The 71,303-nt window shown below is 34.7% G+C and overlaps 5 protein-coding genes and 1 pseudogene across 6 annotated transcripts; 5 read left to right on the top strand and 1 right to left on the bottom strand.

The window, feature by feature from the left end:
• The first annotated feature begins 12,424 nt into the window (after positions 1–12,424).
• LOC132162835 (uncharacterized) lies at positions 12,425–19,080 on the top strand (annotated as a pseudogene).
• A 1,906-nt stretch (positions 19,081–20,986) lies between these two features.
• LOC132162834 (uncharacterized) lies at positions 20,987–25,439 on the top strand. The gene is made up of 9 exons (XM_059573053.1): positions 20,987–21,382; positions 22,019–22,205; positions 22,346–22,479; positions 22,577–22,689; positions 22,810–23,062; positions 24,041–24,196; positions 24,314–24,393; positions 24,507–24,556; positions 25,288–25,439. Exons 1-9 carry the CDS (start codon positions 20,987–20,989, stop codon positions 25,437–25,439), a joined length of 1,521 nt encoding a protein of 506 aa, XP_059429036.1.
• Positions 25,440–27,363: 1,924 nt separating this feature from the next.
• LOC132162833 (uncharacterized) lies at positions 27,364–31,497 on the top strand. Its single transcript, XM_059573052.1, has 9 exons — positions 27,364–27,759; positions 28,396–28,582; positions 28,701–28,834; positions 28,972–29,087; positions 29,284–29,530; positions 30,173–30,328; positions 30,415–30,494; positions 30,592–30,641; positions 31,349–31,497. The coding sequence occupies exons 1-9, from the start codon at positions 27,364–27,366 to the stop codon at positions 31,495–31,497; spliced, it is 1,515 nt and encodes a 504-aa protein (XP_059429035.1).
• Positions 31,498–33,888: 2,391 nt separating this feature from the next.
• Positions 33,889–38,523, top strand: LOC132163859 (uncharacterized). 2 transcript variants are annotated; one of them, XM_059574238.1, is made up of 8 exons: positions 33,889–34,114; positions 34,476–34,516; positions 34,609–34,672; positions 35,147–35,335; positions 36,129–36,200; positions 37,657–37,832; positions 37,909–38,027; positions 38,318–38,523. In XM_059574238.1, the coding sequence occupies exons 1-7, from the start codon at positions 33,959–33,961 to the stop codon at positions 38,024–38,026; spliced, it is 816 nt and encodes a 271-aa protein (XP_059430221.1). In that variant the 5' UTR covers positions 33,889–33,958; the 3' UTR covers position 38,027; positions 38,318–38,523. The 2 variants fall into 2 exon arrangements, with proteins under 2 accessions (XP_059430221.1, XP_059430220.1); XM_059574237.1 differs by lacking the exon at positions 34,476–34,516 and having other exon boundaries at positions 34,031–34,114; positions 34,614–34,672.
• Positions 38,524–50,801: 12,278 nt separating this feature from the next.
• On the top strand, positions 50,802–57,125 carry LOC132163514 (protein argonaute 5-like). Its single transcript, XM_059573824.1, has 22 exons — positions 50,802–51,456; positions 51,687–51,898; positions 51,999–52,154; positions 52,270–52,403; positions 52,490–52,596; positions 53,013–53,116; positions 53,229–53,367; positions 53,478–53,594; positions 53,730–53,840; positions 53,918–53,989; positions 54,157–54,279; positions 54,385–54,556; positions 54,635–54,756; positions 54,843–54,980; positions 55,049–55,191; positions 55,279–55,341; positions 55,422–55,485; positions 55,934–56,069; positions 56,159–56,232; positions 56,375–56,469; positions 56,543–56,574; positions 56,679–57,125. The coding sequence occupies exons 1-22, from the start codon at positions 50,938–50,940 to the stop codon at positions 56,840–56,842; spliced, it is 2,997 nt and encodes a 998-aa protein (XP_059429807.1). The 5' UTR covers positions 50,802–50,937; the 3' UTR covers positions 56,843–57,125.
• A 3,255-nt stretch (positions 57,126–60,380) lies between these two features.
• On the bottom strand, positions 60,381–67,091 carry LOC132164194 (aspartic proteinase 36-like). Its single transcript, XM_059574631.1, has 10 exons — positions 66,638–67,091; positions 65,999–66,131; positions 65,636–65,886; positions 65,311–65,538; positions 62,878–63,040; positions 62,651–62,724; positions 62,456–62,552; positions 61,742–61,808; positions 61,171–61,242; positions 60,381–60,885 (listed from the first exon to the last, which is right to left on the bottom strand). The coding sequence occupies exons 1-10, from the start codon at positions 66,874–66,876 to the stop codon at positions 60,725–60,727; spliced, it is 1,485 nt and encodes a 494-aa protein (XP_059430614.1). The 5' UTR covers positions 66,877–67,091; the 3' UTR covers positions 60,381–60,724.
• Positions 67,092–71,303: the final 4,212 nt, after the last annotated feature.

Raw genomic sequence — 71,303 nt, 5'->3', positions numbered from 1 at the left:
CATTATTTCAATTTGTGGGGGAAGTAAGGGAAAAGAATCTTATCAGAAGCCATTCTGTTTTCCCTCTCCTGAAGTTTGTTAGTTTCCAACCACATCCATTACACTTCTTTCGACCATTTGAAGTATACCGGAGGGTCAGGAGTTCATGTATAGAAGATTGGCCAATGAGGATCTGGAGCCTATCGAGGAGACAAGGTGACAAGCAAGGAGCTTAATTGACTGCGTAAAGATCACCTTAACATTTTACAAAGTATTATAATTTTACTATGCCTATAAATTGTGTTTTCTTTAGCGATTAATTTCTTGGGTTTGGTTGCCTCGGAATAGTTTTACCTTTAAGATTTTCAAAGAGCTTTCACTTTTTAACCAAAATCGTTGTGTTGATTTTGAAGAAATTCATAAACCTATGAAAATCATATGCAGAAATAATAAAATGAATAACATAAGATATTTTACGTGGTTGGGTCTATGACCTATGTCCACAGATAGAGTAGCTTAATTCGCATATATATGTAAAAGAAACTACTATTAGAGTAGAAATAAAATATAATATATGTGTTGAAATATATATAGAATATAAAATACTAAAATATAAAAGAGAAAGAAAAGAGAGCGGAAGCGGAGAGAGACATATGGGCTACATCTTGTATATTCACTATTAATAATAATGAATAAAGAGGCCTCTATTTATAGAGAGGCAAGTAACCTAATAGATTAAGAAAAGGTAAACCTAGTAGAATAAGGAAAGGTAAACCTAATATAATAAGAAAAGGTAAACCTAGTAGACTAATAATACCTAAAGAAATAAATAACAAGTAATATTCTTAACATCCCCCCTCAAACTCAATGTGTAAACTTGAGTTTGGATAAACGAAAAGGGCAAGAAAAAGGAATTCGCCAAAAAAGCTGCTTGTGCCGAAACAATTACCGAAGTAACACCATAAAAGTTGTTAGAGACCGGTGGATTCTGCCTGAATTTAAGCAATGCATTTAAGCTAGAGCTTGGTTCACTTGGTGGTAATTTGACTTGAAAACCATATACTAGTAATGAAGAAGCTTGCCTAGTCGGCTGAGAAAAACAAGGCCAGTTAAAAGGGGCTTGTTTGGCCCGTAACCCTTGGACCGTCTCGCCTTGTCGGCTGAACTAAAGTCTGACCCATCTAACTAGTAGACCGTCTCGCTTGATCGGCTGAGCTAAGTAAGGAGAAAAATGGCCGGTTGAAGAGGCTAATCATGCCTGAAACCCTTGGACCGTTGAAAGGTCTGACCCAAAAAATTCTCACTAGTAATGGATCAATGGCCTAGGAGAGGATGATTGTGGCATTTGACAAGGCATAAGTGGGCCGGTTGAAAGAGGCTTCTTTGGCCCGAAAACCCATGGACCTGAGGAAAGATTGGTCTGACCTGAGAGTGCCTACCGCAAGAAGAATGAACCGGATTGAACTGGGCCAAAGAAAAGGCTATGAAACCGAATTGAACAAGCATGAACCAACTTGAACCGCATAAAACAAACGCCTAAATTTGGAGAAAAATCTTGTTTTCTGCCATATAGAGATGCCAAAAGCAAAACTCTAAAACATTTGAAATCAGGACGAAATATTGAGTAGTAAACACCTGGTCAACTTTTTTCAATGGTCAAAGTCAAAGTCAACTGGCAACGAAGGAAAAGTCAACCCTGTCAAGATGCTGACGTGGCTGATGTGTTGACATTGTAGTGGCTGATGACGTAGCGGTAGGGCTGACATGTCACTAGGGCATACAGTGAAGCAGTGCCTGGTGCGTAGACGAACGGAAAAGGGAGGTCACCGGAGGAAGCACAGGAAGAAAAGTGGCTCTGATACCATGCTGTGTGCGGTGGCTCTGGAACGGTTGTCTTTCGGGCTTTGAAGTGGTATAGTGATACGCTGAAAACCTCGAGGAGAAGATAGAGAACCGTGAGGATCAGAGAGAAGGATTCGCTGGATAACACTGGCGGCACCGGAGGAAAAATATTTAGACGCGAAAAAATTTTAAGGTGATTCAGAACCTGTGCTCTGATACCATGTTGAAATATATATAGAATATAAAATACTAAAATATAAAAGAGAAAGAAAAGAGAGCGGAAGCGGAGAGAGACATATGGGCTACATCTTGTATATTCACTATTAATAATAATGAATACAGAGGTCTCTATTTATAGAGAGGCAAGTAACCTAATAGATTAAGGAAAGGTAAACCTAATAGAATAAGAAAAGGTAAACCTAGTAGACTAATAATACCTAAAGAAATAAATAACAAGTAATATTCTTAAGAATATGTAAATTTGAACAAAAAATTGGAAATGGAAGAACAAAACCATGAGAAATAAAGACAAAGAATTGAAAAATGAAAATACTCATATAATAAAAAATAATTATCTTTTTTGTATACTTTCTTTTGCTACTTTGAAATTCATAAATTGTTAGCTCGCTAGATTATGTGAATTTGTAGTATTTTCAGGACGTATGAAGAGTTTTAGAAAGAGATAATATATGATATGAAAGACAATAAATAAATAAAAAAGAAAAAAGAAAAAGAGAGATTGAGTAGAAAAATTTAAATCTAAAACCCACTCTCAAAAATAATAATATATTAGATAAAAAATAGTATACTTTTCCGAGCACCAAATCCACCACTTTTGTAAGGATTGAACCCCAACAATTATCACATAAACAAAATTTTCTTTTTCTTTTTCTTTTTTTTTTAAAAAAAAAAAAATCCAATATATATATACACACTACGAATTTTATGGTTTTTTTTTTTTAATCGTATATATTGGATTTTAATTATGGTTTTTTAGGTAAGGTATTAATACATATATTAAAGGACAGGTTCACTACTTATAAGCATCATCTCATTGAACATTCATAAAGGGTACATTCAGGGGCGGAGGGGGGTTGATAGGGGTCAAGTGCCTCCCCCCAAACCTCTCAAAACCACCCTCAAACAATCATCAAGTGATCATGAGGGGACATCAACTTTACGGGCAAATATCTTTCAAGAGGACTGGATTCACGCTTGACCGCCGACGTGATTTTTTTTTTTTTTGTCACTATAGTTTCAGGTGTTAGGATATTAGGTCAGACATAAGGTAGAAGAAGGAAGATGGGAAGACGAATGAGTCTTTTGATTTTTGGAAAAAAAAAACACACTGTTTACATAAAAGAAATACAGGACATTTAAATAATTGGAGAAAAGCACGTAGTGTTCAAGAAAATACAAAAAAAAAAAAAAAATACACATTTAATGACGTTTGGATTTATGAAAACATCATTAATTAATGTCATTTTACTGTTCAAAAGACACAATTTTTAAATAGTGTCATTTGAACAGTGAAACATCATTAATTTCAAATTTTGAATTTAAAAATTTTAATTTTAAAACTAGGGGAAAATGCAGTTTACCCCCTGATGAAGTTTTAGGAGTTTTTCAATTTTAACCTCAAAGTTCAAAAATTGGCAATCTACCCCCTGAAGTTTCAAAAATTGGCAATTTAAACCCTCCGTTTAATTTTTCCGTCTAAATGGACGAAAATTTATGAAATTACATTGTTACCCTCAGGCTTTTTAAAAAAAAATTTCGTCCAATTTAATGGAAATTTTTAACGGAAGGTTTAAATTGCCAATTTTTGAAACTTCAGGGGGGTAGATTGCCAATTTTTGAACTTTGGGGTTAAAATTGAAAAAACTCTAAAACTTTACGGGGTAAACTGTATTGTCCCCTTAAAACTAATACTTTAAAAGTTTAGTGTCAGTGGTGTCACTTTGCTCTCTGAAGCTCCTAGCAATGTTTTCTTCGGTCCCTTTTGTTCCGTCTGGCGATCTTCTAATGCTCCACTTCCCCTAATCGAGGATGCTCTTATACGGTCTTACAAGGGTGGATTCATAGGATTCCACAAAGAGAAACCATCCAATAGGTTGATTAACTCCTTGGGTAAATTCCATGGTAGAGATTTTCTTAGCTTCTTTAGGTTCAAAGCCTTTTGGTCTACCATGTAGGTGGGAAATTATGGGTCAAATTTACAAATGACTTGAGCCCATGGGCCCAGGTCATGAAAGAATGTAGGTATGGGCCTGGATGTTGTCAAAAGCCCAAAACTTGCCCAAAGGATCGGGCTCGTCAGTCGCTCAACTTGTCCCAGGTATCCCTGGGTATTATAATCCTCGGATAGTCGATAACCGACATATAGTCGGAAGCAAGCTATTTGTCATTCATAAAGATGAAGCGCCAGTCATAGGATACGCATCCATTACCACAACAGTTACAAGCCCCCATTCGTGGGCAGAGCATTAACGCCCAAAACCGTTACATGGAATCCATGATTACGCATTAAGTTGTTATGACGTTACACTTGGTTCATAACGGACAAATCATCAACTCCTCCGTCAGTTATGCCCCGATCCCAAATCCTTAGCCCGGTCATCATTATCCTATTTGCGGACTAAGCTATAAAGATGAGAAAACACCAATAGAGGAAGGTACATGATTTATTATTGAATATACTACCAGACTTACAAGAAGACAACTGACTTTACCCTCGGCAGAGGATTAGTCGAAAACACCTAGGCGGGTTCTCTTAACACTTTGTTTGTCTTATAGATCGGAGTAGGAGTGTAACGCCCCTAAAATTAGCCTTGGCTAACATGGTAGGGTTACTGGCAATTACCCCATTTAAACTAACTTGTGGCTAAATGAGGAATCGCCCCTCTAAGCATTTTCAGAGTTAATGCATAAGAAGGTGATATAAATCTGAGAAAACTATCTAATCATAAAATGGACAAGCATATTCCTTAAAATTAAGACATGGAGCAACTAATAACAATGTAATAAACAAACCTATTGACCGCATGCAAGTTTTAAGCAAAGTCCGTAGTGGCAACCGGGTCACTCCTGGGTTTTAGTGACAAACATCCTAAAAGGGTAATAACAGCGTGATGAGAATGCAAAATGTTAAACTTTTCTCCCTTAATGTTTAGTCTTTTATACTTATTTGGTGCCTAAATGTACTCATTATTCTTTTATTTTGATTTAGGATGCAAATGGAGGCATTAAATGCAAAAGAAAGCTAATTGGGCGGTTTTGGACAGTTTCGACATCGCTTCGTAATCTGGGCCTAACTCTCTCATCAAAGCTCCGATTGAGATGATTCAAGATTCTATGGAACACCAAGAAAAAGTTCTACAACTTTCATGTTTTGAGTTTTGAGAGATACTGACCGCATCAAGGTCGAAATCGGGCTTGAAGTTGCGGCATCTACACTGTTGACGTTCTGGAATGTTCCTTAGCATGCAAATCTGATATACGGATCTGACGCAGTTTATTTGCGGAAGTTTTGATCTGGTGAACGAAAATTCCAGCTGCAAATACCACCTTCCTAGTTATATTAGTACTTTATTTTATTTTTAATATTTTCCTTAATTAGTCAAATTTGGACATTGTTATTTTAGGATAATATTTAGAATATTTTTTTAGGAGATTTTGGAAGCTTCTAGTATAGGGCATAAACGTGTATAAAGAGGGAATCATCAGACTAGAAGAGCATCTTCTCCCCTCTTCTCTAACTTCTCCTTTGAGTTTTAATCATGGCCTTGCGCGGCTAAACTTTCATACTTGGTCTAAGGAAACGGAAGCCTCGGAATCAATAAAACTGTGAGATCTAATTTGTTTTTATTGTACAATTTATGCTTTGAGTATTGGATGTTCTTCTGTGCCTATTTTTATGATTGTCACGTTTAATTACTAGGAGGCCTACTAGTTTATTATTCGTTGCAATCTACTGCTAGGTTAGACATCAAATCCGTAATTGTTTGATCCCTCCAATTTGTGAAGCAACTAAGATTTAATGATTTGCTGCGTCATAAATTATTAGATCTTAGGAAGAACGTTCGACAAAATTAAATGCAACCGCTTGTGCTTGTGTTGTTTAGCTTCATCGATCTCTCTAATTCTTAAAGCTGCTACTAGATTAAACCATTAGCGCTTGTCTTGGGTTGTTTAGTAGTTAAGGTTAATTAGATTGTTTGTTTTCTAATTAATTGCGACTAAGGAGAGATAGGAAAATAGTTCCAACGGTGAATATTCAAAGTATGAATTGATATATATTTGCATCGATGATCAGTTGTAAAATTCCGATGGTGGATGTTGACTTAGACCAATGTTTGTTCTTTTGATTGATTTCAATATTTTAATTTGAATTGTTCCTTAGTTATTCTTCTTAAAATTGTTTTCGTTATACTAAAACCCCCCATCCTTGTTCACGTAGCATAAAATTAGGCTAAATACTCTCCGTGGGATCGACCCTTACTCGCACTACTACATGTATTTTTAGAAGTATAGGTTTTATTTTTGGGTGCCTGCGACAGCACACCACAGCGTAAGTCTACGAGTTAGTAAGTAAACCTCACAATTAGGTATGAAATGAGCCCATTTAAGCATAAATAAACGTGTAGTGTTAGTAAACATTCAAAAAGAGGTGTTGTCTCTGTTAATACACCATAAAAGTATTGTTTGATTAATAAAATAGTGGTGTACTCCCGGCGGCAATCACCTAAGTATTTTAATGTAAGAAAAACTAATGTTTTATAGGTCAAAACACTCATGTATGGTCTACCCGGAATATTACCCATTCTCAGCAGAATTGGCACTATCCCGAGGGACTTATAATACAATGCCAATATCCCAGTCATTGTACATCTACCGTCCATAACATTAGTAGCACGACCGAGTCCGATCTCAAGTGGCCCACACCACTAATGATGTCCGTCCTACAGTGACCATCCGTAAGGAATGGCTATGCCTTGGTCATGAAACCATTGGATCGAAAGCCCATACACACACACATTTGACCATAGAATGAAGTCTATACTGTAAGCCCATGGCCATTATATCACACGTACATGTGTACTATGTCATATAATGCATCTTATTAATCAGTTGATAAAGTAGTTACCAAGTTATTACGAAAAGTAGACATACTCATATCATACTTGTGGTCAGTCAACTGACATATCCAACATTTTTAAGGAAAAAGTTCGTAAGTGTTTACTTACCTCGTACGCTTGCTTGAATCCTCCGACATTGCTAAATCCTGTTATAACGGAATATAACACACCGTTATACGTAATACTAGAGGACCCATACGAGTAAGATTCTAAGCCTTATCTAACAAAAGGTTTGCTAGACTCTAAAATACACGCGAATGAAGCTTAAGGTAGATGCACGGCTCCCTGGCCGTACGTCCGGGTCCGAGGGCGTACGTTTAGTCAGTGAGTTAGGCAATCCGTTAAGGGCTTCAAACGGTGTTTTAAGGCTTTTACAACATCTATAGGCTACTGTATCTCCTTCTAGGCTAATAAATAGACACATGCAACGTAAGAAAACTCAACAACATGCAATACAAGAAATCAAAGGAGCTTTCGAAACTCTTTTAAAAATATTTCTTGGTTTGTAAAGAAAATAGTGAAAAGCCTAACATAACATCCTTTGAAAACTCACAGCAGTTAGGAAAGCAATAAAAACAGTAGTGAAAATGTAAAACAGGCAGGGTTTACCTTGGAAATTGACAAGAACGCACACACGAGTTTCCTTCCTCCTCAAATCACAAAACTCACAAGAATATTCTCACAAGTGTTTGCAGAGGGCCTAGGGGCGGGGAATGGGTTCTGGGAACGAATAGAGGGTGGGTATTTATAAGGGAAAAAAGCTGAAGGCGCTCACCAACTCCTCTGAAAAGCAGTGTACGTCCGGTACTATAAGGGCTTACGTCTGGTACTATTACACATTGGGTAAAAGGGTTCAGCGTAAGTTCTGGGTATTATCCAAGGGTTTTCCAAAAAGCAGCGTATGTTTGGTGTGGTCCCCTAGCGTACATCTTGTACTATTTACAGAGTACGGCATACTATTAGCAGAGTACGCCCAATTTGGTCCCCTAGCGTACGTCCAGTACAATAGACAAGAGCGTACGTCCGGTGGTCCCCACACGTAAGTTCTCTACTAAAGACAAGAGCGTACATCCGGTTCCCTGGGCGTACGTACAGTCAGAAATGGTAGGTTTGGGTTTTACTTCAAGGCTTCATGGTTAAGTGTGAGGGCTTAAGGTTTTTTGTTTATGGCTGATTTAGAAGGCTATTAACTCGTTGAGTAAGGGTTTAAAATTTTTTTTTAAATGATTTAAAAAGTCGGGGTATTACAAGGAGGAGCGCCAAGAAGATTACCAAATCTTCCCTTGAAGCATACTTCCAGTTCAGTATGCTTATGCTTGCTCTCAAGGAGCTCTTGGTCCTTCGCTGCTATCAAAAGGTGAAGGTTCTCCACTTCGGAACTAGAACCTTTTGAGTGCTCAACTCTATGAGAACCCGAAGCCTCCTTTCGGTTAGGACTGGCAAAACAACTATCTGACATGACCAGATTACGACCCGCGGGTACCCATTACACGATTAGCCTATACACGAACACAACCCGTTTAGATAAACGGGTAATCGGGTCTGACACGATTATAACACGAAAAATAGTCGGGTAACCCAACACGACCCATTTTAACCGTTTAAAATAACCGAGTCATATCGGGTAGACACGACCCGACACAAAATTAACCAAAATAAAAAGAAACAAATCCCATTTCCTCTACTCAAAAAAAAAAAAAAAAAAAAAATCCCATTTCCTCTATTTACTAGATCACGGTGATCACCAAAAAAAAAAACAAATTGGGGGAAAAATACAAAACCAACCAAAGAGAAAAAAGAAGTTGATACTTAAGTGAAAAGCACAAACAATTAAGAAGAAGTAGATCTAGCCAAAGCAGCAGAACCAATACCAGTCATCAGGCCGACAGCCTCCTCATCCAAGGCCAAATTGTCGATCTTCCTGAAAGTCGTGTGCAAAACCACCACCACCAAACCAATCAAGAGCGCCATCAAGATATTGACGGTGGCACTCGTCAAAATCAAGAACACCATCGTCAAGATGGCCAACATGATGAGCACCACCCTGTCATTGATCATGCAGCCGAAGGAGGCTGAGAAAGAGGATTAGCAGGGCAATGATCGCGTAGTTCATGCGAAGTAGCCCACATTGGTGCAGACCCAAGCGATGGTGTCGCCGAAGCTGGCCGGCAGGCCGATGGAGCGGAGGTTGAACATGAGCTTCTATGGGCGGCGGGTGCCGATGCCGTCTTTCATCCTCTCCTTCGCGCATTAGAGGTATTCAAGGTTTGTGGTTGCTTCTGGCGCGTACGAGGTTGGGATGGTGCCCCTTTTGGGGGGAGGGTTGAAGTGTAGGCGAGGAAATGAAAATGATGATGATATGGGTTTTTTTTTTTTAATCGAGTCTGGCAGGTCGACCAGCCAAACCCGAACAATACCGTGTCTGGCAGGTCGACTCGCCAGACCTGAACAATAACCGTGTCTAGCGAGTAGACCCGCCAGACACAAAATTAACCGGATCTTAAACGGGTAGACCCGATTAAGACCCGAACCCGATAAAGCCAAACCCAATACCTGTTTTGTTTCGTGTCGTGTTCGCGGGTTGTGTCAAAATTGCCGGCCCTACTTCCAGTTACTCAACTTCCAGACCAACTCCCAAAGCTCAACCGTTTCAAAAGGGTAATCCCGCAGACCCTTCTGAAAATCATCATACCAATCGGCTAATAGAACCAAAGACTACACAAGAGAAAATATGTAAGAAAGATGAAAAGGAAATCAGAAAGCCAAAAGATAGAAAATCATGGAGCATACCAAAAAGTGATGGTGGATAAGCTTGTCCACAACCATCTCGGGAGTAGCCCTTCCTTCTCCTCGTGTATAGTCATAAGGCAACAGTTTGGTAATTGCAGCTAAGGGATGTCCCTTCAAACCCTTAGCCAACGATCTAATTAGAGGTGAGTTCCTCCTAGAGTGACCCCTGACCGACTATCCTCTATACACGAGCTCTTGATTCTCAGGCTCGGTAGGAGGAGACAAGAGGTCAGCTCCCAAAGCAAGGAAGTCAGAAGCTCGTTCATGAACCTCCCTGAGACCAATGACCTACTCTTCTAGGGCCCGGGGCCTTATGCGCAGGGGTTAACCCACAAGGGGTCTGTCTCCTTTTTAGGTGGAAACTCGGGTGAAGCTATGGGAGTGCACAACCCCTCAAAAGTCGCGGCACCAAAACAAGACTTAGTGGATGTCACTAAACCTAGAAGCTCTTGGGACCTCTCGGTCCTCGCCTTCTTTAAAGGCTCTTCTAGGGGGGCCTTACCCTTATCCACCTTTCTTTTCAGCGCTAGGGGTTTGGCCACGACAGCAAAAGCAGATGGACCATCGCCCCAAGCTTGGGGGCACATGGAAGACTTGGATGCCTGAGGTATTTGAAGCGGAAGCCTTAGTTGCGATAGGCTTGTCCGATTGAGTGCTGATTTTGTGTGCCTGGGTCTTCTTACTTTAAACCCGGGCAGTAGATTTCTGGACCACTTTTTCAGAAGACAAAACCGGTTTCTTCGACTTCCCCTAGCAATCCCAGAAAACCTTATTGTTAGGGATGTGATAACCTGGGTGCTCCCGGAGAGAAGAATCGGTAAGGATGGCACTAAAAGTCATCCAGGCTTCATTCTCTGGAAGCAGAGAGAAAGCCAGTATTTGATCAACCCAACCTTGTTGCTTCAGGTTAATTTTGGGACACTCCTCCCCTACCAAAAGAAAAGAGATTCATAAGGAACATGAAAACCTAAGCTAAAGAAAGGAAAAAGTCAAAGACACTTACAATTTTCTCGAGCGACCCCCCACTCTCAGGGAACAATGTGCTCCAACGACAAGGTCTCGGATGGGTATGCTTCCCAATCACCGGATATGTAGAAGACCTACTCCCACCAATGCTTGTTGTTGGAATAGGTGGAACTGAGCTCAATGAATTGGTTCTTCCCAAGAACCACAAAGGTCACCGTCTTAGTAGCAGGGTAGAAATGGGGACCATATATGTTGAAGAACTCTGAAATTGACATCGTCTTCACTAGGAAGACAGTGGGCCAAAACAAAAAGGTAGCCAAAAGTACAGCCACCCATTGGGCATCAACTGCCCCAAGGAAACTCCTAAATGAGATAGCAGTTCCCTGACGATGGAGGAGAAAGGTAGGCGAAGCCCGGCTCAAAACATGCGTTCATATACGCATATATCCCTGGGACCATCAACCATCCCATTAGAATCGCTAGGAAAGTGAAGTCATATTGAAGAAGGAATTTCATAATTGTGCCAGAGTACCTTTTCGCCGGCTGGCGTGAAGCAAGACCTTTACTGACGAAAAAAAACTCCAAGCACAGAGAAGGCTTGACATTGGAGAGCGGCGCCTCTATGAAAGGGCAGACCTTTGAAGAAGAACCTCCTCTCTGACAAATTAGAGGGACTTCCAAGGAATAACCACCAGAAAGCTCTCCGTCCAAAGGTTGGGGTTGGTTGGGAGAAGACATGATTATGAGAACTGGAGGTGAAAACTTTGAAAGTTTGAAAGATAAAAAGAAGCAGGAATTCAGTGCGATGAGCAGTGAGAAAAAGGAGAAGAAGACTATTTATAAGGGGAGATCTTCGTTGAAGCGACGAAGCATTTAATGCAAAGGAATGATAAACTTCCAACCCTGTCAAAACCGAGATGACCAATGAAGGTCCTTTCATCAAAAGGCGCAATGGGGTAACCACTCAATATCGAACACCTATCTCGGAAACTCACATGCCCGAGCACGGATCACTCAGAAAGAAACACGTGGAGGCCGCAATGGCGCATTTATGAATAATGAACAAAATATTCAAACGGTCGAAGATCAGGTGAAATCACCGAATATCCTGGATGAACACTTATCGGATCAGAGAACAATTATCAGATCAAAGAACAGTTGTCGGATTCAAGAGACAACTATAACATCAAGGATAACAGCTTCCAGGGGATTGCTAGCGGATCGGGCGAAAATCTCGCCAAAAGATCCCATAGTTAAAGAAGCCAAAACTTAGGAATTTCGTTTTTTCAAATTCTTGAAAGAAGGAATTCTTGGGGTAATTGTTACATACATTTTATAAGACTTGAGCCCATGGGCCCGGGTCATGAAAGAATGGAGGTATGGGCCTGGATGTCGTCAAAGGCCCAGAACATGTTCAAAGGATCGGGCTCATCAGTCGCTCAACTTGTCCTAGGTATCCCCGGGTATTATAATCCTCGGATAGTCGATAACCGAGGATACACATATAGTTGGAAGCAACCTATTTGCCATTCATAAAGATGAAGCGCCAGTCATAGGATATGCATCCATTACCACAACGGTTACAAGCCCCATTCGTGGGCAGAGCATTAACACCTTGAACCGTTACATGGAATTCATGATTACGCATTAAGTTGTTATGACGTTATGCTCGGTTCATAACGAACAAATCATCAACTCCTCCGTCAGTTATGCCCGGATCCCGAATCCCGGATCCTTCGCCCGATCATCATTATCATATTTGCGGACTAAGCTATAAAGATGGGAAGACACCAATAAAGGAAGGTACGCAATTTATTATTGAATATACTACCAAACTTGCCAGAAGATAATTGACTTTACCATCAGAGGAGGATTCGCCGAAAACACCTCGATGCGTTCTCTTAACCCTTTGTTTGTCTTACAGATCGAAGGAGAAGCAGCTCCAAGAAGATTACCAATTCTTCCCTTGGGTTCACCAAACCGGAAATTGTTTTAACAATCATAGTAATAGAGACCAAATCCAAAGAGCATATGAAGACTCGTCAATAACAATAGAATAAATTAACGTTAGGCATGACAAAATAAATTGTAAGTTACAATTATATGTTTTAAATAATGATTAAATTTGTTGAATTATTTATTTATTTCGTTAGTTATATTATTTAATAATAATAAATAAATAAATAACAGCAATAATAGTTCTCATATACAAAAAATAAAAATAAATAAAAAATCATTACCATTCAAAATAAGTAATTAAAACCCAATTTCAAGCAAACAAATCTTCCAAAAAAAGTTTATATACAAAACTGAGTACGATGCTTCAAAACTTTGTCTTCTAGTTGCCAGTAACTATAGTTTGAACGTCTTACCCCTTTGGTTTCTATGAAAAAAATCTATTTATGATTACAAACAATATCACTTTGACAAAGCCATTACAGCCAAAAAATAAATAAATAAATAAAAATAAATAAAAAATAAATGAAAAGAAAAAAGAGAGTTAAGATGCTTCATATTTAACTTAAGAGCCTTTTCGTTTTCTCTCTAAACACGTGACTGTAGTTGATCTAATGAAATTTCAATGAATTCATCCATTAGCACGGGTTATAATAAGACAGGCTCATCTCCATTTTCTAAAAATCATATCACTTTCACAAAGTCATTAGAGCCAAAAAAAATAAAAAATAAATAAAAAGTAAATATATTTTCTTAGACTTTCATTGGTCAATTTGAAGTCCAAATCCTTAAGGGATGGAGAAGAAAAATTAAACGTTTCAAACACTAAATGGAACAAATTGTGTTCAAGTCATAATTAATAAAGGATCTCAGTAAATTGCAGTTATCTTCAAGTCCTTTAAGAATTTTTCAGATAGAAATTATGTGTTTAAAGATAAATGCAGTAATATTGTCCTTTAAGGATCTCAGTAAATTACATACAGAATTAAAGACAAGCATAATATGTAAAACCCACAAAAACTGAGAAACATATAAAATAATTCCAGATTTTGAATTCAAACATAAGATTACAACAGATATTGACACACATTCTTCTCAATCACAGCAAACAACTCTTCCGAAATCTCAACATAACTAAAAAGATAAATTTTTAATTTTTCAAAATAAAAATTCATAATATTTTCACTAATAGGATGTCACATTCCCAAAAAAAAAAAAAAAAAAAAAAAAAAAAAAAAAAAAAAAAAAAATTGAATTTTGAATTACTTTTTAAATATCTACGCCCCCACCAAATAGAAACAATATATCAAATTTTTTCAATTTCAAGTTATTCAACCAATTTTATTATTGGAATTTCATAATATATATAACATAATTTTTTTTGCTAACGGTAATCAACGTGACTAAAGAATTGGAAAAGTAAACAGAAAACTGCATATGAATTACAACTGAGAACGCAAAAGAAGCCGCTAACATGAATTTTGTGAACAAAAACAAAGAATTTCAATACCCGATTCTAATTAGCTTACTCATTTTGTGAAATAAATAAATAAATAAATGCCTATAGTTGTAGCTTTTTAAAGAAAGGGGAAAAAAATTGTGCAGGAATATTGAGAACTTAAACACAAAGCAACAAATAAAATAATCCATGTTATCCATAACTGAAAGATTATCCCCAGATTTTGAATTCAAACAGAAAATTACAACAGAAAACTTACTCGGCGTTGAGGGGTGAAATGATGTTTTGTTGTTTTGAAATTGAAAGTTTGCATCAGGTGAAATTGTGGAAACGGTTATGCACAGGATTTATTTTGAAAAGAGACATGTGACATACAAATGTAACGCCACTTGTCAAAAGTTCAGAGACTCCCGCCCAAAACACCCCTAACATTAGATATTATAATATTGAATTCAGCTTACATGCTGTTATTGTAGTTTAAACAATAGTAAAGATTGAATCTCTCAAAATCTCTCTTCATTTTCTCTTTCTTATTAAAAGCTTCTAAAAGTGAGATTTAATTTTTACCATTGCTTGAACTACAACATACATGCTGTAATAAAAGCATGTAAGCCCCGACCAACAAGATTATAACTTATCTCATGTTTCAAATATTATAGCAATGAATAACTATCTCTGCATGTTTCAAATGTGATTTGCATAGCTGTATCAAACAGAATATGTGATTCATATACAAATAGAATGAAAGACATTCTTAACTGTTGATAAGAGATTCTGCATAATCTTTTTTTGTGCATAATTGGCCTGTTGAAGGCCATGGACTCTCTTAGATACTCATTGCAATTATTTTCTCTCATCTTCCTACTTTTCCCAATCTGGGCTTCTGCCACGTCGCAGCGTTTTCTTCCCAGGCTTGGAGTGAGAAGGAGAACATCGAAGCATGAAGTACCCCAAACAACATCCTCCTTCTCATCCGACATCAAAACATATTATTTCACCCAAACAATTGATCACTTCAACTTCAGGCCCGATAGCTACGCCACTTTTCAACAAAGATATGCTATCAACTCTAAGTACTGGGGTGGAGCGGATTCTAACGCACCAATATTTGCATATCTTGGCGCAGAAGGGCCTTTGGATTATGATTTAGGCAGCATTGGGTTTCTCAGTGATAATGCCCTCCAGTTTAATGCCCTCCAACTCTACATTGAGGTAAAAGTGAAGTATATTGTGTTAATGGTGATTTAATATATTGCATGCGTTATATAATTCTTGTTTCATAACATCTCACTTCAGATTTGGAACAGAATTAAAATTATGATCGTTTTGACATATATATATTTGCTGCATGCATTAATCTTAGACTGAGAAATTTGTTGTATGATCTAAATATATAATAGCATCGGTACTATGGGAAATCGATACCATTTGGAACAATGAAAGAGACTTTGAAGAATGAGAGCACTCGTGGTTATTTCAACTCGGCTCAGGCTTTGGCAGATTAAGCTGCTGTGATCTTACACGTAAAGGAAACATTGTCTGCAGAAAATTCTCCAGTAATCGCTTTTGGAGCCTCCTATGGAGGAAGTAAGTCACTATAAATCCATTTCTCAGCCACTAGCTATATATTGTATATTTTAGATGACATTTTTTTTGTTTTTTATGAATTCATATTAGATGAATTAATAATAATTACCACCCTAGCACATGGGTCCGCCCCTAGTAATGATTATAAGATTATTTTACTCCGACTAGGTCAATGTTGTACAACATGAACAACCTCGAATTCTCATGTCTTAAATCAACTTTTCCACCGACTTAACCTAGACTTGAAACTTACAACCAAACATGTTTTGATACTAAATTATCCAACACTAAAAATCTAACATTTTTTCACATAATTTTGCAGTGCTTGCAGCATGGTTTCGGCTAAAGTATCCTCACGTTGTCCTTGGATCTCTAGCTTCTTCAGCTCCAATCCTTTACTTTGACGACATTGTACCTCAAGATGGATACTACTCTGTAGTAACCAAGGATTTTAAAGTAAAACGCCAACTTTTAATTCTTAATTTCATTTTACATCTAGTGTTAATTAAATTATGTTTGAAGCCTTCAAAGATTTATAGCATGGCTGGTGCAGGAAACTAGTCAAAGTTGCTATGAAACCATCCGGCAATCATGGGCTGAAATTGATAGAGTTGCTTCCACACCTAATGGCCTTTCAACCCTTAGCAAGAAATTTAATACTTGCCGGTAATTAATTACTTTTCCTCGTTGTCATTTACTGCTCTCTCTCTCTCTCTCTCTCTCTCTCTATATATATATATATATATATATATATATATATGAACTCTAATAAACTTAAAACTTGTGTGTTTGCAGTCCATTAAATAAGTTTTCTGAGCTGAAGGACTATCTGGAGAATATAGTTACTGGAGCCTCTCAATATAATTATGATGCCCCTAGATACCTAATGAGTGATATATGCAGAGCCATTGATGGAGCAGCTGCTGGAACAGATACCCTTGGCCGAATATATGCGGGTGTTGTTGCTAGTTATAGACAAAACCATTCATGCTATGATATGAATGAGTTCACTGCTCCAACTGAAACAACTGATGGGTGGGGTTGGCAGGTAGCTTTCTCATTTATTATACATTTAACTATAAATTACAAGACTAAAAACAGAAAATAAATAAAAGCTTAACTGGAATACCCAATCCAGACAGACCACTAGCATCTCAGTGAACTGAAAGGAAACCAGAACGGTCAAAGTCACTTGCGAATGCAACTAATGAAAGCCGCAGCGCATTATGATAGATAAAATCATCTAGAGTAACAAAATGGGGGTGACTTAAATCTAGACAAGTTTCCAAAGAAACTGTAAAGATTAACTAGAAAAAGTACAAAGAAAAAATGGTTCCCTTCACAGACACAGAGTCTGAAGCACAACCAGTTCAAATTATTTTTAAGAATCCAATCCAGACAGACACAAAAGTGGAAAAAAGATTTCCTACACAGACACAAAGTCTGAAGCCCAACCGGTTTAGGTAACCTCATTGATAACAATAATAGTAGACAATAATCTTGTATTGTTTTAGTGGAAACACATTTCATTACAAGAATTTAGCCATTAGCGGCGACATAAGAAAGTCCATAGCTAATAAACTAGTGGGAAATTTTGCCTGCACATGCACGAGTTGAAGTGGAAAGCTATTAGCGACATAATTTTGCCATTAGCGGCAACTCAAAAGTCACCGTGGTTGTTATATCGAAATTAGATAAAAACATATTAGCATCTACCTTAATTTTTTACGTTAATGATAATGACCTATTTTCAACATCGACTTTTTGGGTCATCACTATTGACCCTAATAAAAAATAAAAATATTAGCTTAATTTTATATATATTCAAGTGCTTGGTGATAATATGGGATGTTTAAGCCCTTCATAATGTTTTTGTTGTGGCTAGATGCCTCTTCTTTTCTTTTCTCTTTAGAGAGGGAGAGTGAATAATTATTCATGGCTGTGAATTGGTTATAATTAAATGACTTGTGTTGTGTGATGTGTACATGCAGTCATGTAGTGATATGGTTATGCCCATTGGCCATGATACAAACGGCTCTATGTTCCCTCCATCACCCTTCAATCTAACCGACTTCAACAATTACTGCAAGAAATTGTATGGCGTCGAGCCTCGGCCTCATTGGGTCACAACTTATTACGGCGGTCAGGTATATATGTTGATGATGATGATGAGTTCCATTTCTGATTGTTATATATTTATGGTTGATGTTGCTCTTGTACGTTGATAATAACTGTCGATGCTTTCTGACATTGTGAAATTGCAGGATATAAAACTGATTCTCCGTAGGTTTGCTAGCAACATCATATTCTCCAATGGGCTAAAAGATCCTTACAGTAGTGGAGGGTAAACAAAATAAACTCAACTTTTTCAGTGTTAATCATTTTAATTAGAAGTGGGCAAATTTATATTCACTCTGTCATTTATGTCCATCTTTGATCATAGGGTCTTGGAGGACATATCACACAGCCTCTTAGCCGTCACTACAGCTGAAGGTATTAATACTCACCTCTGCAAGCTTGTTAATTTATTAATTGCCAAGAAGGGACAATTAAAGAACATAAAATACGATCAAATGAAATACACAAAAACATGGACAAAGAAACCATTGTAAATGTTAAATCACCCTTTTTTCATAAGTTTAAGCTGATAGGAAGAGGTAAATTTAATCACTTAAAACCTATTTGCATGGGATGGGATTGTGTTATAAAGGGTAAAAAGTACTTTTAATACCTAAAAATGTATGCCAAATCAAAAGCTGGCTTGTTTGGTAAAAAAATCCAAAAGCTTTTTTTTTTTAACTTTTTTACTCTAAAAATTGTAAAAACACATTTTTTGAAACTTTTGTCAAAAAACGTTTTTTTGACTTAAAAGCTATATTTCTCAAACACAATCTCAAACATATTCTTAATCATTACTTTAACACTCTCCTCACGTGTGGGCTTAATCTTCCTTTTAATAAGTGAGACCCAACACATAGAATAGTTAATTAAATGAAGGTGAATTGAAGAAGTCAATGTTCAATTTCACGACCTTTGGCTCTGATACCATGTTAAATCACCACTTTTTTCATAAGCTTAAGCTAAAAGAATTAAAGAAAGAAAAGTTATATATATATATATATATATATATATACTACTGTTAGTAATTTTTCAGTATATCTTCCAAGAGATTGTTTAGGAGTTAAGTCTTGTAAATGCCCCATTTCTGCAGGCTCTCATTGCTTGGACATCATTGTGGCAAATTCTTCTTCTGATCCGCATTGGTTGGTCAAGCAAAGAAATAAAGAGATAAAGATAATTAAAAAATGGATTGCCAATTACCAGGCTCATCTTCTACAGCTCAAACACCGCGTTCCTGTATGATATGAGGAGATCGAGGTCCATATATTTAGCTGATGTTCAATTTGAAGTCATTGGAAGATATAAAGTATTAATTCTATATTCATGCACTCAGATAGACCCATTATTGGGCATAATATTGTATTATGGTAATAAATTAGAAGAAATAATTAAATTATAATCATCTTTATTTGAAATTTCCTTATGTGGAATCCACCAGTTCTTACCAGATGTAAATTCCATTTACTTTTATGTGAACACATTATTTACATTTGTGGAGGAAGTATGGGAAAAGAATCTTATGAGTACTGGTTCTTGAAGCCATTGTTGCTTTCACTCTCTTGAAGTTTGTTAGTTTTCAAACCACATCCATTATACTTCCTTCAACCGTTTGAAGTATACCGGAGGGTCGGTATGGAGTTCATGTATAGAAGACTGGCCAGTGAGGACTCAGAGCGTCTCGAGGAGATAAGGAGACAAGCATGGAGCTTGACACGGATCGTCTTAATAGTTTACAAGGGATTATAATTTTACTATGCCTAAAATTCTGTTTTCTTTAGTGAATTGTCAAAGGGTTAATTTTCACTTTTTAACCAAAATCGTTGCGTTGATTTGTAGTTGTGATTTTAAAAATAAAGATTGAATTAGAAAGTAGCTGCTTAATCATGTTTGCTGTTCACAATCTGTACATGTTGAGAAGTTAAGATAACGGTGGATGTCATGCTAATTTTTAAGAATGATTCCCACAACCCACGCTCATGAAAGGCACCCTTTCTAGCATAAGTAATTTTAATAACTTAATCATTTAATTAATATTTTAACACTCTCATTCACTTTATGGTCTTAAACATATATTTAATAAGTGAGATTCAACACGTAAAATTTTTAATTGAAATGTGAGATGAATGAAGAAGACAATGTTTGAACTCAAAACATTGGCTCAAATACCATGTTAAATCATCGCATATCCCAAAAGTTAAAGCAGAATGAAACAGATGAATCTAATGATTATTTAATGAATACTTTAACAATTCTTAATTAAGTACTGCATATTTCTTAATGTGGCAGTGAAAATTGTTATTGAATAAAACAACAAATGAAAGTACATGTAGCATCCAATGTTAATTTTTACTGTCATGTTATAAAGTAAACACTTAGGAGTATGTATAGCATTTCTCTTTTAAAGCTAATCCTATTGCATGTAAACTTGCTCTTCGGGATTGGAATCTCCATCAATTTAGACAACAATCGTAAAAGAAGAAATGTTACATATCCTAAATTTTTTTTTAGTTTATAAATGATGTGTCATCATCTCATGAGATTTATTATTTTAGGAAGTGTGTCACCAAGACACCAACTCATAGGATAGTGATATATTATTTGAGAATCAACTTTTGAAACAAAAATTTGGGATGTTTAGCATTTCTCTCATAAAAGACCTCATGAAATTCACCCGTATGAGTGAATAGTTGAACAATTAAATTTATTTGAACAAGTAGATTCCACGCACGTTAAATCTCTCCCAAAATTTGCTGTCCATAATTTATATAACATATACATATAATGTGCTTTTCCATCTCATTTTCTTGAAGCCAGATTTCATGAAACACCATCCCATGATCACCTTTGTTTGCCTGAGTGGCCTCGATCCTTTATCAAAAGATAATCGTTTCCTCGCATCCACTACAATTATTCGTGGGCTGTGCGTCAGCTTACACCGGTACCTGAAAACCAATGATTTCGGGTTTAGTCAATATATATATGCTAAAATTGTTATATGGAAAGAAATGGGATAGTTCAATTAATGATTTGGTGGGGGAAATAATACAATTAATGATGTTGGTGGGCTACTTCTAGCATATATAAATATATATCCCAAGAACATTAAAACCTTAAACTTCAAAGAACCTTCACAGAGAACTTCTTGGCCATGGACTCTCTTGGACACTCGTCGCAATTGCTTTCTCTCCTCTTCCTATTTTTCTCAATTTCTGCTTCTGCGACCCCGTTTAACACTCCGAGGCTTGGAACAACACGGAGAACATGGCAACATGGACCTCAAACCACATACTCTTCATCCGACACCGAGGATTTCAAAACATTTTATCACACCCAACCACTTGATCACTTCAACTACAGGCCTGATAGCTACACCACTTTTCAGCAAAGATATTTGATCAACTTTAACTACTGGGGTGGAGCGGATTCCAACGCACCAATATTTGCATATCTTGGCGCAGAAGAATCTTTGGATGTTGATTTACCCATCATTGGGTTTCTCAATGATAATGCCCTCCAGTTTAAGGCCATCCAACTGTACATAGAGGTAAAAGTGAAGGTTTTTTTTTTTTTTAAACCGGGTGGGGCTTTGCTCCGACTATTTCCAATTGAGAACACCATGCAAAATACTCATTTTACACAAATCGGGTAAAGCTCGGTGTTTTGTCATCACATGGCTGAACTTTAAACCTGGTACTTCATAAGGCACCAAAACTAAACGACTTACCACTTGAGCCAATCCTTTCAGGTCATAAAATTGTTTCATAACAACTCACTATAGCATCTCCAACAGCAAGTGCAAATTAGTTTTTTTTAGCTATTATGCCTTATTTCCTTGCTCCAGCAAGTTTACTATATTAACTTATAAATAATATTTTATTATATTTTCTATTTCTTTCTATTTTTTTAATATTTTCTCTTTCATTCTCTCTCTTTTGATGGAGAAGACAAGAAAATGATAAAAAAAATAATAATAAAATAATATTTAGTTAGAGTAGATAGTTAAAATAGATGCTCTGTTGGAATGTGCAGTGAAAAACTAATAGCTAAAGTGAAAAAAGTTATATTTTGAGTAGTTAAAATGAAAACCTTTGCTGGAGATCAATGCTCTCGATTTGGAACTGAGAATTATGATAGCTTTAACATGTTAGACTGAGAAACTGTTGTATGATCTAAATAATAGCATCGGTTCTATGGGAAATCGAAACCATTTGGATCAATGAAAGAGGCTTTGAAGGATGAGAGTACTCGTGGTTATTTCAACTCGGCTCAGGCTTTAGCAGATTACGCTGCTGTGCTCTTACACGTCAAGCAAAATTTATCTGCAGAAAATTCTCCAGTAATCGTTATTGGAGGCTCCTATGGAGGAAGTAAGTCACTCTAAATCCATTTCTCTACCACTTCGATGACATTATTTAACTAATAATCACTAACTTTTTCATGCTTTGTCTTGAATATATATATATATATATATATATATATATATATATACACACACATAATTTTGCAGTGCTTGCAGCATGGTTTCGGCTAAAGTATCCTCACGTTGTCCTTGGATCTCTAGCTTCTTCAGCTCCAATCCTTTACTTTGACGACATTGTACCTCAAGATGGATACTACTCTGTAGTAACCAAGGATTTTAAAGTAAAACGCCAACTTTTAATTTTTATTTTCATTTTACATCTAGTGTTAATTAAATTATGTTTAAAGCCTTCAAAGATTTATAGCATGGCTGGTGCAGGAAACTAGTCAAAGTTGCTATGAAACCATCCGGCAATCATGGGCTGAAATTGATAGAGTTGCTTCCACACCTAATGGCCTTTCAACCCTTAGCAAGAAATTTAATGCTTGCCGGTAATTAATTACTTCTCCTCGTTGTCATTTACTGTTCTCTCTCTCTCTCTCTCTCTCTCTCTCTATATATATATATATATATATACCTCTAAACTCTAATTAAAACTTGTTTGTTTTCAGTCCATTAAATAAGTCTTCTGAGCTGAAGGACTATTTGGACAATATAGTTACTGGAGCAGCTCAATATAATTATGATGCCCCAAGATACCTAATGAGTGATATATGCAGAGCCATTGATGGAGCAGCTGCTGGAACAGATACCCTTGGCCGAATATATGCGGGTGTTGTTGCTAGTTATAGACAAAACCGTTCATGCTATGATATGAATGAGTTCACTGCTCCAAGTGAAACAACTGATGGGTGGGGTTGGCAGGTAGCTTTCTCACTTATTATACATTTAACTATAAATTGCAAGGAAGACTAAAAACAGAAAATAAATAAAAGTTTAACTGGAATACCCAATCCAAACAGACCACTAGCACCTCAGTGAACTGAATGGAAACCAGAACGGTCAAAGTCACTTGCGAATGCAACTGATGAAAGTTGTGGCGCATTATGATTGATAAAACCATCTAGGGTAAGAAAATGGGGGTGACTTAAATCTAGACAAGTTTCCAAAGAAACTATAAAGATTAAGTAGAAAAAGTACAAAGAAAAAATGGCTCCCTTCACAGACACAGAGTCTGAAGCACAACCAGTTCAGATTATTTTTAAAAATCCAATCTAGACAGACCACTAGCACATCAATAAAATAGAAGGAAACTAGAAAAGTGGAAAAAAGATTTCCTACACAAACACAGAGTCTGAAGCCCAACCGGTTTAGGTAACCTCATTGATAACAATAATAGCAGACAATAATCTTGTATTGTTTTAGTGGAAACACATTTCATTACAAGAATTAAGCCATTAGCAGCGACATAAGAAAGTCCATAGCTAATAAACTAGTGGGAAATTTTGCCCGCACATGCACGAGTTGAAGTGGAAAGCTATTAGCGACGTAATTTTGCCATTAGCGGCAACTCAAAAGTCACCGTGGTTGTTATATCGAAATTAGATTAAAACATATTAGCGTCTACCTTAATTTTTTACGTTAATGATAATGACCTATTTTCAACATTGACTTTTTGGGCCATCACTATTGACCCTAATAAAAAATAAAAATGTTAGCTTAATTTTATATATATTCAAGTGCTTGGTGATAATATGGGATGTTTAAGCCCTTCATAATGTTTTTGTTGTGGCTAGATGCCTCTTCTTTTCTTTTCTCTTTAGAGAGGGAGAGTGAATAATTATTCATGGCTGTGAATTGGTTATAATTAAATGACTTGTGTTGTGTGATGTGTACATGCAGTCATGTAGTGATATGGTTATGCCCATTGGCCATGATACAAACGGCTCTATGTTCCCTCCATCACCCTTCAATCTAACCGACTTCAACAATTACTGCAAGAAATTGTATGGCGTCGAGCCTCGGCCTCATTGGGTCACAACTTATTACGGCGGTCAGGTATATATGTTGATGATGATGATGAGTTCCTTTTCTGATTGTTATATATTTATGGTTGATGTTGCTCTTGTACGTTGATAATAACTGTCGATGCTTTCTGACATTGTGAAATTGCAGGATATAAAACTGATTCTCCGTAGGTTTGCTAGCAACATCATATTCTCCAATGGGCTAAAAGATCCTTACAGTAGTGGAGGGTAAACAAAATAAACTCTACTTTTTCAGTGTTAGTCATTTTAATTAGAAGCGGGCAAATTTATATTCACTCTCTATATATACTTAGTCATTTTATATCCATCTTTGATCATAGGGTCTTGGAGGACATATCACACAGCCTCTTAGCCGTCACTACAGCTGAAGGTATTAATACTCACCTCTGCAAGCTTGTTAATTTATTAATTGCCAAGAAGGGACAATTAAAGAACATAAAATACGATCAAATGAAATACACAAAAACATGGACAAAGAAACCATTGTAAATGTTAAATCACCATTTTTCATAAGCTTAAGCCGATAAAAAGAGGTAAATTTAATTATTTAAAACATATTTGAGATTGTGTTATAAAAGGTAAAAAGTACTTTTAATACCTAAAAATGTATGCCAAATCAAAAGCTGGCTTGTTTGGTAAAAAAATCCAAAAGTTTTTTTTTTTTTTTTTTTTACTCTAAAAATTGTCAAAAACACATTTTTTGAAACTTTTGACAAAAAATGTTTTTTGACTTAAAAGCTCTATTTCTCAAATACAATCTCAAACATATTCTAATCATTACTTTAACACTCTCCCTCACATGTGAGCTTGACCTTTCTTTTAATAGGTGAGGCCCAACACATAGAATATTTAATTTAAATGGAGGTGAATTAAAAAAGTCAAGGTTCAATCTCATGACCTTTGGCTCTAATATCATGTTAAATCATCACTTTTCTCATAAACTTAAGCTGAAATAATTAAAAAAAGAAAAGTTATATATATATATATACATATATATATATATATATATATATATATATATGCTACTGTTAATAATTTTTCTATATCTTCCAAGAGATTGTTTAGGAGTACTTAAGTCTAGTAAATGCCCCATTTCTGCAGGCTCTCATTGCTTGGACATCATTGTGGCAAATTCTTCTTCTGATCCGCATTGGTTGGTCAAGCAAAGAAATAAAGAGATCAAGATAATTAAAAAATGGATTGCCAATTACCAGGCTCATCTTCTACAGCTCAAACACCGCGTTCCTGTATGATATGAGGAGATCGAGGTCCATATATTTAGCTGATGTTCAATTTGAAGTCATTGGAAGATATAAAGTATTAATTCTATATTCATGCACTCAGATAGACCCATTATTGGGCATAATATGGTATTATGGTAATAAATTAGAAGAAATAATTAAATTATAATCATCTTGATTTGAAATTTCCTTATGTGGAATCCACCAGTTCTTACCAGATGTAAATTCCATTTACTTTTATGTGAACACATTATTTACATTTGTTGGAGAAGTATGGGAAAAGAATCTTATGAGTACTAGTTCTTGAAGCCATGCATTGTTGCTTTCTCTCTCTTGAATTTTGTTAGTTTTCGAACCACATCCATTATATATACTTCCTTCAACCGTTTGAAGTATACCGGAGGGTCGGTATGGAGTTCATGTATAGAAGACTGGCCAGTGAGGACTCGGAGCGTATCGAGGAGATAAAGAGACAAGCATGGAGCTTGACACGGATTGTCTTAATAGTTTACAAGGGATTATACTTTTACTATGTCTAAAATTCTATTTTCTTTAGTGAATTGTCAAAGGGTTTTCACTTTTTAACCAAAATCATTGCGTTGATTTGTAGTTGTGATTTTAAAAATAAAGATTGAATTAGAAAGTAGCAGCTTAATCATGTTTGCTGTTCACAATCTGTACATGTTGAGAAGTTAAGATAAGTGGATGTCATCCTAATCTTTTAAGAATGATTCCCACAACCCACGCTCATGAAAGGCACCCTTTCTAGCATAAGCAATTTTAATAACTTAATCATTTAATTAATATTTTAACACTCTCATTCACGTTGTGGTCTTAAACATATATTTAATAAGTGAGATTCAACACGTAAAATTTTTAATTGAAATGTGAGATGAATGAAGAAGACAATGTTTGAACTCAGAACATTAGCTCAAATACCATATTAAATCATCGCATATCCCAAAAGTTAAAGCAGAATGAAACAGATGAATCTAATGATCATTTAATAAATACTTTAACAATTCTTAATTAAGTACTGCATATTTCCTAATGTGGCAATGAAAATTGTTGTTGAATAAAACAACAAATAAAAGTACATGTAGCATCCAATGTCAATTTTTACTGTTATGTTAGAAAGTAAACACTTAGAAGTATATATAGCATTTCTCTTTTAAAGCTAATCCTATTGCATGTAAACTTGTTCTTTGGGATTAGAATCTCCATCAATTTAGACAACAATTGTAAAAAAAGAAATGCTACATATCCCAAATTGTCTTCTCAAATGTTAGTTCACAAATGATGTGTCATCATCTCATAAAATTTATTATTTTAAGAAGTGTGTCACCAAGACACCAACTCATAGGATGGTAATATATCATTTGAGAATCAATTTTTAAAACAACAATTTGGGATGTTTAGCATTTTTCTCATAAAAGACCTCATATGAAATTCACCCGTATGAGTGGATAGTTGAACAATTAAATTTATTTGAACAAGTTGATTCCACGTTAAATCTCTCCCAAAATTTGCTGTCCATAATTTATATAACATATACATATAATGTGCTTTTCCATCTGATTTTCTTGAAGCCAGATTTCATGAAACACCATCCCATGATCACCTTTGTTTGCCTGAGTGGCCTCGATCCTTTATCAAAAGATAAACGTTTCCTCGCATCCACTACAATTAATTATTCGTGGGCTGTGCGTCAGCTTACACCGGTACCTGAAAACCAATGATTTCGGGTTTAGTCAATATATATATATATGCTAAAATTGTTATATGGAAAGAAATGGGATAATTCAATTAATGATTTTGGTGGGGGAAATAATACAATTAATGATGTTGGTGGGCTACTTCTAGCATATATAAATATATATCCCAAGAACATTAAAACCTTAAACTTCAAAGAACCTTCACAGAGAACTTCTTGGCCATGGACTCTCTTGGACACTCGTCGCAATTGCTTTCTCTCCTCTTCCTATTTTTCTCAATTTCTGCTTCTGCGACGCCGTTTAACACTCCGAGGCTTGGAACAACACGGAGAACATGGCAACATGGACCTCAGACCACATCCTCTTCATCCGACACCGAGGATTTCAAAACATTTTATCACGCCCAACCACTTGATCACTTCAACCACAGGCCTGATAGCTACACCACTTTTCAGCAAAGATATTTGATCAACTTAAACTACTGGGGTGGAGCGGATTCCAACGCACCAATATTTGCATATCTTGGCGCAGAAGAATCTTTGGATGTTGATTTACCCATCATTGGGTTTCTCAGTGATAATGCCCTTCAGTTTAAGGCCCTCCAACTGTACATAGAGGTAAAAGGGGAGTTTTTTTCTTTTTTTAACCTGAGTGTTCGGGGCTTCACTCCGACTATTTCCAATCGAGAACACCACGCAAAATGGTCATTTCACACAAATCGGGTAAAGCTCGGTTTTTTGTCATCACATGACTAAACTTTAAACCTGGTACTTCACAAGGCACCAAAGATAAACGACTTACCACTTGAGCCAACCCTTTAGGGTTATAAAATTGTTTCATAACAACTCACTATAGCATCTCCAACATAAAGTGTAAATTAGTTTTATAGCTAAATTTAGCTATTATGTCTTATTTCCTTGCTCTACCAAGTTTATTGTAACAACTTGTAAGTAATATTTTTTTAATATTTTCTCTCTCATTCTCTCTCTCTATTTTTATGGGGAAGACAAGAAAATGATAAAAAATAATAAAATAATATTTAATTAGAGTAGATAGTTAAAATAGATGTTCTGTTGGAATATGTAATGAAAAACTAATAACTAAAATGAAAAAAATTACATTTTGAATAGTTAAAATGAAAACCCTTGCTGGAAATCGATGCTCTCCACTGGTTTTTGTCTCGATTTGGAACTGAGAATTATGATAGTTTTAACATGTTAGACTGAGAAATTGTTGTATGATCTAAATAATAGCATCGGTTCTATGGTAAATCGATACCATTTGGGTCAATGAAAGAGGCTTTGAAGAATGAGAGTACTCGTGGTTATTTCAACTCGGCTCGGGCTTTGGCAGATTACGCTGCTGTGCTCTTACACGTCAAGCAAAATTTATCTGCAGAAAATTCTCCAGTAATCGTTATTGGAGGCTCCTATGGAGGAAGTAAGTCACTCTAAATCCATTTCTCTACCACTTCGATGACATTATTTAACTAATAATCACTAACTTTTTCATGCTTTGTCTTGAATATATATATATATATATACACATAATTTTGCAGTGCTTGCAGCATGGTTTCGGCTAAAGTATCCGCACGTTGTCCTTGGATCTCTAGCATCTTCAGCTCCAATCCTTTACTTTGACGAAATTATACCTCAAGATGGATACTACTCTATAGTAACCAAGGATTTTAAAGTAAAACGCTGACTTTTTATTTTTATTTTATATTTTAGATCTAGTGTTAATTAAATTATGTTTAAAGCCTTCAAAGACTTATTATAGCCTTTGATGGCCTTCAAAAACTTCTAGTTCTGATACCATGTTCGATGCAGGAAACTAGTCAAAGTTGCTATGAAACCATCCAGCAATCATGGGCTGAAATTGATAGAGTTGCTTCCACACCTCCTAATGGCCTTTCAACCCTTAGCAAGAGCTTTAATACTTGCAGGTAATTAGTAGAATTATTTTCCTCACTATCATTTGTTAAAGTTGTGATTTAACATGGTATCAGAATCAGAAGTTTTGAGTTTTCAACTCCGCCTTCCGCCGATTTACTCATTTCTATCTGCTGAACTTTTTAGAACAAGGGGTAATTTTGCTCTAATTGCTCTTATAAACCTAAAACTTTTGTCTTGTGTCTTCAGTCAATTAAATACATCTGATGATCTGAAGAACTATTTGGAGTCGATAATTACTGACGCAGCTCAATATAATCATCCCCCAGAATACCCAGTAAGTGTTATCTGCAGAGCCATTGATGGAGCAGCAGTTGGAACCGACACTCTTGGCCAAATATATGCGGGTGTTGTTGCCTATAAAGGAGACCAGTCATGCTATGACGTGAATGAATTTAATTATCCAACTGAAACAAATCAAGGGTGGAAATGGCAGGTAGCTTTCTCAGTTATACATTTAACTACAACATTAACCTAGGTTAGCTTGAGCAGTAAGTCACTTGGTAATAATACTTTATGAAGCATTAAGTCTTAACAATTTCTTAGAGCCACGCCCGCAGGCGAAATCCTGAACTTTACCCAACGAGTAATGTGTAGCTTCTAAAATTATTATTGGGCTTATAATTGATCATTATTAAATTTTGATCAAATTGTGATTTTAAAAGCCTCCTCATTCATAAAATGACACAAGAAAGATATAAGAATGATTTCTAGAATTACTTGAAGCGCGCTCTATCTGCATGGCCCAGAAATATAACCCGGATACCTCGATCATCAAAAAAAAAAATACCTCATTGATCTCACACCCTAACACCAATATTCAATCTATAACCGAATTAATTCATGAGTGCCGGCGTGGCATTGGCCGGCTTTGATTTGATTATAATAATATGATTTGCTTATAAGCACCACGATCCTCTTCCGGTCTGTAATTGCCTGAATTAAGTACTTTTGCAGGTTTCACTTATAAATCATTCTCTCTTATTTATCTCTTATTTATCTCGAGTATTATTTCTCCCTTTATGCAATTTTTTTGGTATTGTGTAAGAAAAACAAAATGACTAGTTTATACGTACAGACATGTAGTGAGATCGTTATGCCCATTGGCCATGATAGCAACGGCTCTATGTTCCCTCCATCACCTTTCAATCTAAACAAATTCATCAATGACTGCAAGAGCTCCTACGGCGTCCAGCCTCGGCCTCATTGGGTGACAACCTATTACGGCGGTCATGTATGTTCTTCAAAATTATTTCTAATTATTCCTTAAGTGCTAGTTAATCTGATGCTGCTCGTTGATAACATTATGAAAAATTGCAGGATATAAAATTGATTCTCCATAGCTTTGCTAGTAACATTATATTCTCCAATGGGCTAAGAGATCCTTACAGTAGTGGCGGGTAAGAAACCCAAGAAACTCAACTTTTCAGTCATTCAATTTCGTTGGAAGTTTGTAAATTTATAATTTTAGTCATTTATGTCCATCTTTGATCATAGGGTTTTGGAGAACATATCAGACAGCGTCGTCGCTGTCTCTGCAGTTAATGGTACTCGATCGATCGCCTCCGTAAAGTTGTTAATTAATTAATTACCAACGGAAAAAGATTGAGTTGCAATGCTACTCTTCAGTCTTTTTACACTCATTTTACATTGACTATTGATGTGACGTGTTTCAAGTGAATGTTAATATCAGTTACTTAAAACACGTCACGTGAGGTGAAGAGTAGTATTACTCAAAAAGAACATATATAAAACCAAATCAAATGATGAAGTAAACAAAAACATGGACAAAGAAAGAAAAATTTGGGAGACTACCACGCATTTTGAGAAAACTTTCTCAAATTTCAAAACACTCAATTTAACTTTCAGAACTTTCAATTTGATGCAATGTACCTCTGTCAGATTTTATACGTTAAAAGATATAAAATGACCTTTGTACCCTTGACTTTTTTATAAATTTCTAAATTTACCATTAATTTCAATTTTTTTTAAAAAAAAAAAGGGTAATTTGATCTTTTTAGTTATTTTTCTTAGGGTTAACAGCTGAATCTGACGGAGGGGGAGTTAATTGAATCAAATTATAAATTCAGGGAATTAAATTGAGAGTTTTTGAAATTTTGAGGGTCTTCTCAAAATGCATAATATTTCAGGGATCTAAAATGAAGTTTCCTCAGAAAAAATTGTATACGCAAATAGTTCTTTACGAGTATATCTTCCAAGAGATTGTCTAGTACTAAACGTCCAATTTGTGCAGGTTCTCATTGCTTGGACATACTGGAGGCAAATCCAAGTGATCCGCAATGGTTGGTGAAGCAAAGAAAGACAGAGGTGGAGATAATAGAAAAATGGATTGCCAAGTACAAGGATGATCTTCTGGTGTTCAAACAGAACATTCCTGAATGATATGAGGAGACCTCCATATATATATATATATATAAAGAATAATGGATCGAAGTGGAGACTCGAATAATCATTCATTCAAAGACATGAATGATTTTAATTTATTATAATTGGAATAAATTAATTATTACAATTATAATCATCTTGATCCAAAACTTCTTATGTGGAATCCACTAGTTTTTAATGGATTTAAGCACTACTTAAAAAAATAAAATAAAAAATAAAAAAAAATAAAAAAAGCACCGGTTACTTAATGAAATTTATCAAACAAGAGGAATATTGTTACACCTATTCTATGCGCACGTTCATTGACATGGCATTGAAAATACATTATACATCCGATTATTTATTTTTTTATTTATATCATTTAAATTTTTTTTTTTTTTATAAAGATTGTATTTTTCCCGAAGATCCTATTTTTCAACTTTTGAGGAAAAAGAGATATAAAGAGAGAGAAATAGTATGAAAAAATTTTGAGAAAAGAGAGATATGAAGAAAGAAATTGTATATTAATGGAATGGATGTGTGAACAATGCCTGTTATATGTAGCGGTACACTGTTCACAAATACAATAAAAATGTATTTTAAATTTGAGATGCATAATTTGATATAGATGGTTTTTAATGTTCTGCTTATCTATTTTTGTTGTGAGAGTAGTTATAAAGGATGCCCTCTAGTTGTTGGTCCTTTGGACTACATAGGTAAGGGATTCGTGTATTTCCAACCCTAGGCGACTAGGCCATTATCTTTCTTTTTAAAAAAAAATAAAAATAAAAAATAAAAAATTCATTTAAGGAAGCATGATTTGAGACCCTTGCACTTTTATGGTCTAAGATTGGCCAAGAGTGCTACCCATCCCACTATTATAGACATTAGAAGGGTGTAATGATTGTGAGTCAAAGAGAAAAGGCAGTTGTCCATGTTGTTGAGGATGGCGCAATGTACCTTATGCTGCAACTTTTTAATGTGCAACAAGCACTTGACAATGTGGGTTGGCCTACCTTATCTTTCTTGTTTTTTTTCTTTTCTAAGCCAATAAAAAAATGGTTATAAGTCTTTTTCATTCTTAATCTAGAATGAAGAAAGAATGGAAGACCAGTCAAAAATACTTTTAAATACTAGGACGGAAGCGGCCCATCTAACTAAAAAAATTGCACAATAAAATGCACTTCTAGTGACTTTGCAAGCCTCCAAAGTTATCAAAATAGTAAGGAAAACCGAAAAAACAAAAGTTCAGTCTTAAGATGCTAGCAACTAGCACAGCATGGGCTTCACTAATGACAGCAGAAGACGAGAGATGTGTGGTGGATACATAGATAATTTTACCATTAGAAAATCTTTTGAACCACAACTGCAACTGATAAATCTCTATTAACTGCAATAACAAAGCACAACAACAAAACATGCACCAAACGAGACTGAGACAAAGCCAAAAACAAAGTCTCCACACAAAAGAGCATCGTGGGCGGGCGCGTGGGAGAGCATAGCTAACTGAGGAGACTAAATCTAATTTTGAAAAATATCAAATTTGAACATCCAACCTTTTCTAGTAGGACGTGGTAGAGGAGAACTAAGCGGCGGTAAATGATGGGTCGATACGATATATGTAAGAAGAAGAAAAACAAGAGGAACATCACCCGGGAAAGGAAGAAGAAGATGGGATGAGGGGAGAAAAATCAAAACCAGAGAAAATGAAGAAAGGAGAGGGGAGGAGGGAAAACCTTCCCTTCTCTAGTTTTTTCTCACTAGAGAAGAGCCGAGACATTTAGTTCAATCCTTCCCTTACACATTAACCCTCAATTTTAATGAAAGACATTGTTCTTGACTTGTTACAACACCCTTAAAGCTTTGCCATCAAAACATACGTTATCTACCACCTGCAATCAGATTTTATATAATTCTTTTATGTTGTGCCAATTATAATTTTTAGTACTCTTCGTATTTGAGCCAAAACAAGCTACATTAACTTATTTTTAGAAATGGGGATTAGACGAAAAGAACATTGGCTTCCTTTTCAAAATTAAAAGGGGTAGCTCAGTTCTCAAGGTGTAGCTTAATCGGCTGAAAATCACGCCTTATGAAGCGGATGTCTCTAGTTTGAATCCTCATTTCTCCTCTTGTGTGGACATGTCAAAAAAAAAAAAAAAAATTACATGGATGAGGTGGCATGTGCCACATCACTTGGTGGATTGCAACTCTTCACACGTTACTCATACATAATATATTTAGCCCGCCACTTCATCAATACAGAAAAAGCCCGGCCCAAAAGGAAAAACTATACATAAGGTTGAACATTTTACAAGAAATGGGCCCAGATCTTCAAGATGGGCCTGGAGCTAGGCCTTATGCGAAGCGACTACTGACAACCAGCTTACGGAGAAGACCGTACAATTCTTCTTCGTCCGAGGGTTCCTCAACAGAGCGAGAGAGAGAGAGAGAGGGAAGCAAAAATCAGACCGAAAATATGCAGAGTTTGAGGCGATTGATTCCCGAAGCTTCTTCGGGCCGAGCAGCTTCATTTCTCGGTGCTCAGCTATCGAGGCACGAAGAGAAGCTCGATGTGCTTCCTTCACAGCATTTAGCTCAAAGGTCGTCCATTCGCTTCCTCGACTTTTACCAGGTATTTTCATTTTCACTTCTTCTTTTTTTGGGTCCGTTTGGTTTCTGAGAAAATGTAGGAACAAGACCACGAAAGAAGCTAAAGTTTTTTTTTTTTTTCCTTATTGTTGTTATTTTCTTCCCTTTAACTTCTATTCAGATTGTCTGATACGGCTACTATTTGGCATATCCGAGCTGGGATTTCTATCCCCTTTTTGTTTTGCTTCTTTTTATCAATTTTCTCGGCGAAATAACCATTTTCCTAATAACCAAACGGAGTGTATTTACGCATGCCAAATCACATTCATTTGTTGTTGGTGCAATCCTTCATGGATAAGCTAACCTATTATTATTATTATTATTGGAAACCCTTTCGATTGAAGCTGGGAAACAAAGCGGCAATTGAGAAAGAGCGTGCTCGGCTGTGAGTCTACAGTTTCTAATTTTTGTTGGAGACTCTTTTATGGGGCATATTTTGAAATTCGATTAGTATTTTGCTAATGTGATTTAGAGCAGTGCAGATGAGATGAACAGGGGATACTTTGCCGATCTTTCAGAGCTCAAGCAACATGGTGGTAAGGTATTGTACCAGTCAAATAATGCCATATCTTATACTCCAGTAGAGCTAATATAAATTTTGTTGAGAATAATGTTTCTTTTAGTTTTAAATTATTTGTATAGAAGACCGTGTAGTATATTAAGTGCAGTGAAGTGGAGTCTAAATGATGACATCATACATTGGTTTCCAAATAATTCTAAATATCCACTTTCTGTTGTATACATGGGATTTGATATAAAAAGTCTGTGCTGAGATAGTCAAATAGAGCTTACGTATAGTTGGGCAATCTACCTAGTTGTGATTGAAATTACCTAGCACTGCCGTCAGATCCTTTGGGTGGTGGTTCTTTTACTTCAACAATGCTGATAAAAGATGTGTTAGATCTTCTAGCAAAACCTGACAAACTGTGCATTTGATAAAGAATGTATCATGTATGTCATGTTCTTTGTTTTATCTTTAAGTGTGTAGAATGACTTTATTGTAGTATTTGTGCAGATCGCAACAGCAAATAAAATTGTAATTCCTGCAATAGCGGCTGTGAAGTTTCCTGACAGAGAAGTGACCTACTCTGATGGTAAAACATTGAAACTGCCCATTGGTTCTAATGGAGATATGGTTGCTGCTGACAAAGCAGCTATCCCAAAAGCAACTTTGCTATGTCTTTCATTCCGAGCAAACTCCCAGGTTAGAACTTTAGTTGTGGCTGCGCACCAAAATTGCAATGGGTGGTTCTTTCTTGTGTAAGTGAATGCACAAGTTGGTTATACTCTTGATATCTTGTACTACACCTTTTAGCATGCAAGAAACCATGTAATATGTTTAGTGAGTCATGAACTTCCCCAATATGGTTTCATAGGCTGAAGTCTAGAAGCTGTTTGTCAGCTGGAATAAGGTGATTAAAACGACTATAAGGACAAAAGGAGAAGAGGGTTGGGGGATTGGGGGGAAGAGAGAAAATGAAAACATCAAATCTGAAATGACAGGCATGCTATTAGATGCCTAGATAGTATTAGATCAGGACCCTATTGTATGTTTGTTACATTGCTAAGCTGATTGCTGTGCTCAGCACTCACCCAGAGTTTTTGACGTAATTGAAGAATAATTTAAACATTTTAAGACATTTTCAAAATGGAACATATATTGATAAATACTTAAAAACTTGGTATACTAAGTAGAGACAGAAATGGAATCATCATACTGGTTCAATTATCTCTCTGACTTGATTGCGTTATATGTATCTCTTACTTCCCGCTCTCTCTTTTTTTTTTTCCTTTTTCTTTATAAAGTTAAAGCCTAGACTTGCTTGGAACCTATATCTTTCAAAAAAATTACTTGGTTGGTTAGTTGGGTACTTAAACTTTTCTTTTCTAATAAATTTTTTTATTAGTTATCAAAGAAAAAATTTGCTTGGTTGGCAATCTTATTTTCTTTTGTCTTGCTGTTGCTGCTACAATCTAGTGTTATTTTTCCTTGACAGGCAATGATTGATTCTTGGAGTGGGCCTTTTCTTGATGCTTACAGTAATTCAAAAGATGTTCAGCTATATCAGGTACTATACCTTTGTATATACTATTGGTTCTATTGTTAAATTATGGACCTAGATCTCATTGATCTTACAAGACCTGTAATGCTGGGTATTGTCCTCAAATTATGCGACCATTTGTTGTGTTACTTATGATCTACGCATCTCCGTATTGTTCCGAATTTTCTTTTCTGATTTTTTGTAGACTCAGATTCTGATCAGCATTCTGGTCAGTGCATGTGTATGATGAATTGCACAAACATATCTCTGTTACTTTTTATAGCATTTGTTGTGAAGTTGCATATAAATGTGCTGAGAGAGTTTCCATGACAAAACAGAGACTTGTTCTCACTTTAATTTATTCCAATTATCCTCCTTCACCATCTGGTCAAGCATGCTGAAAACTTGAGCCCTTCTGATGATGACTATATTTTCAAATGGCAATGTGGATTATCAGATTATGCCTCACAGCAAGGAGAATTATGTTTTGTGCCAGACTGAGTGCCAAAGTTGTTATGTTGACATTTTTTTTCTTTTTGGTCTCTGTAGGGACGTGTAATATAGTGATATTTTTGTGTCCCTGATCAAATTGCCACTAATGCACATAAAAGTGTAGAAGAATTCACTATGTTTGTTTTCTTTACTGCAGAAAATCTTGTGAAATTGTCGATTCACTACCCAGAGGTTTTCAGTCAATATTAATTCACGCCTAGGATTCTTATTTTTTTCAATCAATGTCTTGCATTTTGCCTAAATCTCAAATAGATCTTTTTGTTCATTTTCCATCGATTTACTAACAGAATCCAAGTGAAATTTCAGTTATACCCTTAAAAAATTTACCTGAAAAGGAAAAGGAAAAAAAATGTAAAAAGAACAAGAGGCCAAGGGAGTGGGCTCCACCAGGGAGCCCAACCTCTCCCTGGTGGAGGGGGGAGACCAATCTCCTCCCTGATAGAGTGGTCTTTTTTTTTTGGTATTTTTAAAGCTTAGAATTGAAATTTCACATAAATTTACTACTGAATCAACAGAAAAAATGAATGAAAACATTTATTTGTCAAAACACATGAAATTGATTGAAAAAAATTAAAATCTCATGGAACAATTTAATATCCGCCAAGAACCTAGGATTTTGCAATGCCATTATATGCACAGATCTTTACTTATCAAAAAAAAAAAAATTATATGCACTGATCTTTTTTCTTGGAAAAATAGTAGTAGAAATTTATGAGCAAAAGGAATTATTCCAAGTAGTTTATGCTTCATTGTTAGCTCATTCCAGATGGGGATATAAATGTGCATTATTGGATGTCAGAATTGTCTTGAAGTTACAAACATGTTCTAGTTAACAAATTTCAAACAGTACGTCATACTAAGGTGCATGTGTCTTATTGTTATCTTTCAGGCTGCTCTAATAATTTTTCGTGGATAATTGTCTTTAAATAATTACGTTTAAATTATCACTATAATATTTGAGTTTTTTCAGGTGTCATTAATAGACTCGTGGTTCCTGTGCCGGAGCCCTATTAAGCAGCTGCTTCTTCGGATAATGAAGAAACCTAAAAATGAAGGGAAGGGTGCACTTCAGAAGCAGATTGTATATTCATTTGGTGACCATTATTACTTCCGGAAGGAACTAAAAATTCTTAACCTTCTTACCGGGTACAAAAGATTATGATTGCCTAACTTGAAGTTGTTTGTTTAAAATCTGCCATTCCTTTACATTTTCTCTCTGCAGGTATACTTTTCTGCTTGACAAATTTGGTAGAATAAGATGGCAAGGCTTTGGATTGGCAACACAGGATGAGTTGTCATCCCTTCTTTCTTGCACATCTCTTCTTTTGGAAGAGAAATGAGGTAGCCAAAGCATTTCCTTAACTTACTCTTTTTAGTTGATATATGGTTAATGACATTAAAATAAGCTGAAACAGAATTTCCTTAATACCCTAGGATGAAGATGATGATGATGATATCTTTATGCATGTTTTCTTTTGCACAAAAAGTAAACTGGTTTTTCGTTGCCCCGTTTTCTGTTTTATCATGTGTTCTTATTTCTAAATTTTTGTTTATTTGTGGGATTTTATTCGCGTACCCTTTCTTCTGCAGAATGGGAATATTGATCCCCCTTTGTTTGTTTTTATTTGCAGTGATACTGGCTTGTGAAACGAGGGTGAGGAGAATAATAAGCCTGTTGACCCTGTAGTCTGGGATTTCTAATCTGCAAGGGCCTCTGTTTTGTTACTGTGAGACCTGTAAAATAACTTATGGAATAGCAATCAATGTAGAATAACTTTCAGCTCTGAAAATTTACAGAATTTTTAGGTTCTTTAAATGAAATGGTTCTTTATTCTCAGTGTTCTACTAAAAATATTGGAAGTTTTGTATTAGATTACATGCATTATCATGTTGGAAATGATGACCCCATTGCTTAGCCCTGAGGCTCCCTCCCTATTTGCATGATATATTATTGACTTGTGATGGAAGTAGCCGTAGCATTACAAATTTACAATCCCTGTATTATTATATTATTGGTGATTTTTCCTTACCAGTCAAGGAAGGAATCTTTGTGACGGCAAACCTACAAGCAGAAGTTCCAACAAAAAGCACGTGCCATTTAAGTGCAACATAAATAATTCTCCTCCATAAACAAGAATTTGCTTGCCTTGACTTTTAAGTTAGACTTTCTGGTGGATGATTTTACTTAGGCCAGGCTGTAAACGTGTGATTTCGGCTTTTATTATAAATCAGTCCAATATTAGATTTTTAGGGAGAAGAAAATTACCATTCAGTATTCGTTTCTTGTTAGGGTTTAGGGGTCTTTAGCTTCGTGAAAAAAGCCATTATTTGACCTAGAGAGAGGAAAAGATTGACTATGACGTGTTTGCCAAAACTCCCTGAATGTCCTTTATCAGGAATGGTACACCATATCCATATTATCATAAGAAGAGAAGGGTATTTAGGACCGATACGTCAATATCGAATCGAATCCAAGAGACAGAGTTGACAAACAATTCAGTAATTTTGACAACTCAATCACCCTTCCACGTCACATCAATTAAATCACTGGACGGCTAAAAGACATCTCATAATTTCTTCCTTCCTTATAAGAAATTAAAATAAAAGGTTTTATCTGCGAAGTTACCAAAGCAAAAAAGCAAAAGCAAAAGGCAAAAGGAATTCATGCTCCACGCACAAACATTCTCATTGCTTCCCTCTCAACTCTCCCAAGCAACGTATTTATTCTACGATTTATCTTTTCTATTATTTTGGCTTTTTAAATATATATTAAAAAGCATGTGACTATTTTATAAATTAAACTTTTTTTAAAAAAAAAAAATCAATTAAATTTAGAAGGAAAAGACTAAAGTGTCCTTTTATTCTAGGCCTTGTCGTCAAGTAAAAGTATAAACCCACCTCAATACGCACTTTTGGTTTTGGAGGTGATGTCACACAGCGCAAATTGGAAATCGTCATCGACCGAAACCCATTAACCCAAGTATTTAAGAATGGAGCCACAACAATACTTGTAATTATCTTGATTTTTAAAAAAAAAAAAATATATATATATATATATATATATATATTTTAATAGTAATATAAAAATAAAAATATTATAATTAATTTTAAAATAAATTTTTTAAGTTTTTAAATCCGATCCGACCAACTCCTTGTCAAACACAGCAGTCATCGACCAAAACCCATTACCCAAAGTATTTAAGAATGGGCCCCACAATAATACTTGTAATTATTATTTTTCTTTCTGCCTTTCTCTTTCACAGAAGATTTGACCAACATTTTCCCATGAGAAATGCTGCAGTGCATTCTCCTAACCATCCACTCACCATCTATGTGTATTAATTTTTCCCGGTCAATGACAATGAGTTTCACCAGACCATCACAATAATGAATAATATACGCGTCTAAATTGATATGTGGCTGTGTTTACGATTTAGAGACGGGTAATTTTTGTCACCATCTATGAATTCAATACAAATTTAATTTGAAATTAAAAAGTTTGGTTAACATGTTTGACTATTTTTAATTAAATAAGTCTGGTTATAATTGACATGTATATAGTAACATGAGGGTAAAACTATATGTTTTCTCAAAAAAAATTTAAAATTCCCTTATAATTTTTTTAAGGGTTAAATATTTTTTTACCCCATGTAATTTAACAACTTTAGTTTTTTAAAATAAAATAAAATAAAATTTTAAAACTAAAATGATTAAAAAATTAAAAAAAAAAATTAAAAAAATATGGAAAGGGGTGACTCCAACGGCCGGTTTGGGTGACTCCAAGCAAAATGGGTGTGGCTCGGCTTGGGGTGGTTCGGCAACCCCCAAACCGGCTAGGGGTGGCTGGAGACACCCCTTTCCAGTTTTTTTTTTTTTTCTTATATATTTTTAATTATTTTAGTTTTAAATTTTTTATTTTTTCATTCTTAATTATGTAAATGGACAGATGTCAATTTTTTAGGGGTGCTGACTTAAATTTTCGTCAATTTTTGGAAGAAATTTAAACGAAAGTATCATTTTCGTTTTTAACCATTATTGAGGTACCATATGTGGTACAAAACGAAACCGATGGGCAAAAAATAAAGTTGTTAAATCACATGGGGTAAAAAAGTATTTAACCCTTTTTTTTACCCTCACCAAGTTTTTTAGTTTTTAGTTTTGCCTCCAAAATTCTAAATGCTAGTTCATCCCTAGACATGTATAGTGTTATACCCATGCTTCAACACGACTCAAACCCAACACGCGACATAATGATTGACAATTTTTTAGAATGTGTAAGTTTTAAGTGTTGGCTAAATGTTCGGTGAGCAAAATGGATTCAAAGTGCCAAATCACTATGGGCGTCCGAACGAGATTCATAGTCGTCCGGACGAGATTTAAAAGTTGCACAGTTAATTTTATCCGAAGAGCCTCGTCTGCAAGCCCGTCTGCAACGGCGTCCGGACGACCACTTACGAGAACAATATTTCCCATGTTTTAAGAGCCCCGTCTGAATGAGCCAATTTACCGTCCGGATGGCCCGTAGTCTGCTAGGTTTAATTTAAATGTAATTGAGTTCTAATTAGACTATGGGAGTCTGTTAGGTTTAATTTAAATGTAATTGAGTCCTAATTAGACTAGGGGTCTTTGTATTATATATATAGATCTCTACATATCTGTATTACTACGAATTTCTGCATCTAGAATTTGTCGTCGTGTGTTAAGAGAGTCTGTGATATAGAGAGTATGTTCTCTCTCTTAGAGTGATCATTTGTTTTTACTTGTTGATTGTTGAAGTCAAGTCAACCGAAGTTCCGGTAAAGGGAGATCACGTAGAAGGATTGTGCTAGCTGTCTTTAGAAAGGGCTACTGCGGTAAAAGGCAAGTGGGTCACTTGTCTTATACAAGATCGTGTCAATTGCAAAGGTTTTGTAAGTGTGAACTTCTTGTAATCCTTTATTCTTTTACTGAGTTAGTTGATTTCTTAGGTTTGACTGCCCTGGAGAGGTTTTACTTTTATAGAGTTCTCTAATTGGTTTCCTCTTCGTAATCAAAATATCTGTGTTGTTTATTGTTTATTGTTTCATATATTTTTGGTTGTTTATTAATTGTTAGGTCAGATCTATTTCCGCATAAATTGTGTGAAACACCTATACATTCAAAATAGGTGTCGTATATAGAATTTTCAAAATGTAACACCCCTGCTCCAAGTGGTATGATATTGTCCGCTTTGAACCAAGCTCGCACAGTTTGATTATTGGCTTTACCACCAAAAGGTCTCATACCATTTAGATAAAGTATATTACATATAAACACATCATCTTTTCTATGTCAGGCAATGTGGGACGTCACAATCACCCTCTCTTAGGAGATATGTAACACCCTTTGCTTAAAGTATGATATTGTCCGCTTTAGGCCAAGCCTGCACGGTTTTATTATCAGGTTTACCCCCAAAAGGCCTCAAACCATTTAGAGATAATAGATTACATATAAACACATCCTCTTTTTCATGCCCAAGTAATGTGGGACGTCACACAACCCACGAACCCAATAAAAAATTAGAGGATTAGGGTTGAGAGGTTTGAGTCGTTTAATTAAATGGGTATGGTTATTGTTCGTGTCTGAACCTTACACATGAACACGAATTGCCACCCCTACCTATGTTTGTTTCGACGTAAAATATTGGTCTTGTTTATGTTTGATTCAATCGAATATAAATAGTCAAATAAAAAAAAATATTCTTTAGTTTTGGAAAAGGGTTTCAAGCGTTTTTAAATTTCATAATTTTGAGTTTCTCCTTCTCAATCCGTCATACCACTGCTAGAGATTGGCGAAAGTTTTTGGCTATCGTTATTTTTTTTGTATGAGCCAAATGCTGAAAAGATTTTTTATTCTGAAAATGATGAAAATATTTCACATTAAAACAAATAGAATTAATTTTTTTTTTTTAAAAAAAAAAAGGTACAGTTTAATCAAAATAAAGAAAAGAAAGAAGAAAAATACAATACATTGCATGCTAATTTCTAGGTGGAAATTTCAAAGGCGTTGAACAAAACCATATCGCACATACCCCACCTGTCGAGAAGAACTTGGACTAGCAATGACGAGCTACTTTTTTGGCGAAAACACCCTTTTCTTTTCTTTTCATTTCACTTTGCTTTTACTAAAGCCATTCAATTGAGAAAAGGCAAAGGGAAGGAGAAGGTTAGGAATGAGTCGAATGACCGAAAAGTATGGAAATTTTTTCATCTTTCATATTTCTTCCATTTTTCTATTCTTCTTATTACCTAAACTTCAAGTCTTGCACCAGGTTGATTTAATGGAAAGGAGCTTACTCCCACTTGGTTTGATATTGGAAGATATTATTATTATTATTTTGTCCAAAAAGAAAAAGCAAAAATTTTTCATGATTTTATTTAGCTTATCAAATAGAACTTTTCTATGATATTATAATATCACGAATAAAAGCATAATATTCTTGAAGAGCCTTCTTGGTGAAACAATGAGATGTCGTAGTGCTTTCCTTTTGACGTGGTGCACACACCATGAACGGAGACTATTAAATAATGTCTTCGAATCATCAATCAAATTATCATACCGACTCTAAAATTGTCTTCTTCCCGAAGCGCTTGCACAATTTTTCAGAGTATCACCAATTCACCATATGAGTTTGAATCCCAATAGATATAGACGCACTACTACATGGACACGATTTATGTTTGTATTATAATTCATTTGGATTTGTAATTTAAAAATAACAGTTTGAAAATGTAAATTTTAAAAACACAGTTAAAAACTTGGTAAAATCGTCCCTTACTTGCGATTTGAAAACAGATTTTTTTGAGGAAAATATCATAGATAGTATTTGATGTAGTTTTAATTAATTATAATTTATTTAGGTAGAGCTCTATAAGTGTGTTTTTTTATTTTATTTTTGAACCCTCTATTTAGTGCTACAAATATATGGGATAAATTAAATTATTTATTCTTATTTTGTATTTCTTTTCAAAGATAGGAAAATAAATATTGAAGAGAAATAAAAGACTCTTCAATTGTTATTACGTGGTCATGAAGTTGATAACATGAGCAAGTAATCCTTAATCTGGGGTTAAAAAGGCTTATTGAGTTGATCTTTGTTTGTTTTCTGTGTGTGAAAGCATATAAAAAAGTTATTATAATATGAAAGGGATAGAGGAAATGGAAAAGGAAAGAATATTATTAACTTTTCATGGAAACATAAACAAAAGAAATTCTTTGTTTAATATTCGTTATGTAGAATAGTTAAGAACCAATGAAACTTCCATGTGGGACTAATATGTTACAAACCAAGCAACAAAAAAGAAATCTAAAGTGTGAGGTTCTTTTCCGAAAGCATGCATATAGAACTAGGTATATTGGGTTTGATTCTCTTTGAAGCTTTTCTTTGGGGTGGAAAAAAGTGGCCAATAGTTTTATTTTTCTTTGCTTTTATTTTAAAAATAAAAATATATGCATGCATGACATGACTTAATGTGTGTTGTATATTACACCAAAAAAAAAAAAAAAATTGTATATATTCCAATGTATTTTTCAAAATAATGATGATAGTGAATCCTATATATATGATCATAAAATTCATCTTTTTTCTTTTTTTCTTTTTTTGAAAAGAAGAAAATCCTTCTATATTGAATTGATAATCTAAAGCATAAAACTCTAAACAGAAAGAGCTAGCCAACGTGTGTACTGCACTGTTTGCTCATCTTTTAACATGTCCAGCTGCCCAAACTCGGAACTCCCGAAGAACCGTCCGAGTATCTTCTACAATATGTCCATATCAACTCCATGAAGATCCCCCTCTCTTTATCGCTTGGATGACAATTTTTTAGTCCCCCTCCAATATGATCTCTTGTATCCCCAAATCCCTGCAGAATTCAGTGGCTAGTGACAAAAGCTTAAAAACATTATTTTGTTTTTTTTTAAGAGTAAAGTTAATTTTCACACACATTTTCACATTTATTGACATTACGTGTTTTAAGTTTTCTATTTTTAACATGAGAAGTTACTTAAAATACATCACATCAATCAATACAAAATAAATATAAGGGAAAACTTTACTTAATTTAGACCTTGACCATGCATTTTGAGAAAATCTCCCAAATTTTAAAAAACTCTCAATTTAACTCTATAAACTTTCAATTTGATTCAATTGATACTCCTTCCTATTAGAAATGGGTTTTGGGCTTAACTCAACACAAAAGCTAGCTCAAGAATTAAGGTTTTCTCCCACCTTTATAAATGGCACATCTCCTTAATACCCAAATAATGTAAGACTTCCAACATGTCCCCTTACGTGTGGCGGGAGGACATCCAATCCAACACGTGCAGCAATGGGAGACGATGGGCCACAGCCAATTAGGCCAAGCTCTGATACCATATTAGAAATAGGTCTTGGGCCTAACTCAACCTAAAAGCTAGTTCAAGAGTTGAAGTTTCTCCTCACCCTTATAAATGACCAATCTTCTTAATACCCAAGCAATGTGGGACTTCCAACAACCTTCCATCAGACTCAGCAATTAACTTCTAATGGAACAACTAAAAAGACTAAATTACCCTTCGATTTTCATTTTTTTTATTTGAAATTTTACAAAAAAAAGTCAAGAGTATAAAATGTCATTTTATCACTTTTAACATTTAAAATATAACGAAATGGGTATATTGCAATTTTCGTCAAATTAAAAGTTTATGAGGTGAAATTGATGTGAAAAGTAAAATTACTCGTAGAAATCAACATAACATGGCATTTGAATTTTCCAATATTACTTGTAATTCCTTGTCTTTTCACACACCATTCTTTCTATTTCCTTTTTGTGATCCTAATCTTCATGCCCATTTTTCACAAGGCTCTATTTTCTTCTTTTGTCTTTTTTGTCGCTATTTCTACTTTAGCTAGCTTAGGAAAAAGTTGGACTTTACAAAAGAATGGGCATCAAAAACTTATCACCGACATTAGGTTCCTTTCACATTCCATACTTCTTCTGAGTTCCCCATTTAAGAACGACTTCTTCAATCTTTATCTCCACCAAATTATTCCTTTCGGAGGGAAATATGATTCCAGGACCCGATTCACCAACTATCTCAAATGTTTGCCAATAATTTTGTAGTGTTAAATATCATTTTTAATTATTATAATATTAGTTGAATAATTCAATTTATTTATTTTTTTTATCAATTTAAAACATTTAAATAATTAATGATTCAATTAGAAGCTATTAATTGAGCAATGATTGGTTTGATAAATTTTTTTTGGGTAAAGTCCACTTAACCTCCTCAAACTACCACCCCAATGACAATCTACCACAAATTATCAATTACGACAATTTACTCCTCAAACTACCAAAACAATAATAATGTACCCCCCAATACTAGCAAAATGACAAAATTACCCATCTATAATTTGAAAAAAAAAAAAAAAAAGTATTTTTGTTTTTATTTTAGTAAGAGTAATTTCATTATTTTGTTAAAATTTGGGATACATTGTCATTGTTTTGGCAGTTTGGAGAGTAAATTATCGCAATTGATAGTTGGGGGTAAATTGTTATTGAGGTAGTAATTTAAAGAGGTTAAGTGGACTTTATTCAATTTTTTTCCTTCTCCCTTTTGTGTTAATCCAAAACACCATTTAAAAATAATTAGCAAGCAGAATAATTAAAGTGTGGTCCTGTAAACATGAAATAAAAAGTGACATCTTTGAATCTTCTCTTTTGGGAGGAGGAAAGTGGTGGTGGGTTATAAATTGGAATTTTTTTTTTTGAGAAAATAAATTAGAATTTATTTGTACGGTAATTGTTCCCATGCATGCTTGATTTCACATGTGTTTGTTCTTTATGTTACCTATAAAGTTCTCCCCCCGGTGTTTCTTTCAAGTGAAGCAAGTGTACCATTGTGAAAATTATATATATATATAAAATAGCAACCAATAAGTGCAATAATAATTTAATATAATTGTAATTTGTATGAAGCAAAACAACATTAAATTATCAAATAAAGATTGTTTAGAATTGTTAAGGTTCCATTTGGGAGTGCATTTTTTAAAAAATAATCTGCTTTTTTAAACTAAATTGCAATTTTGGAGTGTTTGGGATTACGATTTTAAGAACGCAAATTTTAAAATCGTGGAAAAATTCGTGATTTTAATAAGTTGACTAAGGAGTGCTTATTTGAAAAAGTGCGAATTTCAACAAAAATCACGATTTCGCTTAAAATAATATTTGGCGCAATATCTACCTATTTAGTCATGAAACCGCAATTATATGCTAATGTTATTCAAACACTCAATTGATAAAAAAAATAAAAAAAATAAAAAAATAAAAGTACTTCTTAACATATTTTACCAAACACCTATACAATTTTAAAAAATAGCGATTTTCATGCACTAATAATATAAATAAAAAGATTAAATTAACCATTTTTAAGCTTTTGAGATAAGTGAAACTCTGTCTTCATTATTCACCTTTCATCTTAATTAAAATATATTAGTTCAAACTTTTAAGATAAGTAATAGTTTAACAAAAATTAACAGGATATTAAATAATAAAAATTTTGTCATATAATTCATATTAAAACTTTATCACTTTTAAAATATGAAAACAAAAAATATTGAGTTGTTGAAAAGGATAATTGATGACAGCTGTTAATATAAAAAAAAAAAATTTCAATTATTTAATTCTAAATAATTTGTTAAGATAAGGAAAAATCTACTGATTATAATCTTTAGAATTTCCTTTACTTGTTGAGTTCGTTACTTCCCTTTCAAGCACACACCCTTTTTTTTTTTAGTTTGTTTACCTACACCTGTGGGTTTTTTAGTTCTTTTTTTGTGCTGCCACGACGACAACTTTTGCATGTCCTGGGAAAATTTCGGAGGCACACACCAGTAAACCACATTCCCAGACTGACAAGGGACCACAAACACTCCGTCCCACCACTCCACCACCGCAAAAAAAGCGCACACCAGTAAATCCGTCCTTTTCCACGTCTGGGAGCGATAACAGTCTATGTCCTAGATCCCATTATTACCCCTTCACTAAGGAACTATATTAGTTTTTTTTTTGTTTTTTTTAAGAAATAACTATATTAGTAATTTAAGACACGGGAAATGCTTCTTTGTATAAAATCTCTTGGTATTCTATTCATTATTAGTGGTTTTTTTTTTTTTTAAAAAAAAAAAAAATTAATAGTTGATACTCAATAAAATCATATAAGAAATGAACACCAAAATATCTAAAAATGATTATTTGCATTATGACGTTTAATACCAGAAAAATGTAAGGGAACAAGATCATTTTCATTTCAAATGAACTTGATTATAGTGGAGATGTATTTTTGTCTTTTTACTTTTTAAATAAACAAAAATACCACTCTACTATAATTAACTTAATATAATCCAATTTATTTGAAATAGAGAAGATCCTAATTCAAATGTGAAGAATGCAAATAATTTGATTAATAAACCACAAAGCCATTTCGAAATGTTAACGGTCGGTTTAGGTTTAGACTTCAAAATGTATGATTAAAAATATTGATTAGAAAATGTGATTTTTAAAAAATTATAGTACGACTTTTAAAATTACAGTTTAATATTTTAAATTGTATATTTTTTTTAAAAAAATCTTAAATAATGCCAAACAATCCATAAGTTTACCAAATAAATTGTGTTTCTTATGTGTCACGACTCACCATTTAATGTGATTTATAATTTTAGAAAATAAAGGCATAAAAAGATAAAGATTTTTAAAAACTATTTTTTTAATAAATAAATAAATAAATGAAAAACATTGAAAATTCCTATCCTTTATCTTTAGAAACGTAGTGGTGTGGTGTGTCCGTCATTTTGGCGCATAGTCTTTTTGCTTTCCCACGTTTTCAGTTTGTCCGGCTTTTAATGTTTCCATATTTTGGCCCCACGTTACCCTTACGTGTACCGAACCACCACGCTAAAAATACTGACTGTACGGATTATGGGTCCCACCAAAACATGGAGAGAAGGCTTTGTCCTCTGGTGTGGGTGTCTACATTGACTCCGCAACGACCTGGAAATCGTCGTTTTTCTTCCCACCCGATCGCACGCTTTGGATTATCAATGGGTGGTTTAATTTTTAGGGAAAGGAACGGTTTAGATTATCAATTGTTCTTTGTCTTATTAAAAATTATAATAATATATATTATTCAATTAAGATTATGTTAGTTTATTAATATTAAACAAAGCTACTATTAATTTATGTCAAAAGGAATTTGATCTCTCTTTTTTCTCAATGATGTGTTCCCCCTTGATGTGAGCATAGGTCAAGAATGGTTAGCTTCTTCTTTTTCTTTTTCTTTTTTCCAAAAAAGAAAAAGCAAAAAGTGGCGGATTACTTTCCTTGAACTTAATTGTAATAGCACCGGCATTCTTTCAAGTTCGAGTTCCATCATAATAGCTTACAGCAATCAGGCATGAAGTCGAACCCAAATCCTAATATTTATTTAATCACATAAAATTACCTTAAAACAACCGAAAGACCACATGAGAATTGCGGTGAACCGATAAGGAGTGTTTAGTATAATCACATTATTTGCATGATGATATATATATATATATATATTATTTAGTAATTTGACATTGACTCATGCTTACATTTCCTATAACCTAAAAATCTTCAAAGAAGATTAGGGATTAGGTAGGCTTACTTAGAGACAAAAAGAAAAAAAAAAAAAGTCAATGATTAGGTAACCCTTCAAATTATAAACTAAGAGCAGAAAATAAAAGCTATATCCACTTGGGAAGACCATTATGTTCACATCCTAATAATCAGAATTAGGATTTTTTCTATTTCATTTGAACGAAGTAAAAAGACAAAATACCCCACCCCTTCCGCTATATCTTACAGGATTAAGCCCATATATAATTTAATTAATTATTTTACAGCTAGCATTTTTAATACTTTTGCCATAATTCAAAAGATCTTGAAATTTTAAAAGACAAGAATCAAAGCTTCAAAAAAATAGCTTGCAATAATATCACTGAAGTGAAGTGAATAAATGTCCCATTAATTGCCGCCATGAACCACGAGCCCACAAACTTTTCTTTCTTTTCCCAACGCAAAGAAAAATCTCAGGATTCTTTTTATTTCACGTACGTTAAATCCAGATGTTTTATTTATTTTATTCCTAAAATAAAACTCTATATTCTAAACATCTTGACATATAATTTTCAAAATTTTCAATAATAAAATATCATATATACCATTAAATATAATAAAATAAAATTTTAATTATCAAATCAAATACCTCTTCCCAATTACACTCCAAATATTGAATTAAAAAAAAAAAAAAAAAAAAAACATAAACTATAAATCCCATTATTCGACACGTGTCCATTTAGTAAGGAATTATATTTTATTTTATTAGCATTAGTTTTCGGTTTTTGATATTTCCACGCAAATACGCGTAGGAGGAGGAGGAAGAGGTGAATCCTGCCAAGACTGTACGGATTCTAATCCCCACCAAAAAACAGTTTGATCAAAATTCAAAACGGTTTTTAAGAAATAATAATCATGTGCGGAGGGGTCTACCGTGCGGTCCCCTATATCCAATGACGTCACTGTGCCAGCGCGGCCTAGCATAATAGCCTTTTTTTTTTTTTTTTTTTTTTTTCTTGGAATGAGTATTACTTATCCTTGACCAATTTTTTTTCTCTTTAACGATAAGGTTACATAGACTTTTGCTCCTTTTTTTTTTATTAACTAAATAAAGAAATAGGAATAGTTAATCTATTCTACAATCTTCTATTTTCAGTAGTTTCAGTAGTGACTAATCATTTTTTAATGAATTAAATATTTTGTGAACCAAACGAGGCCTAAAAAAAGTAATTTATTTATTATGCATGTTTTCATTAAAAATAAAGTTAGTTATGGTATATAATTCTAATTTTGTAAATTAGAGAAGGAATCTCATTTTTAAATACAAACCCTAAAATGCCTGCTTCGAAGAAGGAGGAGGGTAAAAACGTCAGACACTAGCCGCCGTCTCGACTCCCACACCCATTGGCTCCATCCCATATTTCCACGTCCTTTCCTCTCACCAGATTTTTTGGTCTTTTACACATATATATACATGCTCTTGCCCATTTCCACGCTCTCACACACTCTCTGAGTCTCTGTCGTCGTTTGCTCTTGCCGGATCCTTATTGTATTTCATGCTGTCACTGTGTCGCCATCATCTACGCTCTGAGACTTCTTTTTTCTGCTAAGCCACAATGTCGCGTCGAGGTGGTGGTAGGCAACCTGATTCTCGCCGCGACCAGCCGTCTCCGGCGGGCGGGAGAGGCAGAGGCGGTGGTGGTGGAAGAGGTAGGGGTGGCGAAGGAGGCGGAGGAAGAGGCCGCGGTGGTCCTTCAAGCTACTCTGCGCCTCCTCAAGCCGCTTCTTTCCCGGAGATGCCTCGTCCGGCGCCTCCACGTCCGGCGGGTCCTCGTCAAACTGCACCTCCACCAGTCGCTTCTCCTGCTGGACCTCCTCCAGCAGCTCCAGCTTCATCGCATTCTTCTGCGCCGTCCAGCTCGGCTCCACCACCAGTTTCTACTTCCTCCACGGAGGATGCTCTGAACCGTGAAATCTCGGAGAAGCTGACATTGCAGGCTCCGGCGCCGCCGACGTCATCAAAGGCAATTGACTTTCCGAAGAGGCCCGGGTACGGGACAATCGGGAAGAAAACCTTTGTCCGAGCCAACCATTTTCTGGTGGAAGTCGCAGACAAGGATCTCCATCACTACGATGTGAGTTCTTCCCCTGATTTTTTTTTTTTTAAATATAAATATAAAATCGGTCATATTTTAAAGGTTTTTTGTTTTACAATTGCTTTCGAAAACATTTTTATTTGTCAGATTTATTTTTTCTTCATTACTTACTTCAGCGGCTCTGATATCTTAGTATTTTGGTTCGCAGATCCTTATTATGGTGGGATACAATTACATGATATGCGGTGTTGTTTTAATTTGAAATGCAGGTTTCCATCACACCTGAGATTACTTCAAAGAAAGTGAGCAGAGATATAATTAAACAGCTAGTGACGACGTACAAATCACATTTGGGTATGCGAAATCCTGCATATGATGGAAGGAAGAGCCTCTATACGGCAGGGCCATTGCCGTTTATATCGCAGGAGTTTGTTGTCAAGTTAGACAATGATGATCGTGCCTCCTCATCTGGTTCGACGAGGTATTTTTCATCTTTGTCTGTTGGAATTTATCCCATTTTTGTCGAATTTATTTTTTCAATTTTCATTTTATCTGAATCCTTTTCTCTGTCCGACGTGCAGAACCAGAAGGGAGCGTCAGTTCAAAGTGGCTATCAAGTTCGCTTCTAAGCCTGACATTGATCATCTTCGACAGTTTTTGAGCGGCAGGCAGCTGGATTCTCCACAAGAAACAATTCAAGTTCTTGACGTGGTTCTTAGAGCGGCACCATCAGAGCTGTAACCTAATTTTTTATTCTTAGAAATTTGTACATTTTGTTATCCTGGTATGTATAGATTGCCAAGATATAAAGTCCTCTTTTGCTTGTATTGACTTGTTTGATTTTGATTGTAGTTACACCGTCGTGGGGAGGTCATTTTTCGATCCTAGGTTGGGCGAACCGGGTGAGCTGGGTAATGGTATTGATTACTGGAGAGGGTATTATCAGAGTCTTCGTCCAACCCAAATGGGGCTTTCACTTAATATTGGTATTTCTTCCATCTATTCCTTTGGGTCTTTCAATAAGAAATGTATTAGTATTCCCTTGTTTTGACATTTGATTCTCTTATCGCAGATGTGTCCGCTCGTGCTTTCTATGAACCCATTTTTGTGACCGATTTTGTTGTAAAACATTTTAATTTCAATTTATCAAGGCATCTGTCTGATCAAGATCGGCTGAAGGTTATTTTTCCTAACTTAGGATTTGGCTTTATGATTTAAGATGGTGAACATGCATGTTGCATTCCAAAATAGTTTTTTGATAAATTATTTTCGAACTTTTCGAGAGATAAATGTTGGGTAGTTTTGATAAATGCCTACGCTTGTTTAAGAGAGCTTTGCTCTAGAGGCATATAATATATAAGGATAAATGGCCTTCTCTCTTGTTTCCTTTTATAATCATTGGCTGGATGGTGTCCCTTCCTATGCACTTCATATACTATGTTTTTCTTTTCAGCTATTTACTTGAGAAAGTTTTTGCTTACATTTGTTTGTTGACGCATGCATAAGTTGTTTCTTTTTTTATTTTATTTTTTCATTTTTTGTATCTGTTTCTTAAGTTTATGGAGCGATCCTCCTCTTTTCTTTTTGATTCCCAGATTAAAAAGGCACTGAGAGGAATCAAAGTAGAGGTTACTAATAGGGAGTTTTCCAAAAGTTACAAAGTCACTGGGGTAACAACCCAACCAACTGGCCAGTTAACGTGAGTCACTATGATTTTCTCCCTTACCACCTGTCTCTCTTTCTCTGCATTTCTTTCTGGTGTGTGCTTTTTTTTTTTTTGGCTGATTATTGTCTGATTTTTGATCCTATAGGTTTACTCTTGAAGACAATAATGCCAAAATATCAGTTGCTCAATATTATCGTGAGAAATATAATATTGTGCTTAAGAATGTGAATCTGCCTGCCCTCCAAGCTGGGAGTGATACGAAACCTATTTATTTGCCTATGGAGGTTGTCTTATTGCTTCTAGACAGTTTTTTTTTTGTTTTTTTTTTTCCTTTATTTTGTATGAGCATTATGTCTTTCATCTCAGTTTATGAAAGATTTTCTTTGTTTTGCAGCTTTGTAAGATTGCTGCCGGACAGAGATACTCTAAGAGATTAAATGAAAGACAAGTAACTAATCTTTTAAGAGCAACTTGTCAACGGCCTCAAGATAGGGAAGCGAGTATCAAGCAGGTATTTTGATGTTTTTAATTTGGTGATAAATTGTTTTATCTTTTTTTTTTTTTCAGTGTGGTTTCATTGAAAGAAGTTGAATGGAGACCTGCATGTGTCAGTAATGTTGTAATTGATTTTTCTCTTTTGTACAAGATGGTTAGGCGAAACAATTTTAATGGCAATTTGCTTGTAAATACGGAGTTTGGAATCCAAGTAAAGGAGGAACATCTATTGGTTGAGGCTCGAGTTTTGCCATCTCCAATGGTAATTTTTGGTCTGCTTTTGTTTGATCTCTTTAGGTATTCTTACGCCCAAATTTAATCTTACTCTCACTTTTGCAGCTTTTATATAATAATGGAGGGAGAGAACAAAGTGAACAACCTAGAATGGGACAGTGGAACATGATAAACAAGGTTAGATATTTTAATTTTGTAGTTGGTTGCTTGGTTCTAGCAAATTATTTTTGTTCTTTTTCACCTATCTATTAACAACCAGTAAATTGCTTTACATATAATTACAACTATTTTGGAATATGAAGATATTTTAACCTAGTCTATCCTTTGTGTTTCTGATATTGTAGAGAATGATCAATGGTGGTCGAGTGGATTTTTGGACTTGTGTGAACTTCTCTACGCGAGTGAATAGAGATTTTCCATTTGATTTTTGTGACCAATTGCTCAACATGTGCAGTAGCAAAGGAATGGTATGACTTCATCGATTAAATGATGACTTTTGATTGCATGATGTGCGGATACCCTTTGTGAATCTAAATAATTGACTTCGTGGATCCTTTTGAATATCTTGCTAGGCTTTCAACCCAAACCCTTTGATCCCCATACGATCAGCTCAGAGTCAACAAGTTGAGATGGCTCTCAGGGATATTCACAAGCAAAGTAGGGCGAAGTTTACAGAAATTGGACAGCCAGGAAAACAGCTTCAGCTGTTGATAATTATTCTGCCCGACTTCACTGGGTCGTATGGTGAGTACTTTAATTGGTGTTCCGACTTTGTGATAAGAACCAGTTTCTTTTGCTCAAAAGATTACTTGCTGTTGACAGGGAAAATTAAACGAGTCTGTGAAACAGAACTTGGTATTGTTACTCAATGTTGTCAACCCAAGCAAGCATCAAAGCTTAGTAAGCAGTATCTTGAAAATGTGTCCCTCAAAATCAATGTGAAGGTTTGTTTGTTCTATTTGATTTTAACTGATTCTAGTAAAATCTTGGGCTTTCAATTTTTGAACTAAGAGAAGTAAAACCTTTACAGGTTGGGGGGCGTAACACTGTGTTAAATGATGCAATTCATAGAAATATTCCTCTGGTGACTGATCGCCCTACGATTATATTTGGTGCGGATGTGACGCATCCCCAGCCAGGAGAGGACTCTTCTCCATCAATAGCAGCGGTATGTTCTTCATTTTTCTTGCCTTTGTTTAATTTAGTTGTATTAAATGGTTCAATTGATTGACACAGGTAGTGGCTTCAATGGATTGGCCTGAGGTCACCAAGTACAGAGGACTTGTCTCTGCACAGGCTCATCGTGAAGAAATTATTCAAGATCTCTATAAATCATCTCAGGATTCTCAAAGGGGCTTAGTTCATGGAGGAATGATTAGGTAGGAAGTTGACATGCATAGTTCTTTATTGCTGTTGTTGAGTTCTTTTTTTTTTGGGTCTCACCCATTATCCATTGCTCTTTGCAGGGAACTACTTATTGCATTCAGAAGATCAACTAATCAGAAACCCCACAGGATTATATTTTATAGGTAAAATTTGTTTTCAGTTATGAAAAAATTAAATATTTTTGTTCTGTCTTGTCTTTATATCAATTTGTTTTACTTGGCAGAGATGGTGTCAGTGAAGGCCAATTCAGTCAAGTTCTGCTTTATGAGATGGATGCAATAAGAAAGGTATTATAGATCTTGCAGTGAACTATGGAGTCACTGTATAGGGGGATACCAAGATGTGTCGAGACAAGAATGCCTGAATAGTTTGTAATGAGAAGGAACATATCATAAAGAGAAGTTTTGGAAATTGATGTGATTGATTGTTAGATTTGATTTAAATCTAATAGTGTTATGATTGATTGTTAGATTTGATTTAAATCCAATAGTGTTGCTTTCTTTTTTTTTTTTTTTTTTGGTATTGTATGTTGGTTTATTGCAACATTCTTTTATTTCTGAATGAATTGCTGCCTGAGCATTTCATGTACTTTATAATCACGAAAATCTTACATGTACAAGTCAAGTAACAATCATCAGTCATGTTTTCTATGTGATTGAATAAGTGTCTTTGTTGTTTTCTTATGTTGAGCATGATTAGTTTGATGCAGCTCTAATTTGTAAGACTTTCTTCCAGGCCTGTCGCTCACTTGAGGAAGGATATCTACCGCCTGTTACTTTTGTGGTAGTGCAAAAAAGACATCATACACGGCTTTTTCCTGCAGATCATAGAAGTCGTGATCAGACTGACCGGAGTGGCAATATTCTTCCAGGTTACTAAGTTTATCTCGGTGATCAATGATCATTTTTTTTTTTTGGGTTTCTTGAATGCCACTGATTTTGTTGAATCTCTAATGTATAGGTACTGTTGTCGATACCAGGATTTGCCATCCAACAGGGTTCGACTTTTACCTGAACAGCCATGCTGGAATTCAGGTAAAACTAGAGCCATTTAGTTGAATTAACTTTTGAAGCACTCTGTTTTGTGAGTTATGAATGGGTTCTTATGCATGCATACAGATATGTTGATTTGTAAAGTAATAATATGAATTTTCATTTGTATTGCTCGCACTTGTAGGGAACTAGCCGACCAACACACTACCATGTGCTGTATGATGAGAACAAATTCAGTGCAGATTCATTGCAGACGTTAACAAACAATCTATGTTACACGTAATTTCCTTTTGATACTCATTCGTTCTGTTTTCTGTGTTCTGTATTCTGTTACTCATAATGTCCTTTTCAGGTTTGCAAGGTGCACACGATCTGTTTCCATAGGTCTGATCTCCTCGCTTTTTCTTTTTCTTTTTTTGATTCCATCTAAATTAGCATTAAGTTGTTGATGCAATTTTAAACCACTGAAATGATATTTGCACATGCAGTGCCACCTGCATATTATGCCCATTTGGCGGCATTCCGGGCAAGATACTACATTGAGGGTGAGGCATCGGACAGCGGCTCTACAAGCGGGACTGAGGGCAGAGTGGAGTACCGGCCCCTTCCTGTGATCATGGACAACGTGAAGGATGTGATGTTCTATTGCTGAATCCGTCCGCCCTTTTGGTTGCTTGGTTTCTTTTGGATGTGATTACTCACGTAGTTAAGTAACTTTTTGGTAATACGCTCTTTTCTTTGCATCAGAATGAAAATGGAGTAAATGAATGATATGGTATAGTTTATGTTCGCAAGGCTTTTGAGATTTTGATTTTCTTTTTTGGTAATTGTCTTCACATTTGTGCAAGCTTTTGGCCATGTAACTTGCACATCTAAACAGTGGTTGTAATCGTGTTTATACTTAACACTTAAAAGGAAATCGAAATATTCTTGCCTGGGTATGTTTTATGATCCTTTTTATGTTTGAGCAGCAACTGCTAGCTTTGGCCTTGCTATGATTAGTGTTTTCTGTTCTGTTGACTAAACAATAAACCCTTGTTGAGAATCCCAAAACTGTTGGGTAATGTAAATGGTAATTGAAATTCCAATGATTTTAAATAAAATATTTCAAATAAAGTAAATATAAATGAAATTTTAACACATTGTAATGTTCACAGAATTTGCCTAGGACATGACTGTCAAATCACTTTGATCTCTTGTGTTTTTCTTAAGATTAACGTCATTTTTGGTACACATTCAAATTTTTAAGCAATTCGATTAGACCTTTTGCTTGAAACTTTTCACTTCATTTTGTTGTTCTTAGTGATTTCTCTCATTATCTTAATCAATTTTTGTATTCTACTTCCTTTTTCTTATCTTATATTCGAGAGGAAATATATTTTTGACTCTTTTGTTTTTTGGCTCTTAATAATATAATATATGATAAATTAATAGTTCACTTTCTATTTTCAAATTATGTAAATCCCATTTTAAATATGGGTTTATGCTACTATGTTATCAGTCCAAGTAAATGAGAAGGATATGGGCAAATTAGGCTCAAACTGTGTTGATCTGTTTTTTTTTTTTTTTTGGTACTCTTCATTTTCTGTAACATTTTAAATTTAAAATCCAAAATTGTAGCAAAATAATGCTTTGAAACTTCCATCCAATATTCACAGAACTTTATTTGTAGAAGCAAATCAAAACGCATCAGCAAAAGTAGATAGCTAGACGGTATCATGAATCTCTCCCTTCACATTAGTAATTTAAAAGAAACAGCTACAATCTTAAGGATATATATATATATATATAAAAGAGAAAAATTTATACATTTTTGAGGAAGGGAGAAGTAAATGAGAAAGAGAGCCCATATGGTCTGGACCATTTGTAAAATGGCCATTTTGCAGCTTCTAATCTCCAGCCGACACATTATCATTTTGAGAAAATTGCAAAAAACCAAAGTGAGAACAAAGACAGCAAATCAAATTGAAAAAAAAAAGGACCAATACCCTTGGCCACCAGACCCACAGCGTGGTCTCGCCAGACCCACACCGTGGGTCTCGCAAGACCATGCCAGTGTGACCCAGCTACTGGGTCACGGCCAGACTCAGCTGTGGGTCACCATCTTCGGCCCATTTTTCTGCAAAACTCAGCCTCAAAACCAAATTTTAATGCCTCAAAATTCGATTCTAATACCTTAAAACTTATTTTTTGATTCAAAACTAAGGCCTCGTTTGGTTCGCGGAATGTCTAGTCCATTGGAAAAGAATTAACTACTACTGAGAATAGAAAAGTATGGAATAGATTAGTTATTCTCATTCCTTTGTTTGATTGTATCGCTGGAATAGACTAATTAATCCTATTCCTTCGTTTGGTACAATGCAATATGTTGGTGAATGGAATCATATTGTGATCAAATTCCCTAAAATACCCTTATAATACAAATACAATTTATATTATTAAGGACTTTCAAATGCAATTATGCTACAAAACTATTTATATAAAAAAAAATATAGTTGGAGAAAACAGAATCAAACTCAATCTTGAAATCAAAAAAATATAGTTGGAGAATGTACAGAGAATCAAAAGAAATCAAAAAACAGATTATATATTTGTATTTTATAAAAAAATCTTGCAGATTCTGTATCTCCGTCAAAGAAAAGAAAAGGAAAAAAAAAAAAAAACTGAGAAAAAAGAGATACAAAGAAACAAATTTTTTTTTTTAAAAAAAAGGGTACATAAAGACAAAAACATAGAAACGGAGAGAAGAAAATTAGAGAGAAACGGTATAGAGAATCAAAAGAAATCAAAAAAACAGAATTAATAATAATAATAATAATAAAAATAATAAGAGAAACGATACAGAGAAGGAGACGGCATAAAGAAAAAAAAAAATTGTTTGCACTTGCAGAAAAACTGTACCAGAAGAATCAAAGAGAAAATAGAAAGAGATAGAAAAAGAGAGAACGAAATATAGAGATGGAGAAAAGAAAAACGGATATATATATATAGAGAGAGAGAGAGAGAGAGCGAGAGAGAGAGAGAAATATAGAAGAATCAGAGAGAGAACGAAATTTAATTCCACAAGTGGGGTTTTTTGTAGCAATTTATACAATTAATTTAATCATACAAGAAATGATTAGCTAAGCCACTCATTTTTGAGTGACTTAGCTAATCTTGTGTGTATGAGATTAGTAGTCCAATGAGAATAGACTATTCCTAGGAATAGAGTGTTACCAAACAAAGGACTAGCTATACCTAGTGTTAGCTAGTCCAATCCAAGGGTCTATTTCGCAAACCAAACGGGGCCTAAATCCTAGAGGGAAAGGTTAACCCTTTAGGAATTTTATCACCCTAAAGGAATTCACCGGAGACGGAAACACACTGGCCGTGACCCAGGCAGCAGACCCAGCCACCTGGGTGGCTAGGTCTGGCCGGCATGGGTTTGGCGTGACCCACGGCCAGCTTTTCAACAAACCCACGGGTCTTTTGTTTCTCTCTTTGAGTTCCAGCTTCTCCCGTGCTTCTTTCTCCCTCTCTCACAACATCTCTCTTTCTTTGTTAAATGACAAGGGGAAAGAGTAGTTGTCGGCAGAAGAAGAAGAAAGACGAAGAAAGAAGAAGAAACCCTTTAAAATCTAGTGTTTTAGGTTATAGGTTAGTTTTGTGCATTTTTTCTGCTTTAGGCTATGTGTCAATGTGTGATTGGTGGCTGTAAAAGTAGCCTTTTAAGGCTCATCCGGACCAAAGTTAAGGTCAATGAGAAATTGAAACTCACCAGGCCCTTCTCATGGTAAAACAAATTTTGTATATTTATCCTTTTCTTTTCACTTCTTTGCTTTAATCAAACAACTAAACCAAGCCATATCATTGGAGTCATTGCCACCACTCAAAAGAAATCACTTAAGATAGAAGAATATTTTAAAAATCAATTATTAAATCCACCATACTATAAAAAATGAATTGCTTATTGATAACAGTAATTCAAAAAATCATTGTATTTGAATTATATTAATGACCCAACTAAACTTGCCTGTAGAAACAATATTGCAGGAACAACAATATATACACATATACACACCAAAATCATAATGTTCTATTTTCCTTTTTGTTTTCTCTTTCCTCTGCATTCAATATGTCAATGATGAAGACAAGTGTATTTTGATCATCTTTGCTTTCTCTGTTAAGATAATTGAAAGGGGGAGCAAGGGGGACATTGAAAATTGCTTCATAGTTCAGGAGGTGTATAAGTGAAGTTGTCTCTAAAGAATATGTTACAGAAGTAAGAAAAATGAAAAGTTTGTGTGTATCAAATATTCTGCTATGAAACCAATAATCCGTGTGAATGAGATTTACAAATGCTGCCAAAGGAAGAACGTGTAATTCTAGGAGGCTGATGAAGAAATATTCAGCAGCCACAAAACCTACTGCAAACTGTGCTGCAAAGCAACAATCTAAATTCTAACAGTAAAACAACATTAGGCATTGCCGATTGTTAGAAATATAAACCGGCAACGAAAGGTAGCCTCAGAAGTCACACCTTTCACATTGTATGCTACAAAAACAAGAAGCTGCCAAGCAGTGATATGTGCATTAGGAAAGCAATCATGCTTATTGCTAGCTCCTTCCGTAGTGAGCTGCTTTCACTTACTTCCCCAGGATTGACAAATTCCTTCTGACCACTTGTACTTGCAGAGACATTTACTGACGTCGAACCTAATTTGATAAATTCAAACACCAGGGGATTAGAATTCAAACATGCATAAACTCAATTAAGTTGGAGGGCATTTGGACAACAGGGAGTAATCCTTGCATTTTTTTTTTTTTTTTCCCACATCGCATTTGAACAAGTCAATATGCTTTTCATAATCTATAAATCATCAACAGATGACCAAAGCATTGATTTATAGAACCATTTTGTGTTGTTCTTTACTGCAATATATGTTATTTTCTTCTCATGTGATGTCCAAAGGCCATTTCAGAAAGGATATTGAAACTCACAGTCATAGCTAGCCCATCCAATCCGTTGACCAGCCAAATCATAAACAAATATTTTGTCTTTTAGAACAAGGTCTGCAAAAAGAAATAGTGTGTTGTTATCTTAAAGCACAATGGTTATCTGAAAAGTAAGAAATAAATCAGTTCAAGCACACAGTACTAAAAAAGAAGATTTAGAGTAACTACTGTGATTCTAACAAATCGAATGTGAAACCAAACTAGGAGTAGCCCCAATTGGAGAAAAAGAAAATGAAAATGAAGAAAAGAAGGAAATTGTCCAGTGACATTCAGAAGCCAAATTAGAACAGCAGATCCAGGATCATGTTAAGCACTTAAGCTTTCAGTGATCCAAAAAAATAATATCAAGGAAGTTAGATTCTATAAACAAAAACCTCATGCAAAATGGTGTCTACTAGGATCTAAAATGAAAACAATATCTGTCAAAACAAACATAATTGATTTTAAGGTTTCAGGAAAAGTCCAAGTTTTCATTATTTGACAGAATATGAAGATTTAAATCAGTGGCTTTAACATAATTATCAATTAAAGCAAAGTTTCCGGTCAGTCTTTATACCTCCTAAAATTGTTATCCCTTGACCCTGTATTTTCTGTAAGCCAAAGCACCAGACTGCAGAGTTACCCTGTAAAAGGAAATTCACCAAAGTTAAAGAATAAAACTATGAAGCCATCGTTCTTCATGTTGTGATAGAAACAGAGCTATGTATTGGGAATGCTACTGAGCTTCATAGCTTGTTTGGGTTATTTCTACTAGGCAAAACAGACCACTGCCAATGGTTGGATGGCAATAGTACAATCAATCAGAGTAGGAGCAGCATTTATACTAGGAAATGGTCAGGCAAGACATTATTTAAGAAACCAGTAATACTAGAGAATCTTCAATGTGTAATAGGAACAACTTGAACGCAAACAGTACAGTCAAGGAGGGTTAGTGCAGGATATCAAATCTGGTATTGCAATATTCCTGAAGTCAATAATGGATTTATAAGTGAGAATAGCAGGGAAGTTGCATTACATAGATGCACTCTAAGTTTCCCGCTTAATTGAATAATGGAAAAAATTGGTTGACTAGTCACAGTTGACATTCTACATGTGCTTTTAAATGCATGAAATAGAACAAAGAGAGCCAAATAGCCAAGCACATGGAATCATTGGAAGGATTGTTCAACTGAATAGGCAACTTGCAACCCACTTCAACTCACCGGTATATCCAGACTAGCCCACAACAATTGAAAAGGTAGAAAAAAAAAATCAAAACTTGAAAACTCACAACTGAATTTTGTTGTAAGAGGTAGTCCTGAGGTCTTAGATTCATTGATACGCCACCAGCGAAGTTTAAGCTAACTTGGGGAAATACATCATTGACACTGAACACAAAGTAAAGATTCATTTCAGAGTTAAGATCGTCTGAAAAGACTAGCATTCAAGGAAGAAGGAACTGAGATGATATAACCCAAAACTGAACCTGGTGGTAACTAAATAACACTGATTTCCCTTGGAAATAACAGGTTGCACAGATTGTGAAACAGCATTCGTTATCTGCAGGTCAAGAAAATAACATGCTTCAAAGTTTTTTCAAAATACTTGTATTATCATTCTTGACAAAAAAAAAAAAAAAAAGCTTCAAATATTTCCCATAATCATTCCAAATAGAATGGTTAAACACTGAGAGTTTGCTCAAAAGAAACATACAGCATTGACAAAAGGATCATAAGCTTCTTCTGCAAGGTATGCCAAAGTTGTCCCGGAGTCAACTATGGTTCCTTTGCCGCTTGATGTTGCAAACACTGCTGGATCAATGGATAACATTTGGCCGTTGACAGAAATGCTCTGCAGATTCAAATTATAATGAGGCCTGAAATTTAAAACAGACAAGTGATCAGTCAAACTGCTGCAGTCAAGTTTTATATGATCTAATTTTCAGAAGCATCTATTACAAAACAAAAAGGGAAAAGATCCCGCTCAGGGGCAAAAGGGAGAGGAGGGGTGTATCCAAAAAACTTTGTAATATCAGATTTCAAATAAAACTTATCATGTACAGCAAGCTATTCAACATGTAAAAGAATTGAAATGTTCAGGAGACCTAAAGGTTCTACATATCTCTACAAAAAATTTTCCTTAAGAACTATTTTTCCCTCTTTTAGGCACTGTTTTAGCATTTGACTAATTGGATTTATTTTATATAGTTTTGGCCTCTTGATCCAATTTTGTATCTAATTTAAGTTTCGCCTCTTCAATAGCAAGAAAGATGAAGACAAAGACATAAACTGCAGAATCCTCTGCCAACAAGGAGCGCTAAATATGAGCTCTCCATTGGCCTTTAACTCAAAAGTTCCCACAAACTAACGCCAATAAGTTCATTGTCAAACTTAAGAGGAACCGCAGATACTCAGATAAAAATGTCAAAAAAAGAGAGAACTGTAAATTGATCAAGGATTTTACTCCTGCAGCTCAAGAATAGCTACTTAATTTTCAAAGCATAGTAGCTCAAGTTACACTATTTCAGAGTACTCCTTTTGGGGTGAGTTTGGAGCTTATTCTAAGTAGGCTTCATCTACTTCTCTCCTATATTACTTCACCAGAAAAAAGAAACACTTTTAAGCTTTGAACTTGAAACTAGCGTATGAGTTTTGCTTGTTTAGGGTGGTGAATGAACTTGTAGAAGTAAATTAAGAATCTGAGGTAAAATCGTTTGTGCTATCCGTGTTTGTTAATCTTGCAACCCTAATTATTTATAGGTATCTTTGCCTTTTGACCTAATAAAAATTAGTTTGGAAGTTTTGAGTTTGACTCTGACGGGGATTTTTAAAAACTGAGATCTCGCTCCAAGTATCAGCCGGTTTGGTTAATTAACACGCAAAATAGAAAGGCCAAGAGAGAGCTGGTACATTAAACGGCCGATGTAAACAAATTATGAGATCAATTAAAGAACTTGAACCTATTCCAGTAGCTTAATTAAGGAGAAGAAATTGCCTCTGATTCCTAGCGATTAATGACTATGATATCATATATGTTACTTTCCAAAATCGGAAGGTAAGGTTATTGAACCACTGTTTCAAGAATGTTGTGGATTAATATTCTTATTCATAGTAACTACTAGGGGTCTAATAATAGAGGTATTTTAGGATTAAAATACCTTAGGATAATATGTTATCTTTATAGATAACATTAGATTATGGATTAGAATATAAATATTAGAGATAAGTAATATCATTAGAATAGTTTATTTTACTTAGTCTTTTATTTTCACTATGCATTGTAATTGTCTATTTAAAGACATCAAGCTCATTAATAAAAGAATCAGAGAATTAATCCAAAATCTAAAAGGTATAGGTTCCCTTAGAATCTAAGGTATAGGTTCCCTCAGAGATTGGTTGTTTTCTACCCCGGTTGTTTTCTACAACAATAAACGATCCAGACTTGAGCAACAAATTTCTAGTCTCATGACTATGATTGAAAGCTTTATAAGGATTTCCAGAACAGATACTCAAACTACCAAGAAATTGGTCATTCGATCCCATCTTCTTCAAATATGTGAACAATATCTTTTTCCCTCACAAATTTGCAATGACCATGAGACCATTTTCCCTTTTTTCAAACATAAACTTAAGATATTTAAGCAACACGGCACTCAAAGTTGTGATATGCTAATCCCTTATACCTTAAAATTTGGTCTCACCACAATGTGCAAAATCTAAGAATTTAAGCTTTTCAGTTTCAGAAATAAAAATTAAAGAGTATTACCAACGATCCATATAACAAGATCACCTCAAAGTATCACAAACTCAAAGGAAGGGGACAAGCTTATAAAACTGTCAAGAATCACAAGAATGAGAAAGCACTATTGATCACAAACTACAGAACAGTTACCTATTGCAATTCTTTTATTTAGTGAAGCTATGAAAAGTCAAACGGGCAATGTAGTTTAGATTAAAAACTATAAAACTACTTACCAAAAAGAACCTATAAGAGAAATTTGTGAAAATACGTGAAGAAGCCTAATGAAAACCTATAAACTGTTACTTTCATAAAATTTACAACTAATCACATTGCACTCAACATAACGCCCAGTAAAAAAAAATTATTTTTGAGATTTTGCAGATTACTTCCAAGGAAAGAACTTACTGTGATGGGACAAGTGGAGTGTAAACTATACCAGGCTCTATGATTTCCCCGAATACCAGTATACCTCCACCGACATCATCCCCTCTCAAGCAGTGGGAGAATACATTTGGTGCTACTCCCTGTGAAGAAAGTTGTGAGATGACAGACATTTGCTGTTGCCCAAACCCGAAAATCCCATCAACTGCTCTATCTGACTTTGTCAAGTCTCCTGTCTGTGTGTTGCTACACCTGTTTCATAATCCAACATCTGAGGCAATGACTTCCAACTTCAAATCAACAGACAAAATAACATAATCTTAGGCATGAAAAATTCATGATGCCTCACCCAAAGACAATGGGAGCCGAAGAATTCGTGGTCACCGAGCCCCCAAGAATCGTGTTGAAATTCAATAAGTCGGATACATAATAGCCGGATGTCCCACTGCCATCTCCATATTGAAATGTGTATGCACACTGATTGTTCTGAACAGAACAGATGGCATCTGACGATTGAAGTCCAGTACTGCATCTTCGGTCTGAACAAGAGACCAATGAAGCTGTTGATGAGCTCCCAGGATCAAAGAAATTGAGCTGAATCTGGAGGAAAAGCAAGCAATGGTATTGAAAATTCATAGCACCATATTGCGCCTATTGTTTAAAGAAAGCTACAGGACTTAAAAGAAAGAATATGGATAAGGAAAATAGATACTTTTTGGAGCCCAGTCGATTGGGGGCAACCACTGCAGGAGCTACAACTGACCCACAGAACATCACTTCCTGTATCAATCTGCACATGGAAGTCTCTTGGAGGAGAACCCAGTTGGACTATCGTATAATAAAGCCTGTAACAAAGGAACTAATGAATCAAATTTTGACCAAAATAAGGAATAAAACTAATCAAAATACAAAAATAAATACTCCAAATGATTCCAGAGGAACCCAGAGAACAGGAGGCAAAGCAAAATGAAGATAAAGAAAAAGAAAAACCAAACATTGAACATCAAAAGACACACAAGAAAAGAAAAAAGAAAACGGATATAATAATAGTTGAGTAAACAAGAAATTTCTAACACAATAAATAAGAAGCAGATAAAGAAACGTTAGGAACAAACGTTGAACATCAAAACCCATATAAACAAAAACCGACAAAAGAAAACTACTTAAAAATGAAAACCCATATTCCAAAATCAATCAAAAGCCACAGAAGATCTAAACTTTCCCCAACACTATCACATCAGAACCAAAAAAAAAAAAAAAAACCCATAATTCAAATCTAAAATCATTAAAAAAAAACAAACAAACAAACAAACACACACACACAAATATATAGAGTCGACCATAGAATTACCCAACGTGGAACGGATCGTAGGTACCCTCGACGGGGAAATCGATGACACCGTTGGAAGAAGACTGCAACATTCTTCCATGCCTGGCCATGTCCCGAGCCCTGAGCTGACTCAATTCAACTCGTTGGCCCACCGGAAAGGCTCTCTCCAGCTTCAGCGTCGCTGAAAAACCGCCCAGCACCAAAGCAGCCGGCAACAGCGCCACCGCAATCAGAATCCCCGCCAGAACACTCGCCGCCATTTCTCGCAGCTCTCTCTCTCTATAAAGTTGTCTCCCAATGAAAGACACTAATATATAACAAATATACAAGTAAAAAAAAAAAAAAATCGCCTCAACGGCTAAATTCAGGAGATAAACAAGTACATGTTCTTCTCCTAATTCATCCTTTTTCCATTCTCCAAGGCAGAAGTGCTCGAGAGAGAAAGAAAAGGTACAAACCGACAGGCGATAACAGAAGTTTCAAAAAAATTGGGTTTGTGTTTACGTTATAGCACGTCTTTATTCTTTTATAGAGAAATGCTATATATATATATATATATAATTTTTATTTGCTTTTAAACGTTTTTTTTTTTTTTTTTTATGTGGTTCAGTGGTTGAGTTGTGAGAGCATCCTCGTGTTTTCCTGTTGGGTGAAGTGCACAAATCAATCATGCGCGTACATGCAACGCGCTTCTCGTCTTTCAGTAAGGCGCGTGTGATGATACATAGGTGAGAGGTTCCAGAACTTGAAAGCCCTCTGACTTCTGCTCATTCAGTTGCTCTTGTTTCCTAATTCTGATTGCTTTAGTTAATACATATTTATATTTATATATAATAACCAAAGAAAAATTAAATATATATAATTATATAAGTATGATTCTCAACGGCCATATTGTTGAACAACCACAGTTCAAATTTTGCTAATATATATTTTAAACAATATTTGTAGTACTAAAATTGTAATTCAGGGGTTTTACCATCCTAATTTTAGTAGGCATGAAATTAAATATATGTATATATACCAAAAATTTAGTGGTATATATATATATATATATATATAGTGTCAAGACAGAGATATATATAAGATTATGAGAAGTGTTAGGGAGTCAAACAAATGAACTCAGAAAAATTTTTAAACTGACGTGGTAGATCGTGAATAGCAGACAAGGGAGAAAGAATTGCATTTTTTAATAAAAAAATCCTTGCCACGTCAATTTAAAAATTTTTCTAGGTTCATTTGTTTGGCTTTATAGCACTTATCTAAGATTATATATGTTAACCATAACACAACTCATTTAATTAAAAAGGTTAGACCCCACAAAACTAATTCGCTAATTTCGTGTCGGGTTTACCGCTTACTAACGTCCATTTTTTTTTTTTTTTTTAAAGAATTATAATAAATGTTGTAATGCCTAATGTCATACTAAATCCAAATTCCTAAACCACTAGCTAGCCGGACCTGTTAAAGCATTCAATAATGCATCCATCCTATTCCTATACCACAAAAAGCTATAGGGTGGTTTTGGACACGTCATATGGTGCCATATTTAATATAGTATAAAGACAAGGGTCAAAATGCTATCTATTTTTTTTATTGATTGATTCATTTCAACCTCCATATCCATCTTCAATAAATATATATATATATATATATATATATATATAAAAGGAATGATACAGCCTCAACTTATGGTCAACTTAGTCCCAAGTTAGGGTCAACTTGAGACCAACTTTTTTCTTATTTTTTAATTTAAAAAATAACAAAATTAAAAATTAAAAAAATTTCTGAAGCAATAATTTTTTCTTTTGGTCCTTCTTTTATTTGATATTTTTTAAAAAAATAAAAATTATATTTTTATTCATAATAATGACCAATTTTTTTTTAAAAAAAATGGTCATTATTATGAAGAAAAATACAGTTTTTATTTTTTTTAAAAAAAAATACCAAATAAAAGAGAGGCCAAAATAAAAATTATTGCTTCAGAAAATTTTTTAATTTTTAATTTTGTAAAAAGTTTATGAAGCAAAATACAGTTTTTATTAAAAAAAAATAAACCAAAATAAAAATTATTGCTTTAGAATTTTTTTTTCATTTCTAATTTTGTTATTTTTTAAATTAAAAAATAAGGCAAAAGTTAGCCTAACGTTGGGCAAAATAATTATACCTTTAGCATTTTCCTATATATATATATATGCTAAAAGCTTCATTAATAAACATCAAAGAAACTTAAGATTTAAACAAAAAACAGTAATGATTTTTTTTTTTTTTTTGGGGGGGCTGTGGATGAATGTGCTTTGTTAATGATTTCAATCGTGGAATCATTGCATGGGCGCACATTCCTTATCATAATGTATGATGATTAGTTTTTGAATAAAGTGAAAGTACAACTAGTACATGGAATCATACGGATTGATGTATTGAATTTGATGCAATGTGTGTTTTTTTTTTTAAAATTTTTTTTAGCGATTTGTTTTAAATTAAACTGTTCATAATGTGTTTGGCAGTAGAAGGTCGACCACCCAAAATGGCCAATTTTGGGGATGGTCTAACCACTTCTTTAACCAAATTAAAGAGGCTGAACCATCCCTAAACCACTATTTTAGAGGTGATCTAAACCACTATTTTAGAGGTGATTGAACCACCTATAGCCAAAAGAGTGGTTCAAGGACAAAACCATAGAACTTATCTCACTTTTTATCTTTTTGGCATTATAACATGAGAAATGATAAAAATTGTTTTCTTAATCTATCTTTCAATTATCTCTGTATAGTGAATTGGTGAATTCATCATTGAACGTGTGAGACCCACATCAGTCAATAAATCTAATGATCTATTGAATTTACAAAAAGAGATAGTTAAGAGAATAATACATAATTGCCAAGTTTTGTTGGTCCACAAAATATATATATTACAATACCTTAAGGGCATGTTTGGTACACAAAATTGTAATTCTTGTAAGAAACTAGAAAAAGAAGTTTCAATTACTAGAAATATAAGGAGTTAAAATGGAATGACCATTCATATTCTTGCCAACACATATGATTCTCTCATTACAATTGAATCAAAATTCATAAAATATCAAATATTTATAAATAATAACAATTACATGTAAAAAAAATTAACTACAAAACATTCTTTGCCACCTTAGCGTAACACTAGGGGTAGACAAGACAAGACAAGACAACCCCGACGAGCTTCGGGGGTGGTCGATACCTGTAGAATGTTTTGCGTTAATTTTTTAAAAATTTTTTATATAAATTTAAGATTTGCAGAAAAGATTAACTAAATAAGAAATAATCATTGTATTCTAGAAGTTCTATTTTTTATTCTGAAAATGGCCTACATGGAATCTGAAACCGAGTCATACATACAAGCATCAAAGGTAGGAAATAGATAGATCCCTGCAATTACTTGTCGGAATAAATTGAACAAAGACTTTGACCGATCATGCTTTTATTTTATTTTATTTGAGAAAAAGAAGAAGAGGGGCCCTGGTGGCCAATGGCCATTGCTCCCCAAAACCTTCCAAATTCCCACTCTTCTTTTCTTCGAAATCGGGCAAAATGACCACTTTAGTCTTTAGCACACCCCAATGCACAATTATTTCTTCACATTCTACTTTCCCATGCCCGGTTCTCAAAAGTAAAAATAGTCCACGTGTTTCATTTCAATGCCTTTTTCTTTCCATAAAATAATTGACAAAAGAAAAGGTCACCCAAAAATGAAAAGAAAAAGATAAATGATTAAAGCCAAAGCTGATGAAAGTGATGAGGAATGAGCTTGCCTTTTCTTTTAAATGACTATAATCTCCCCTCACTCCTATCTGCATAAACCGCGTATTTTCGCGAAGTTGAGGGGAGGACATGCTTGACATTATTGTGACTGTGAGGGGTAGGGTGGAGAAAGAGAAGAAGTGGTTTCATTTCCCGAGGCGGCAACTTTGACGGGCAGCCGCAAGAGGAATAGACTCGGGCAAAGTACTGACCCGCCACGGACGGCCACCCCCACCATTATAATATTAAATAATAATCTTTTTGTTTGAATTATTTTTGTTTTATTATTTATATTTCATCATCTATATCTGCGGACTGTGGATGATTGACGAATCGTCCACGCTATTCTACTCTTATTATTAATATTTTATTTATAGATTAAATTCACTTTATTCCTTTAATTTTTAAAAATATTTTAATTCAAACTTCAATGTGTTTAAAAATTGGTTGTACTCCTTAATGTTTTAAAAAATTTTAATTTAGACCCTTAGTTATAAATTTTTGTCTAATTGAACAGAAATCATTCTAGAAATTTTGATGCTCTCTATTTTAATTTTGTTTTTATTAAAATTTATAAAATTACATAATTACTCTCAATTTTATAGATTGTAATGAGTATCAAAATTTCACGTGAGATGCACCTGGGTTAATTTTTGTCTAATTAGACGGAAATTAGTAATGAAAAGTCTGAATTAAAAATATTTGAAACATTAAAAGATATATTACCAATTTTTAAATATTAGAGTTTAAATTAAAAAACTTTAAAAACTTTAAGGGGTAAAGTAAAATTTTCCTTTATTTATTGAATAAGAATCTATATGCAACACAATAATTTTTTTTTTTTTTTAAAAAAAAATGGAAATGATTAAATAAAAGTATAAAATCAGCACAGATTTTAGTTTTACGTATCCCAT

Source organism: Corylus avellana, chromosome ca10 (assembly GCF_901000735.1).
Source record: "Corylus avellana chromosome ca10, CavTom2PMs-1.0".
NCBI lineage: Eukaryota > Viridiplantae > Streptophyta > Magnoliopsida > Fagales > Betulaceae > Corylus > Corylus avellana.
The sequence above is the reverse complement of the archived record's forward strand: the minus strand, read 5'-3'. Positions and strand labels throughout refer to the sequence as shown.

What these genes read in the sequence shown, in the direction of transcription:
- LOC132162834 (XM_059573053.1), top strand. Translation starts at nt 20,987, where the DNA reads ATGGACTCTCTTGGACACTCGTCGCAATTGCTTTCTCTCCTCTTCCTA. An exon ending in CCATCCAACTGTACATAGAG is followed by an intron (nt 21,383 to 22,018) that starts GTAAAAGTGAAG and finishes TCTAAATAATAG; the next exon opens with CATCGGTTCTATGGGAAATC. An exon ending in AGCCGTCACTACAGCTGAAG is followed by an intron (nt 24,557 to 25,287) that starts GTATTAATACTC and finishes CCATTTCTGCAG; the next exon opens with GCTCTCATTGCTTGGACATC.
- LOC132162833 (XM_059573052.1), top strand. Translation starts at nt 27,364, where the DNA reads ATGGACTCTCTTGGACACTCGTCGCAATTGCTTTCTCTCCTCTTCCTA. An exon ending in TGGAGGCTCCTATGGAGGAA is followed by an intron (nt 28,583 to 28,700) that starts GTAAGTCACTCT and finishes ATAATTTTGCAG; the next exon opens with TGCTTGCAGCATGGTTTCGG. An exon ending in ATCAAGGGTGGAAATGGCAG is followed by an intron (nt 29,531 to 30,172) that starts GTAGCTTTCTCA and finishes TTATACGTACAG; the next exon opens with ACATGTAGTGAGATCGTTAT.
- LOC132163859 (XM_059574238.1), top strand. Translation starts at nt 33,959, where the DNA reads ATGCAGAGTTTGAGGCGATTGATTCCCGAAGCTTCTTCGGGCCGAGCA. An exon ending in GCTTCCTCGACTTTTACCAG is followed by an intron (nt 34,115 to 34,475) that starts GTATTTTCATTT and finishes TTTCGATTGAAG; the next exon opens with CTGGGAAACAAAGCGGCAAT. An exon ending in AAGATGTTCAGCTATATCAG is followed by an intron (nt 36,201 to 37,656) that starts GTACTATACCTT and finishes GAGTTTTTTCAG; the next exon opens with GTGTCATTAATAGACTCGTG.
- LOC132163514 (XM_059573824.1), top strand. Translation starts at nt 50,938, where the DNA reads ATGTCGCGTCGAGGTGGTGGTAGGCAACCTGATTCTCGCCGCGACCAG. An exon ending in AGAGCGGCACCATCAGAGCT is followed by an intron (nt 52,155 to 52,269) that starts GTAACCTAATTT and finishes TTTTGATTGTAG; the next exon opens with TTACACCGTCGTGGGGAGGT. An exon ending in GAGTTTTGCCATCTCCAATG is followed by an intron (nt 53,841 to 53,917) that starts GTAATTTTTGGT and finishes TCACTTTTGCAG; the next exon opens with CTTTTATATAATAATGGAGG.
- LOC132164194 (XM_059574631.1), bottom strand. Translation starts at nt 66,876, where the DNA reads ATGGCGGCGAGTGTTCTGGCGGGGATTCTGATTGCGGTGGCGCTGTTG. An exon ending in TCGGCTCCCATTGTCTTTGG is followed by an intron (nt 65,539 to 65,635) that starts GTGAGGCATCAT and finishes ATTATGAAACAG; the next exon opens with GTGTAGCAACACACAGACAG. An exon ending in ACTCCACTTGTCCCATCACA is followed by an intron (nt 63,041 to 65,310) that starts GTAAGTTCTTTC and finishes TTTAAATTTCAG; the next exon opens with GCCTCATTATAATTTGAATC.